General features: G+C 38.1%; 4 protein-coding genes across 4 annotated transcripts; 1 reads left to right on the top strand and 3 right to left on the bottom strand.

The window, feature by feature from the left end:
• The first annotated feature begins 17,537 nt into the window (after positions 1-17,537).
• On the top strand, positions 17,538-22,940 carry LOC104240095 (uncharacterized). Its single transcript, XM_070149053.1, has 10 exons — positions 17,538-17,768; positions 18,566-19,393; positions 19,499-19,702; positions 19,892-20,023; positions 20,106-20,211; positions 20,300-20,380; positions 20,642-21,038; positions 21,146-21,272; positions 21,941-22,479; positions 22,565-22,940. The coding sequence occupies exons 1-10, from the start codon at positions 17,538-17,540 to the stop codon at positions 22,809-22,811; spliced, it is 2,892 nt and encodes a 963-aa protein (XP_070005154.1). The 3' UTR covers positions 22,812-22,940.
• A 557-nt stretch (positions 22,941-23,497) lies between these two features.
• On the bottom strand, positions 23,498-26,353 carry LOC104240094 (uncharacterized). Its single transcript, XM_009794874.2, has 5 exons — positions 26,008-26,353; positions 25,631-25,835; positions 24,931-25,481; positions 24,146-24,756; positions 23,498-23,941 (listed from the first exon to the last, which is right to left on the bottom strand). Exons 1-5 carry the CDS (start codon positions 26,351-26,353, stop codon positions 23,498-23,500), a joined length of 2,157 nt encoding a protein of 718 aa, XP_009793176.2.
• An 11,568-nt stretch (positions 26,354-37,921) lies between these two features.
• Positions 37,922-39,776, bottom strand: LOC138871186 (uncharacterized). The gene is made up of 5 exons (XM_070149054.1): positions 39,652-39,776; positions 38,947-39,460; positions 38,727-38,815; positions 38,321-38,447; positions 37,922-38,269 (listed from the first exon to the last, which is right to left on the bottom strand). The coding sequence occupies exons 1-5, from the start codon at positions 39,774-39,776 to the stop codon at positions 37,922-37,924; spliced, it is 1,203 nt and encodes a 400-aa protein (XP_070005155.1).
• A 4,854-nt stretch (positions 39,777-44,630) lies between these two features.
• LOC104240093 (uncharacterized) lies at positions 44,631-47,834 on the bottom strand. Its single transcript, XM_009794873.2, has 3 exons — positions 47,169-47,834; positions 46,483-46,650; positions 44,631-46,385 (listed from the first exon to the last, which is right to left on the bottom strand). The coding sequence occupies exons 1-3, from the start codon at positions 47,712-47,714 to the stop codon at positions 44,685-44,687; spliced, it is 2,415 nt and encodes an 804-aa protein (XP_009793175.1). The 5' UTR covers positions 47,715-47,834; the 3' UTR covers positions 44,631-44,684.
• Positions 47,835-72,089: the final 24,255 nt, after the last annotated feature.

The raw sequence follows: 72,089 nt of genomic DNA on the forward strand, positions 1-72,089 counted from the left end.
TCCGTGACAAATATTCGTTCTCCTTTTTACAGTGTTTGAGTTTATAAAGGGTTTTCTGTAGATTTCTATTTGTCCCATTTGAAGCTATTGAAAAGTATATAACAAGTAACATGTATCTGTTTAGTGGGATCCCTTGGGAGAATAAAATGCTTTTCCAGCTTACATATAGGCATATATTCTCTCTTTTGATAGTTCTCTTTACCCCACCTTTCAAGGATGAGAGTAATAATCTTTCAGTTCCGGGTACTTATTAATCAGTTAAGGACTCCTCCTTAGACAACATCCTCCACATCAATTCAGCAACAATGATAAATCAAGTTCCTGTAAATGTATGTCATTTGCATAAGAAGTTTTTCTTTAGACTTTGCAAAGATGCCAATGCCATACTTGTAACTGTTATATCAGTGTCTGTCATCCAAGCAAGGTAAAAGATTCTCGGAGCTTGGAGAAAAATGATAGCTTTTTCTTAGAGGTTGGATTGGTCACTAAAAGTTAGGATTGTTGCAAATAACTCATCACTCACAAGTCACACTGTATCCTATAGAACTTTGTTCCAGAATGCATGAAAAAACTATGAAGTGTTAACATGTTATGCACATTGAATCAACTTGATAGTAGTGCTTCCTTTCTGGTGATCCTATGAAACAGAGACATAAATTATTTGGACACAGAGACAATCAAATCCTTATATTGGCATGGTAAACCCACGATGGTATGTGATTTGAGGCTTTTCTATCACATGAAACAGGTTCTTTTGCAGCCATGGCGTGGTTTCCCTCTCTTGTCCTTGTAAGAAACAGAGTTGAGCCTCAATTATTTTCTTATTAAGCCCTTGTTGGACTCTTAACATATAGACCTATGGATTACGAGCACTATATTTCATGTGTGTGCATTTTAGTAAATGTTGATTCTACCCTGGTGGATTAGTCTTGATGATGGGATATTATCATTATTTGAGTTTCTTACCTCTTTGATTCTTTTCCATCTGCAAATTACTTGGTTACTCAGTGAAAAGCATTGTAGTGAAAGATGCATTTTTGTAACGACCTGGCCGGTCGTTTTAAGAATTTATACCCCGATCCCCTATTAAATACTTTTCTCATGTTTGTTTCTGCTATTGTGAGTTGTCGGGAAGAATTATTGGGAGTTTCGGAGAGTTTTGGGACACTTAGACCCTAAATGAGAGCTAAAGTTTTGGAAATTTGGTTGTAGTTAGAACAGTATGAAGACGGCCTCAGAATGGAATTCTGATGGTTCCGTTAGCTCCGTTGGGTGATTTTGGGTTTAGAAACGTGTTCGGATGGTGTTTTGGAGGTCCGTGGCTAATTTAGGCTTGAAATGCCGAAAGTTGAATTTATGAAGTTTCCGGTTTGATAGTGAGATTTTGATCTGAGGGTCGGAATGGAATTACGGAAGTTGAAGTAGCTCTGTAGTGTTGAATTTAACGTGCGTGCAAAATTTCAGGTCATTCGGACAAGGTTTGATAGACTTTTTGATCGAAAGCGCATTTTGAGAGTTTTTGAAGTTCTTAGGTTTGAATCTGATGCTAAATTAGTGTTTTGATGTTGTTTTGAGCATTCTTAAGATTGGAACAAGTTTGAATAATGTTTTAGGATTGGTTGGAATGTTTGGTAGAGGTCCCGGGGGCCTCGAGTGTGTTTCGGATGCTCAACGGGGCATTTTGGGACTTGTTGAAATTGCAGAAAAATTGCAGCAGCCCAGTTCTGATTTCCTTCTTCCCGTTCGCAAGTAGGGTCTCGCGGCCGCGAAGAGGATCTGGGGCTGGGGGAATTTTTGTGCTTTGCGTTCGCGAAGAGTCTCCCACGTTCGCGAAGGTTGGAGGTTTCATACCTATGCGTTCGCGATGGTGTTCCCTCGTTCGCGTAGGACGAGGAGGCTGTGCATCGCGTTTGCGTCCCGTGTATCACATTCTCGATGAAGGAATCTGGACCCAAGTGAATTTGTGCTTCGCGAATGCGAGGGGCCTTCCGCGTTCGCGAAGAAGGAATATCTGGGCAGTATTTAAATAGCCCATTCGCGACCCTTCTTCATTTTTCCACCATTTTTGAATGGGATTGAAGCTTTTGAGGGTGATTTTTGAGGAAACCACAGGGGAATCACTTGGAGGTAATATTTTTGACTTTATAACTCATTTATATGTTATTAAAGACCTAATTAGTGGTAAAAAATTTGGGAAAAATGAGTAATTAAGGCTTGAGATTAAGAGACCTTAACATGGGTATTTGAGGGGTCAATTGAACTCCGATTTCAGTGTTCTTATTATGTATAGACTCGTGAGAGTATGAGATTTCTAAAAATGTAAATTTCACCTGATTCCGAGATGTTGGCCCGAGGGGCATTTTGGTCATTTTACCTAATTTTGCGTATTAGCTTAGAATTTATTTGTAGAATCAATTACTTGAAGTGTTATTTACATTATGCAATTGGTGAATAGATTTGGGCCATTTGGAGTCGAGTACTCGTGGCAAGAACGTGGTTTCGGGTTGACTTTTGAGCCGGTTCGAGGTAAGTGGCTTGCCTAACCTTGTGTGGGGGACATTCCCCTTAGGATTTGGTATTGTGGTAATTGAAATACCTTGTACATGAGGTGACGAATGTGTACTTGTTGAAAAATCTTGTTTTCACTTAAGTAGCTTAAATTGTATTTTCCTTTCTTGCTTACTCTACTTGAAATTTAAATCTATTGTTAGCTTAGAAAAGCTAATTTACTTAATTGCTTTATTGTTTAAACTTCCATAATTATATTATGTGAAGTATGTTAAGTTAGAGTTACCTATTTTACTTGGTATGAAATTTAGCTTAATTGAGTATTCCTTGTGTTGTTGTTGTGTGTTTTACTTTGGGACTACGGGACGACATCCCGGAAGATCTCCTGTACATATTGATGATTTGAGTTGAGGTGAGGGATACCGAGAGATCCCTAGCATGTATATTGAGGATACCAAGAGATCTCTTGCATATATTGAGGATACCAAGAGATCCTCGGGATACCAAGAGATCTCTGGCATGTATTGAGAGTACTAAGAGATCCTCAGGATACTGGGAGATCCCTGATTATTATCTTTGAGAACAGTGGTATTCCTAGTGATTGTTTTCTGTTTCAGTTGTAGTTATCCTTATTATCTTGTATTGATTCTTATGGTTATCTTTCAATTGTACTACTTTATCTTATACTGTCACATCTTATATTTTATTTAATCTCAATAGGGCCCTGACTTTCCTCGTCACTACCCGACCGAGGTTAGGCTTGGAACTTATTGAGTACCGTTGTAGTGTACTCATGCCCTTTTCTATGCATGTTTTTCATGTGCAGATCCAGGTACCTCCACTCAGACTCATCACGCTTGAGACAAGGCGCTTGTAGAGACTCCGAGGTATATCTGCCGCATCCCTAGACTGAAGAGTCCCTTTCTACTCCACCTTTTTAGTATTAGCCCTTTTGTATTTTCCTTTCCTTTGTTAGATATTTTGGAGTTAGATACTAGTAGACATTCAAAGGCTTGCGATCATGAGATTTCGGGTTTTGGGAAATGTGTTCAGATTTTGAGAGTTGTTGTTGTGTATTTCGAGTGGCACTTTTAAACATTATTTTATTTCACTATTTTGTTCTTATTATTTTCTTTCGCAAATTGGTTTATTTTCCAAATTGTTAGGCTTACCTAGTCGTAGAGACTAGGTGCTGTCACTATGGTTCACGGAGGGCGAATTGGGGTCGTGACAAGTTGGTATCAGAGCTCTAGGTTCATAGGAGTCATGAATCACAAGCCAGTTTATTAGAGTCTCGCTGATCGGTACGGAGACGTTTGTACTTATCTACGAGAGGCTATGTAACTGTTAGGAAAATTCCACTTCATTTGATTTCCTTGTCGTGCGAGATTTTGATATCACAATTCAAAACTTCTGTCTTCTATTCTCTCATAGATGGTAAGGACATGCGCTACCCGAGATGATCAGGCACCCGCGCCCCCTACTGCAGCCATGAGAGGCCGGGGCCGGGGTAGAGGCCGAGGGCTAGCACGTGGTGCAGCCAGAGCATCTATGCGAGCTGCCACCGAGGCACCACCAGCAGTTCCAGTCGGAGTCCAGGCGCCTGATATGCCTACTGGTACTACTACTCCAGCACTTCAGGAGACTCTAGTACAGTTCATGAGCATGTACACCACTTTGGCTTAGGCAGGGTTGCTTCCCCTTGCTGCAGCTACATCTCAGGTCGCGGGAGGAGCACACACCGCCCGCACTCCTGAGCAGGGAGTGCATGTTGATCAGGTCCTAGAGATTATTCCTGTACAGCCTGTAGCCCAGGTCAGCCTGAGGACAAGGCAGCGGTTTCAGAGGATGCACAGCGGAGGCTTGACAGGTTCAAGAATTATGATCCTCCTGTATTCAGTGGGTTAGCCTCAGATGATGCCCTGGGATTTCTGGAGGAGTGTCACCGTATCCTCTGCACTATGGGTATATCAGGATCGAGTGGGGTGTCTTTCACTACCTTCCAGCTTCGAGGAGCTGCCTATGAGTGGTGGTGTACCTATGAGTTAGATAGTCTGGATGAGGCAGCTTCACTGACTTGGACTCGGTTTTCAGATATGTTCCTGAGAGAGTTTGTTCCTCAGAGCCTCAGGGGCGCATGGCGCTTAGAGTTTGAGCATTTGCATCAGGGTGCTATTATTATCTCGGTGTATGTTGTCTGTTACACCAATTTAGCTAGACATGCCCCAGCCTTGGTTTCTACTGTTCGTGAGAGGGTTTGCCGGTTTATTGAGGGGCTTATTCCCAGCATTAGGTCTAGCATGGCTCGTGAGTTGGAGATGGATATTTCTTATCAATAGGTGGTGAGTATTGCTAGGAGGATTGAGGGTATGCATGCTAGGGAGAGAGAGGAGAGGGAGGCCAAGAGGTATAAGAGTCGGGCCATTATTCTGGTGCCCCTGCCCCAGCTGCAGGTCGTCATAGTAAGGGTTATATGATTTGCCATGTTCAGCTCTTCCAGCAACCAGTGGTATTCCAGCTCCTTCTAGGCCTCAGGAGCCTTATTATGCACCTCCGATATCTAGCGCACCTCCTGCGCGGGGTGCTTTAAGAGGTCAGTCCAGCAGACTTGGCCTGAGCCAGTCACAGCCGCCATGTCCTCCCAGAGCTTGTTTTGAGTATGGTGACACACGCCATGTGGTAAGGGATTGCCCTAGACTTGGTAGGAGTGCGCCTCCACAGACTTCTCAGCCACAACGTGCCCCACAGAGTTCTCAAGCTATGGTTACAGCTCCAGTTGCTACCCCACCTGCTCAGCCAACTAAAGGTGGAGGTCGGGGAGGTAGAGGTCACCCTAGAGGGGGAGGCCAGGCCCGATACTATGCCCTTCCTACCCGTACCGAGGCTGCTGCCTCTGATTCTGTCATTACAGGTATTATACTGGTTTGTCATAGAGATACATCGATTCTATTCGATCCAGGCTCCACTTACTCTTATGTGTCTTCTTATTTTGCTTCGTATTTGGGTGTACCTCGGGATTCATTGAGTTCCCCTGTTTATGTTTCTACTCATATGGGAGATTCTCTTGTTGTGGACCGTATTTAGGTCGTGTTTGGTTGCTCTGAATGGTTTTGAGACCAGAGCCGATTTATTGTTACCTAGCATGGTAGATTTTGATATTATCTTGGGCATGGACTGGTTGTCACCCCATTATGCTATTCTTGATTGTCACACCAAAATCGTGATGCTGGCTATGCCAGGTGTAATGCATGTTGAGTGGAGGGGTACTTTAGATCACACTCCCAGTAGAGTTATTTCTTTCCTTAAGGCTCAATGAATGGTTGAGAAGGGGTGCGACACGTATTTAGCTTACGTGAGAGATATCGGTATTGATACCCCTTTAATTGATTCAGTCCCAGTAGTACGGGATTTTCCTGATGTGTTTCCAGCTAATCTTCCGGGCATGCCGCCTTATAGAGATATTGATTTTGGCATTGATCTGTTGTCGGGCACTCAGCCTATTTTTATTCCTTCGTATCATATGGCTCCTCCTGAGTTGAAAGAGTTGAAAGATCAGTTACAAGAATTGCTTGATAAGGGTTTTATTCGGCCTAGTGTATCACCTTGGAGTGCTCCTATTTTGTTTGTGAAGAAAAAGGATGGTTCTATGTGTATGTGTATTGATTATCGCCAGTTGAACAAAGTTACAGTGAAAAACCATTATCCTTTGCCTCGTATTGATGATCTGTTAGACCAGCTTCAGGGCGCACGGGTGTTTATTAAGATTGACTTGTGCTCAGGTTACCATTAGTTGAAGATTCGGGAGCCAGATATCCCGAATACTGTTTTTAGGACTCGGTATGGTCATTACAAGTTCCTTGTTATGTCATTTGGTCTGACCAATGCCCCAACACCCTTTATGCATTTGATGCATAGTGTGTTCCGGCCGTATCTTGACTCATTCGTCATTATCTTTATTGATGATATTCTAGTGTATTCCTGGAGTCGGGAAGATCATGAGCAGCACCTGAAGACAGTGCTTCAGACCTTGAGAGAAAAGAAGTTATATGCTAAGTTCTTGAAATGTGAGTTTTGGTTGGATTCTGTGGCATTCTTAGGCCACGTGGTGTCCAGTGAGGGTATTCAGGTGGATCCGAAGAAAGTAGAGGCAGTGCAGAGTTGGCCCAGACCATCCTCATCTATAGAGATCCGCAATTTTCTTGGCTTGGCGAGTTATTACCGTCATTTTGTTGAGGAGTTTTCATCAATTGCAACCCCTATATCTAGGTACCTAGAAGGGTGCTCCATTCCAGTGGACGGAAGAGTGTGAGGCGAGCTTTTAGAAGCTCAAGACAGCTCTAACTACAGCCCAATTTTGATATTGCCTACAGGTTCGGGGTCTTACACTATTTATTGTGATGCCTCGAGGATTGGCCTTGGAGCAGTTTTGATGCTGGACAGTAGGGTGATTGCCTAAACGTCCAGACAATTGAAGGTTCACGAGAAGAATTATCCGGTCCACGACCTTGAGTTAGCTACCATTGTTCACACCTTGAAGATCTAGCGTCATTATTTGTATGGTGTGCCTTGTGAGATTTATACTGATCATCAGAGCTTGCAGCACCTGTTCAAGCAAAAGGATCTAAACTTGCGCCATAGGAGGTGGTTAGAGTTGTTAAAGAACTATGATATCACTATTTTATACCACTCGGGCAAGGCCAATGTGGTGGCTGATGCCTTGAGTCGCCGGGAAAAGAGTTTTGGGAGTTTGGCTTATTTACCAGCATCGGAGAGGCCTATGGCGATGGATGTTCAGGCCTTAGCCAGCATCGGGTTCTAGCTTGCGTGGTTTCTCGGTCTTCCTTATTTGATCGTATCAGGGAGTGTTAGTATGATGACCTTCATTTATTTGTCCTCAAGGCAAGGTTTAGCATGGTGATGCCAGAGATGTGACCATTGGTGATGACGGGGTATTGAGGATGCAGAGTCGGATTTGTGTACCCAATGTTGACGGGCTTCGGGAGTTAATTCTAGAGGAGGCCCATAATTCACGGTATTCCATTCATCCGGGTGCCATGAAGATGTATCAGGATTTGAGATAGCACTACTGGTAGAGGCAGATGAAGAAAGATATAGTTGGATTTGTAGCTCGGTGCCTCAACTGTCAGCAGGTGAAGTATGAGCACCAGAGACCGGGTGGGTTGCTTCAGCAGATAGAGATCCCGGAGTGGAAGTGGGAGCGGATCACCATGGACTTTGTAGTTGGGCTCCCACGGACTTTGAGAAAGTTCGATGTTATTTGGGTGATTGTGGATCGACTGACCAAGTCTGCACACTTCATTCCTATGTGTACTACTTATTCGTTGGAGCGGTTGGCAGAGATTTATATCCGGGAGATTGTTCGTCTGCATGGTATTCAAGTTTCCATCATTTTCAATAGGGGCACTCAGTTCACATCACGATTCTGGAGGTCCGTTCAGCATGAGTTGGGTACTCGGGTGGAGTTGAGTACAGCATTTCACCCTCAGACGGATGGACAGTCTGAGCGCACTATTCAGATTCTTGAGGATATGCTCTGTGCATGTGTGATTGAGTTTGGAGGGTCTTGGGATCAGTTCTTGCCATTTGCAGAGTTTGCCTACAACAACAACTATCAGTACAACATTCAGATGGCACCATACGAGGCTTTATATGGTAGGCGGTATAAATCCATTGTGGGTTGGTTTGAGCCGGGTGAGGCCAGATTATTGGGCACAGACTTGGTTCAGGATGCTTTGGAAAAGGTTAATGTGATTCAGGATAGACTCCATACAGCCCCGTCTAGATAGAAGAGCTACGCGGATCGGGAGGTTCGTGATGTTTCCTATATGGTTGGAGAGCGGGTACTGCTTCGGGTTTCGCCTATGAAGGGTGTTATGAGATTTGGGAAGAAGGGGAAGTTGAGTCCGAGGTTTATTGGCCCTTTTGAGATATTGAGGCATGTTGGGGAGGTTGCTTATGAGTTTGCCTTACCTCCCAGCTTGGCAGGTGTTCATCCGGTATTTCATGTTTCTATGCTCCGGAGATATCACGGTGATCCGTCGCACATGTTAGATTTCAGTTCAATCCAGTGGACAAAGATCTATCTTATGTTGAGGAGCCAGTGGCAATATTGGACAGGTAGGTTAGAAAGCTGAGGTCAAAGAACATTGCATCAGTGAAGGTTCAGTGGTGGGGTCAACCGGTCGAGGAAGCCACCTGGGAGACCGAGCAGGATATGCGCAGTCGTTACCCTCATCTTTTCACCACTTCAGGTATGTTTCTATGCTCGTTCGAGGACGAACGAATATTTAAGTGTGGGAGGATGTAACGACCCGACCAGTCGTTTTAACAATTTATGCCCTGATCCCCTATTAACTGGTTTCCCCGTGTTTGTTTTTGCTATTATGAGTTGCCGGGAGGAATTATTGGGAGTTTCAGAGAGTTTTGGGACATTTAGTCTCTAAATGAGAGCTTAAGTTTAGCAAATTTGACTGTAGTAGGAATAGTGTGAAGACGGCCTCGGAATGGAATTTCGATGATTCTATTAGCTCTGTTGGGTGATTTTGGGTTTAGGAGCGTGATCGGATGGTGTTTTGGAGGTTTGTGGCTAATTTACGCTTGAAATGCCGAAAGTTGAATTTTTGAAGTTTCCGGTTTGATAGTGAGATTTTGATCCGAGGGTCAGAATGGAATTCCGAAAGCTGGAGTAGCTCCGTAGTGTTGAATGTGACGTGTATGCAAAATTTCAGGTCATTCGGACGAGGTCTGATAGACATTTTGATAGAAAGCGTATTTTGAGAGTTTTTGAAGTTCTCAGGCTTGAATCCGATGCTAAATTGGTGTTTTGATGTTGTTTTGAGCATTCCGAAGACTGGAACAAGTTTGAATGATGTTTTAGGATTGGTTGGCATGTTTGGTTGAGGTCCCGGGGGCCTCGGGTGTGTTTGGGATGCTCAACGGGGCATTTTGGGACTTGTTGAAATTGCAGAAAAATTTCAGCAGCCCAGTTCTGGTTTCCTTCTTCGCGCTCATGAGTAGGGTCTCGCATTCACGAAGAGGAGCTGGGTTTGGAGGAGTTTTTGTGCTTCGCGTTCGCGAAGAGTCTCCCGCATTCGCGAAGCTAGGAGGTTTCATACCTACGCGTTCGCAATGGTGTTCCCGCGCTCGCGTAGGAGGAGGAGGTTGTGCATCGCGTTCGCGATGAAGGAAGCTGAACCCAAGCGAATTTGTGCTTCACGAATGCGAGGGGCCTTTCGCGTTCGCGAAGAAGGAATATCTGGGCAGTATTTAAATAGCCCATCCGCGATCCTTCTTCATTTTTCCACCATTTTTGAATGGGATTGAAGCTTTTGAGGGTGATTTTTGAGGAAACCAAAGGGGAATCACTTGGAGGTAATATTTTTGACTTCATAATTCGTTTATATGTGATTAAAGACCTAATTAGTGGTGAAATATTTGGGGAAAATGGGTAATCAGGGCTTGAGATTAAGAGACCTTAACATGGGTATTTGAGGGGCCAATTGAACTCTGATTTTAGTGTTCTTATTATGTATAGACTCGTGAGAGTACGAGGTTTCTGAAAATATAAATTTCACCCGATTCCGAGACGTGGGACTGAGGGGCATTTTGGTCATTTTACCTAATTTTGCGTATTAGCATAGAATTTATTTGTAGAATCAGTTACTTGAAGTGTTATTTACATTATGCAATTGAATAGAATAGATTTGGGTCATTTGGAGTCGAGTACTCGTGGCAAGAACGTGGTTTTGGGTTGACTTTTGAGCCGGTTCGAGGTAAGTGGCTTGCCTAACCTTGTGGGGGGGACATTCCCCTAGGATTTGGTATTGTGGTAATTGAAATGCCTTGTACGTGAGGTGACGAGTGCGTACTTGTGCTAATTGTTGAAAAATCCTATTTTCACTTAAGTAGCGTAAATTGTGTTTTCCTTTCTTGTTTACTCTACTTGAAATTTAAATCTGTTGTTAGCTTTGAAAAGCATATTTAATTTACTTAATTGCTTTATTGTTTAAACTGCCATAATTATATTATGTGAAGCTTGTTAGGTTAGAATTACTTATTTTACTTGGTACGAAATTTAGCTTAATTGAGTATTCCTTGTGTTGTTGTTGTGTGTTTTACTTTGGGACTACGGGACGACATCCCAGGCGATTCCCTGTACATATTAATAATTTGATTTGAGGTGAGGGATACCGAGAGATCCCTAACACGTATATTGAGGGTACCAATAGATCCTCGGGATACCAAGAGATCCCCGACATGTATTGAGGGAACTAAGAGATCCTCGGGATACTGGGAGATCCCCAATTATTGTCTTTGAGAAGAGTGGTATTCCCGGTGATTGTTTTCTGTTTCTGTTTCAGTTGTAGTTATCCTTATTATCCTGTGTTGATTCTTATGATTATCTTTCAACTGTACTGCTTTATCTTATACTGTCACATCTTATATTTTATTTAATCTCAGTAGGGCCCTGACCTTCCTCGTCACTACCCGACCGAGGTTAGGCTTGGTACTTACTGAGTACCACTGTGTTGTACTCATGCCCTTTTCTGTGCATATTTTTCATGTGCAGATCCAGGTACCTCCACTCAGACTCATCAAGCTTGAGACGAGGCGCTTGTAGAGACTCCGAGGTATATCTACCGCTTCCGCAGACCAAAGAATCCCTTTCTACTCCCCCTTTTTATTATTAGCCCTTCTGTATTTTCCTTTCCTTTATTAGATATTCTGGAGTTAGATACTAGTAGACATTAAAAGGCTTGTGATCATGAGATTCCGAGTTTTGGGAAATGTGTTCAGATTTCGAGAGTTGTTATTGTGTATGCCGAGCAACACTTTTAAACACCATTTTATTTCACTATTGTTCTTATATTTTCTTCCGCAATTGGTTTATTTTCCGCATTGTTAGGATTACCCAGTCGTAGAGACTAGGTGCCGTCACGATGGTTCACGGAGGGCGAACCGGGGTCGTGACAATTTTGCATTATTCACATTATATTGATATTTTCAGATCTACTATCAAGCGGTCATTGAGAATAAGGTGAAACTGAAGTGTACGTATCTGGAAAATAAGGAGTCACAACTATTGTTGCTGGCGTAGAACTACCGGTGACACCAGTAAGTAACATTGATTGCCAAAGTTTTCAATATATATATAAAGCATTAGTGATACCATTCACATTCATAGTGTGAAAGTATGCGCTCGTGGTTTATACTTGCTGGTGCACTTGAAAAGAGTGAATCAACTCATATTTTTATGAAGATGCCAACTCAATGTTTTCTATCATTTAAAGAAAATTTTATTTTCTGTTGAGTGCAATAATATCATACGACATTGAAAGTTGGTTTAATATTGCTTAGATCCAGGTATTTCATAGGTCCCTTTTTTTCCGTGACAAATATTCGTTCTCCTTTTTACAGTGTTTGAGTTTATAAAGGGTTTTCTGCAGATTTGTATTTGTCCCATTTGAAGCTATTGAAAAGCATATAACAAGTAACATGTATCTGTTTAGTGGGATCACTTGGGAGAATAAAATGCTTTTCCAGCTTACATATATGTCACGACCCTAAACCCGAACCCGGTCGTGATGGCGCCTCTCATGAGGACAAGGCCAGCCAATTATACCCAATTCACTTTTTAAACAGTTAAATATCATAAAAGCAGTCTAAAACATGATATAGCAATACTAAGTAGCGGATAATGTCAATAAGGTGCGGAAGTACAACCCAACACAGCCCTAACCGGGGTGTCACAAGTCACGAGCATCTACTAGGGTATAAATATAACTGAAAGCCTGGAGTGTACAAATACAATCTAATGAAAAGAAGAGAGAGAAAAGCAGTGTTGCGAACGCCGACATCTACCTTACTAAACTCTGATGACTCTGCCTCCGATCAGCCAAAACATACATGAATCTACACACAAGGTTCATGGAGTAATGTGAGTACTCCGACTCAGTGAGTAATAATAATAAATAAAGACTGAAGGCAAGAAATCACGTAAAACATATCAAGATGTTGTATAGAAGCAGTCCAAAACCAGTAAAAAAGCAGTGAAGCTATAAAAATCTCTTAAAATATCTTAGCTCAATTTGAACTTCTTTAGAAATGACTTTTTCAACAGTTACGCAAACGAATGCAAACAATTAGTACAGATAAGAATAGAAATCCGCCTCTCTGGCATAAATACACAATCAACAGGTAATGACAGGCAATTAAGAAGATAAACACATAAAGGTTCGCCCCTCGGACACAATCTCAGAACAGTACCAGCCCCTCGGGCTATATCTCATATCACAATGGGTATCTGCGCTCACTGGGATGTGTAGACTCCGGGAGGGGCCCCTTACGGCCCAAACACAGTATCAAGCCATCTCGTGGCATCAAATCTAGGCCATCGGCCTCATATCAATCAACAAGCCACCTCGTGGCGTACATATCTCAGGCCCTCAGCCTCATAATCAAATCAGTATCTCACTGCTGCGGCGTGCAGCCCGATCCAAAAGTATCCTCACAATACAGGCCCTCGGCCTTACTTAGTCAAAAATCACATAAGCCACATAAGCGGTCATTTCATGTGGTAAAGCAAAATAAACTTGGTTGAGTTTTGAAAACATTGGAAAATAACATGACTGAGTTCAACTATAAAATCAAAACAGTGAGGAAATATCAACAACAATCCCCGAAGGGTCCAAATAGCTGGCACTAGGCTCAGATATGACATTCAACCCAAATAATAATGATAGCAATTAGTTTTCAGTCAAATACGCAGTAAAAATCATCAATCGGGATGGACCAAGTCACAATCCCCAATAGTACACGACCCCACGCTCGTCGTCAAGCGTGTGCCTTACCTTAATATAGCACTACGATTTACAATCCGGGGTTTCAAACCCTCAAAACATCATTTACAATCATTACTCTCCTGTATCCGGTCCGAACTCTAACCCGCGATGCCTTTGCCTCTCGAATCGGCCTCCGAATGCTCCAAATCTAGCCGAAATCAGTACCAAACCATCAAAATATGCTAAGGGAACAAAGCCCACTTGAAAATAACCAAATTACCACAAAATTCCCGAAATTGGTCAAACCCGACCCCCCGGACCCACAACTCGAAATTTGGCAAAATTCACAAAACTAAAATCCTTATACTCTCACGAGTCTAACCATACGAAAATTATCCAATTCCGATACCATTTGGTCCTTCAAATCATCATTTTACATTTTTAAAAGATTTTACAATTTCTTCCCAAATTTCATCCCAAATCACGAATTAAATGATGAATTCAAAGATAGATTCATGTACTCTAGCCAAATCTGAGTTAGAATCACTTACCCCGATGAATTTCTTGAAAAACCTTCGAAAAATCGCCAAAATCCGAGCTCTCTCGGTCAAAATATCAAATAAAATCCAAAACCTCGTATTTATAGAGTACCCCACAGATTTTCACCATAGAGGACCGCACAAACTCGACCGCGGTCCGCACAAAAACTACTGCGGCCGCACAGACTTTCCTTTGCAGTGACAGACTTTAGTATTTTGGCCATAACTTTCGTTACTGATGTCCAAATTGCGGTATATTTACCTTTCTAGACACTAGACATGAAGAGCTACAACTTTCGTTTTTGAATCATCTCAAAATTCCTTGTATATCAAAAGATATGAGTTTCCGAAGTAGGACTAGTGAAATGTCCCCCACTGCGGTCGCACTGCATTTTGTGCAGTCCGCACAGCACCTACCGCAACCGCACTTCATTTTGTGCGGTCCGCACAGCACCTACCGCGGCCTCACTTCATTTTGTGCGGACCGCACGGGTGGGTTCCGAGGCCTGCAACCCTTCTAGACCTGCTACAACTATGATTTTCGTCTTAAAACATCCCGGAACCTACCCGGAACTCCCGGAACTTCAAACCAATTGTATCAATACATCCCATGACATTGTTCAAACTTGTTCAAAACTTCAGAATACTCACAACAACATCAAATCACCAATTTAACATAGGATTCAAGTCTAAAAACTCTTAAATTATGCTTTCAATCAAAAAGCCTATCAAATCTCGTGCGAATGACCTAAAAGTTTGCACACACATCCCAAATGACACAACGAAGCTACTGCAACTCTCGGAATTCCATTCCGACCCCTATATCAAAATCTCGCCTATCAACCGGAAAACGCCGAAATCTCAATTTCGCCAATTCAATCCTAAACCTTCCACGAACTTCCAAAATGCATTCCGATCACGCTCTAAGTCCCAAATCACCTAACGGAGCTAACCAAACCATAAAAATTCCAATCTGAGATCAAATATACACAAGTCAAATCTTGGTCAAACCTTTCAAATTTTAAGCTTTCAATTGAGACTGTTCTTCCAAATTCATTCTGATTAACCCGAAACACAACACCAACAATTTACAAAAGTCATAATATACCACACGGGGCAAGTCATGCCCGAGAACTGGCGAGCGAAGTGCAAAAGCTCAAAACGACCGGGCGGGCCGTTACAATATAGGCATATCTTCTCTCTTTTGATAGTTCTCTTTACCCCACCTTTCAAGGATGGGAGTAATCATCTTTCAGTTCCAGGTACTTATCAATCAGTTAAGGACTCCTCCTTAGACGACATCCTCCACATTCAATTCAGCAACAATGATAAATCAAGTGCTTGCAGATGTATGTCATTTGCATAAAAAAAATTCTTTAGACTTTGCAAAGATGTTAATATCATACTTTAACTGTTATATCAGTGTCTGTCATCCAAGCAAGGTAAAAGAAGATCTCTCGGAGCTTGGAGAAAAATGATAGCTTTTTCTTAGAGGTTGGATTGGTCATTGAAAGTTAGGATTGCTGCTTAGGATTGCTGCAAACAACTCATCACTCACAAGTCACAATGTATCCTCTAGAACTTTGTTCCAGAATGCATGAAAAAACTATGAATTGTTAACATGTTGTGCACATTGAATCAACTTGATAGTAGTGCTTTCTTTCTGGTGATCCTATGAAATACTTCAAATAAGTATGAAAATATTTTTTCGGTGTTGAACTTTTTAAAGTAATCTTGTAAATGTACACACAAATAATAGTGTCGGGCATAAGCCCATGCATTGCACGTGCACCGCCATCTAGTACTTTAAATAAGGGGGAACCACGTTCGTCACTTTCTTCTATTTGCTGTCGAAACAACTATTTTTGACGGTGCCATTCCTAGATTTTTTTTTCTTTTTAACATTTTCATCATAAGCAAACTTCAATTGAATACTTAAAATTTAACCAATATGATATAATATTATAAATTAGATACCAATTTTATCTTAAATACAGAGAAATCAGTTTAACCTCATCATATTTTGGAGAAAATAAAAAAGCTATATTCAGAAAACTTAGTTGGATCATATTTTCTTAATTTCTAGGTTGAAACCTCAAAAAATAGAGTAACCGAGGAAAAGGAAAATGGGATTTACGATTTTTTAGATCTGCTTCTTCTATTTTGGCTATTTCAAATAGCGTCGTATGAATAGTGAATTCGAGAGTCCTAGAAGAAAGGGGCATGAGTGTGGGTCTGAAGGAGAGAAGAATGTGAGAAAGCTGCATTATTGGTGGTGATTCCATTCATCCGTATGTGTTTGTGTTCTGTATTTATGCAAGCTTTTTATCGAATAAGACCACATTTAGGCCTCGTCAGTTTGACAGTCAATATGTGAACCCTCTAGAAATTTAGCCTATTAAGTGCGTTTTTTTTTAGGATTCCACCACTTATTGGGTCTGAAGTGATCTGATTCACCCAGATCTGTGATGGAGTCTTAAATTGTTCAGACGTAAAACACGGGTTTTTAATATAACTTCCCGCAACAAATCATATACGCATTTTTTCACTAACTGCTTTTCTCTTTGCAGGATAAACACAACATCAATTCTCATGGCTTTTGTCAAACTCCAAAATTAATTCTTCCACCTGTTCTTCCAGTGAAGAGGCATATTTTACGTGAGTTAATACTGCTATTGGAGATAAAGAATACCATGGTAACACCAATTGGCAGACACGTCAGAGTTTCAGTCTAATATCAGAAGATTATTATATGAAAATCATGGCAATTTGTGATTCCTTGACCTTCGCTGATTTTAGTTCTCTTATTCTTTACTATTTTTATTCTCTTATTCCATCGAAAATTTAGATAGTTTTTGTCTTTCTTTTTCAATTTCTGATGGTTCTGTGTAAACACATCAATGAAAGGGGCTGGAGAACAAGGGGAATTTTGTTGGTGTAATATTTAATTACTTTCTTATAATTTATATATAATAATTCTAAAATAGAGTAGATAAATTATACTCATTCAGATGTTGAGAAAACAAACGGTCTTAATTGTTCATTGTTCAGATCTAGATGTAATATCTTAATATTCAAATGTGCATGTAAAAATTGCACGGACGCTCTATTTGGTCACCCCCATTTAACCTAGGGATTTTTACCTATCTATACCATATATCAAAACTTATTACCCTTAATGTTTAAGGTTTGTGTTTATTACATTTAAGCATACCAAATTACCATTTCTATACCATAATTCAAATTAGGGATATTATTAAGGGTTCATTTTTATTAGGTATAATTATAGGACTGTATCTTCACGTTATTTGGTTTACCCGCCCCTCTCTCCTCCCACACCCCCTACGATTTACCTTCAGTTCCCCACCCCCACGATTTACCTTCAGTTTTTCCTCCATTCTCGTACAATCTCTTCTCACCCACAATTACCATCACTTTCTTCTCCACTTAATTACCTTCAGTTGATAGTATCTCCCACGATTTGAATTCACTTCCATCTTTGTCTTCAACTCCTAAATCATGAAAAAAACCAACATTCCCCAAAAAAATCATCAAAAGCTATATTAGCTGATATTCCAACCTTTGATTTGGGTGTTTTAACACCAAAATCACCACCAAAAACCCACAAACGACGCATGCAAGTGAACAAACTACTGGTATTTCATCTCCTAGACAAATTCGTGCGGAAATGAGAAGCAAGCATTTGCACGATATTGATGTTGGTGGAGTTGATAAACTAGTCGACAATCAACTGAAACGCAAGGGGAAAGAGTTGAGTGTAGATGACGATTTTGTAGATGATTCTCCCAAAATTCAATCTGTGAAAAAACACAAGGTCTCTCCTTCTTCATCAAAACCAAAGAAGAAGAAACCCTCAAAAAAAGTACCAAAATTGGTTAAGGAAAAAATTTCAATAAAGGTAAACACTATTTATGTTTCCTCACTGTTTTGTAGTTTGATTTTGGTTGTAAAAATCTGTTGTTCAAGTGTTAATTTAGTGTTCAAGTGTTTTTTGGCCAAATGTGGTATTGTCCTAATTTTGTAGATTATTTTTCACAATTTTGTAGGTTTAATGGAACTGTGATTATTAGACAGTGTATACTGTAGTTAGTTTGTAGTTGATTTGTAGTCTGATCGTTAAATTGTAGAGATGGTATTTTTCATTGCAACCTGTATTGCTGCTACATTTAACTTCATTCTAAATACAATTTATCTACATGTTGTGAGTTAATTGAAGTAACTGTTACATTCTGTAGATAATGTTTACAAGTGCATTGTTCTTCTTTGATTGTTCAAGTGTATTTTGGTAAAATGTGGTGTTGTCCTAATTTTGTAGATTCTTTGTCTCAATTTTGTAGTTTAATTGGAACTGTGACTCTTAGACAGTGTATAAATGTAGTTAGTTTGTAGTTGATGTGTAGTCTGATGGTTAAATTGTAGATATGTTATTTTTTATTGTAGCCTGTATAGCTCATATATTTAACTTCATTCTAACTACAGTTAATCTACATTTATGTGACATACTTGAAGTAACTGTTACATTCTGTAGATAATGTTTACACGTGCATTGTTCTTCTGTTATTGTTTTGTAGTTATAGGTGTGGGTAGGCTATTCTTCTTCTAGTTATATTTTGTATTTGTCATGTAGTTATATGTAGATTACTGTTTCCTTTTTATGCAAACTACTAATGTTCATTAATTTTATATTTTCTACAGAATGGACCTTACTTTGCACAACAAAATATTGATTATGGTGTGCTTAGATTCCACAGTTTGTGTGATCCTAGCATACCTAGCCAGATACAAGCTTTACTCTCTCCGAATGCTTTAAGGGTTTTCAGAAAAATTTGTTTTGGTTACTTATTAGGTCTCCCCAAAATCTGTATGCAAAACCAATCACTTCATCTTCTGATGAAGTATGAATTGACAAAGTCTACTGACTCATATTTTTCAGTACTATTTAAGGGTGAAAAATTGAATTTTTCCTTGAGAGAATTTGGGTTGATAACTGGTCTTAATTGTGTGAATAAGTTTTCAGACTATGGTTACACTTCCACCTATGTTAGCCCTTTAATGAATACATATTTTCCGAACAAAGAAAGGGTTGAGAAATGGCATTTGAAAAAAGTAGTGACTAATAAAGCATGGGCAAACGATGTGGATGCGGTGAAGTTGTGCATTCTTTATATGTTGGAATTTTTTGTTTGTCCTTCTGATAAAGACAATGTGACTTTCATAGACAAGTTTATGTTCTTTCTAATAGAGTCTGGTAATTTTGAGTCATACCCATGGGGTATCAAATCCTTCAAGCAGGTTATTGAATCTGTCCGACATCGTCTTAATCCCCATGTACATTCTTATCTGATACGGGGATGCTCATTAGCCTTGCAAGTGTGGCTATATGAGTGTTGCTCGTCCGTCAGCACCGAGCTTGCTACGAGATGTTCTGAATCTATACCTCGCATTTTAAGATGGTCAGCTACAAAGGGGCAGATTTGGTTAACTGCAATTGAAGAGAAGATGATCAAGCCTGAGTGGATCAAGGTATTTTTTTCCACTTTTGTATGATGCTACAATTACATTCATAATAACTACATTGAATCTACATTTTTTTTGTCACTTGAATTAACTGTTATTTTCATCATTCAGTTCACAAACATGATTGAATCTGGAGAAGAGCTTGGAGTGCTTAATCTGCCAGACAAGATTCAATATGAAGATGAACATGGTGCTCAACCATCACATGTTCCAACTGCTGCTTCTCCATCATTTGAACCCAAATATACAGATTGTCAAGAGGACATTGAATCTGTCAGTAGCAAGCTCATGAAGTTGGAAAAGGGGATTGTGCAGGTATTATGAATAACTACAATATATTGACATAATTTGCTACATTTTGACTTCATTACATAACAATTATAGTATGTTATACATTGTAGTTAATTTGTGGTATAAATCTATAACAATTATAGTTTGTTGAATTGTAGTGTAACTGTAGCAGTTAGAATAAGATTACCAACTAATTATATATTTAATTTTTAGGTTGATGTAAAGTTAGATGCCTATAGGAAGGATGTTTTTGAGGAACTCTCAAGCCTTCGAGAGTTCATAGATCAATCTTTGAAGGGTGTTATGAATGTGATAAACAAGAGGTTTGATTTGGATGAGTCAAAGGTAAGAATTTACATATAATTTTGTACTAAGACTAATTAAGACATATGAATAAAGTAGTCTCAAATATTCCCCAAAATTGTAGTTTGCTGGTAGTTCAACAAAAAATAATTACCAACATCAAGGAGATAACAACCAGCAATTCCAGTTCAATGCTGGTGATCAACTGCATGGAAGCACAAGCAATACAGGTATCTACAAAATTCCTGCATACATATCTACAAATTTCAAGACAGCATTATTAAATTATACTAATCATTTTTTTACTATGTGTTGCAGCTACAATTTCTCCAGAACATTTTCAACCACATGTTGACTTATATCCTGACTTCCAAGAAGCAGCTGAGGCATATAAAGCAGGTACAGAACCATTCCTTCATTACAATAAGGTTTTTATGCAAAATTTTAATAATTTACACCTTAACTACATATTCCTACATATATCTACAATTCTCATTCCCAATTATTCATTCAAGCTGATGTTTCACCAGAACATCTACAAGGAAATATTGAGGAAGAACCAGTAATTGATGAAGTGGCTGAGCCATAACAAGCAGGTAATATATTCTCTATAACTCCATAATACTGTTCATATCTACATTGATCTACACTTATCTACAGAAGGTGAAGTTCCACAGTCGCCAATTCACGGTGTGACTGTGACTGAAGTTGTTCCTGAAGGCATTGATAAAAAAGTTGTTCCTGAAGGCATTGAAAACAAAGGTTTGACATTGGATGACTTTGAGCTGCCAGAAAACTTATCACAGTTGGTCATGTATGGCGAGCCCATACGAGATGAATCAACCCCTGTTCATCCCGGTAGAACAAGGCAACCGGGAAAACATGCACGATCACCTTTCACATCTTTGTATAGTTCTGGAGGCAGCACATCTGTTGGACCTAAATTTTTTTACCTCAAGCACCCCTTCACAAGTGTCATAGGTGAAAATGTAGATCCTGAATTGACAGAAAGGTTCACCAACTGGTTATACATTCGTAGTGATAAAGTATCTAGGAGGTATGAATGCTTCATTTTACACTGTCTGTTCACCATTTTTATACTTTAAAATTGTAATTCATTTTGTAAATTTTTTGTATTTGATCATCTTTTTTTTGTTATTACAGGAGGAAATATTACTTTTCCAAGAAGGATAACCAAATCAAGCCTTGGTTGGATTTTGGTTGTGAAAAGATTGATAAGAAGGACTGGTTTTATGACCTTGCTCACCCCGGACAAGTCATCAATAACACAGTAAGTATAAAGAACATAATCATTCACAATATCTGTTTTGTCTTCAGCTGTGTAGTGTAATTGTAGTTTATTTTTCAGCTATGATGTGTAATTGTAGTAATATTGTAGACAACATATATATGTTACTATATTTATGTCTCAGCTGTGAAATTTTGCTTTTTATGGACCTTATGTATCATATGTGATGATGATTGTATGTACAAACTGGAATTTTGGTACTTTTGACTGACTTGGAATCTCCGTGTACCATAACTGTAGTTACCTTGTAGTAATATTGTAGAGCTTGTGATTATGCCTATTAATATTAACTGTAGGTTGAACTTGCTGATTTTTGGGAGCTTAAGTTAGGTGGTATGTTTCATTTGTTCCTCTGTATAGTGAATAAATGTAGACAGTGCATAAATATAGTTAATGTGTAGTTGTTTTGTAGTCTGATGGGTCAATTGTACATATAGTACTTGTTCACTATGGTTCATACAAACTACAATTAAATTACATTTTGTGAGGTACTTGGACTAACTGTTATATTTCTGTAGTTATAGTGTAGCTAATTTGCAGCAATCTGTTAGAGTTTTTAATAAATTCAAATTGTAGTTAATCTGTAGCTGTCTTGTAGACAAGTGTGGTTACACCGTACCTTATTGTATATGTTTATTCTATTTTGGCAGCACATTGATGTTATTATGTATTATCTGCGAAAAAGAGGCAAATATGGCCCCAACAATAATACTAGGTTCACAACCACGGATTGCTTGTTCAAGACAAAGATTGAAAGAATCTATGACAAGTTCATAAGTTCTCCACCGGAACAAAGGTATTCGGTTGTTAAACCCGAGGATGATGTTGGAGAATATATTCTTGGGTACAGAATTCTTGCTAATGTTGCATGGGATCTTGTTGACTATGTGCTCATGCCTGTGAACCTTGAAGAGAACTTCCATTGGTTGTTGCTAGTTTTTGACATAAAGGACAGACAACTTTATGTTTATGATTCCATGGTGAGAGCAAACCGTCATAAAACAGTAGAGACATTGGTTGACAAGTTTTCAATCATTATCCCTCTGTATTTATCATGCACTGGTTTCTATGGTAAACGTAAAGACATTAACTTCAAGAGCACAAAGGCATACATCGAAAAACCAGTTACGGACCCTCTCGACATACAATGGATGGTTGCTGAGATTCCACAACAAAAGGAAGGCTCAGTGTAAAAAAATAATCTCCCTTTCTATATGTTTAATTTTTTTATTTTAATCATTTGTTATATAATGAAAAATTCTCATCTTATGCAGCGATTGTGGTGTATTTGTGGCTGCATTTGCGGAGTATGTTAGCCTTGGAGATTTGGCAATCCCAAAGGAAGATCTTTCTGATATTGACCAACACCGTAGACGCTATGGAGCTCTACTGTGGGACTATGCAACAAAGAAGCAAGAAGATGGGTCAATCAGTGAGAGTGAGGTTACTGGCAGGCTAGCAAGGAGGAAGGGTGCTCCGGCAAAAAACGAGAGGACTAGAGTGCAACGAAAGAAGAAATAGACTATTGTGTTCCTAGTTTGGTCTGTGAAATTTGGTAGTTGAATTGGAAAACAATGTAGGAAATATGTCGTTTTGGTTTTCTACAACACTTTTTGTTGATTACATTATACTCTAGTACTCTGATTACATTTTTACAGCAACAACTTTGTCTTACAATTTGACTTTAATCTTCAAGTTATTTTTATAAATACCTTCAAGTGCCAAGTAATATCTGTATATAACTGTCATTTGTTACACAGCAGAAAGATAAAATAAATACAGGAATCATATAAATAATTTAGCCATTTTTTAACAACAAGGTTTATCAAAAAAATTCAATTTATCTACATTTAAACTACGTCAAACTACATTTTAACTACAACTCCTCTACATATGAATAACAGGACTACAGTTCTAACACAGTTAAACTACATATTCACTACAATCTGGATACAATTTACGTTGAATGCATTCTTTATTAATATCAGTTTTTTTGTATACAGTAAATATTAAAGTTTAACTATTCTATAAAAAAAAGACAACTTTAGATGCTTGACAGAATACATAAAAACATAAATAGTGCAGATACACAAATTGATGTTTATACTTCTTATTCATCTTCAAAAACTTAAACAATTAGACAAGAAAATCCGATAATTTGAGCTCACTAACATTTATTTTGAATAACTATTCTAACTACATGATATTCATTTCTTTTTCGGCGCATTCTTGCAAGTTCTTTTGTTATGCCCTTCACCTCCACAATTACCACATGACACCTTGTATTTCTTTGACTTTATTTCATCAAATGTTTTATATCTTTCCTTGTGAGGTCTCCCTGGCTGCCTTTTATCTCCCGCCGGTGGCTTTACTACCTCATCCAAAATATGTTGTGGCACTTCCCATTTGCCTTTATCAGGAAGAGGATTTACTGGCATTTCATAGGTAAGCAGAAGGCTCTTCCTTGTGTAATACGGAGAGCAATAGTTTTTGTATGTTTCATTCCTATGCCTTAATGCTGCCAAAGCATGCGCACATGGAAGTTCATCAAGTTGGAATTGTCCACAGCTACATTTCTTGTTTTCTAGACACACAATGTACCGCTTCACACCATCTAACACAGTATGTATATGATCTGTTGAAGCCCTCACCTACAATTGAAGACCAAACAGAAATAATAATACATCAATCATTAAAATGGATTATCAACAATTTACCTACAAATCAGCAACAAATATATTACAGCTCATCTACAAACTATTATTACCGACAATTTGACTACAGTTTAACTACAATCTGGAAAAACTGCAGCTAGTACTTTTTTGATTCTACTGCACCAAAAAAAAATATCTTACCCTTAGTTTCTGAGATAATGTACTGTTGTCTTCCAATTCTTTGTTGTATTTGTGACCAAGGTATGTGAAAGTACCCTTTGCCTTCGATAACTTTTCTTTTGTCCAACGTTCAAGAAGAGTCCTCATATACTCAAATAGATCAAATATTGGAAGCTCTCTTGCATCTTTTGTTACAGCATTCAATGACTCGGCAATGTTTGACGTCATAGTAAAAGTTCTATTTACCGTTGCATGTACTCTTGACCATCTATGATAGCCAATATCATATAGGTAAGACTTTACACGCAGGTCTACCTCTTCAATCTTCAACATCCTTTCATTAAATTCATCCATAGTGTATGACCGTGCTGTAGCAAAGTACAATTCATGTAATTGTAGATGTCCCTTCTTGAATTTTGACCTTATATTTGTCCATATATGCCACATGCAAGAGTAGTGTGCCAATCCCGGATAGACAACTGATGTTGCCTTCAGTATACTCTCATGCCTATCTGAAACAACACACATTGAAGGTCTTTCACCATATGCCTCCTTGAATTGCTCAAAGAACCACTTCCAAGACGCATCGTTTTCAGAATCAACCACAGCATATGCCAAGGGAAAAATAGTACCTACATTTTTAAGACATAAAATATGATTAAATAACAACTACAATATATATTGAGAAATATAGACATGCTAACTACATTCTTTTATATAACTACAAAATAACTACAACATAACTACAATTTAACTGCATTTTAAAGACTGTCTACAAATAAGTACAAAATTATTCCATTATTTACCTGCTGCATCCATGGTGCTTGCTGTCAGCATAATCCCCATATAGGCTGACTTTAAGAATGTCCCATCAACCACTATTACCGGCCTACAATGTTGCCAACCATTTATTGATGTACAAAGAGCAACAAATGCGTATAAGAAGCAATCATCTGCTGCCTTCTTCAATTTAACAACAGAACCAGGATAATTCTTCTCAAGAATATAAAAATATTTGGGTAATTTGTTGTAGGAGTCACACGGATTCCCTCTCAAAAACTGTAAAGCTTTTTCCTTTGCTCTCCATGCTTGCATGTAGCTTAGGTTCAGTCCATGTTCGGATAACATGTCAGTTTGTATGTCCTTTGGTGTGTAAACAGTCTTAGGATCACAATACTTTGGAACGACCATGCTACCAAGTACTGCTGCAGTACGTTTGCGCTGTATGAATGTTTCGTCCATTAGGCAGCATGTGTGTTGACGGCTGAAACTTCTTATCTTGAACATTGCCGAATCATTAATTGACGTTGCCTTGAAATGCCATTTACAGCTTTCAGCAACACATATAAGCCAGTAGCTACAAAAGAAATACAATATTTACACAAATTTATGAAAAAACTACAATTAACTACAAATTGACTACAATTTAACTACAATTTATAAAACCCACCTATCTTCAATCATACACTGATTTTGCTGATATATTATCCACAAATAACTACATACCTTCTATGACTGGATCTTTTTACTCTGAACTGGAACTTGTGCATCACTGAATAATTCTTCATTGCAGCAGCTACTGTTTGCTTGTCCTGATAAACTTGTCCTTCTTCAATATATGTTTGCGTAGATTCAGTTATTATTTCACTTTGATATTCCTCTATAGCTGGTGAGGATGGAAATTCAAGTAAGTTTAGGGATCCAGACGAACCTGCAAACAATAAATTCATAAATGTAGTTTCTATGTAGATAATTTTGAAAGCAACATTGCTTTATCCTTTTCAGTACTATGTGAGCTTTGTAGTTTAATTGTAGGTAATTGTAGTAATATTGTAGATAACATAGTAACACCATAACTCTCTGCAATGTCGAATCAAACATACCTGCACTGGTGCTTTCATTGTTGATTGCCAATTCCATATTGAAATCTCTTACGCTTATACATAAAGGATACGAACCTAAGTTTTTATTCTCCTTTTTGGTTTCCATGTAAGCACGAACCCCCATATCATTCCTAATCTCCATTGGAGGACAATTCTCGTTCACAATGTATTTGATTTCTATAATTTTATCCGATGTATCAATCGATAATTGTTCTGCAATTGTAGAACTGAGAATTCCGTAGTTTGCATTATCATCTACCACAATGGCATCAACTTCAAAATCTCTAAATCTGCCATAGTTATCCCAATTACCATTCGATTTCAGCATTATTGGGATTTTTGACATGATTTCGTGTAGTTGATAGGAAAAAAGACGAAGAAGAGATATAGTTTCTACAATTTGAATACTGATATCGACGAAGAGCAATTTTGTACAATTTGAGACGAAGAACAGATATAGTCTCTCTTCAGTAATTGTACAATTTGATTGCGTTTTTTGTGAAATCTCTTTCTGTTGAGGAAGGAGAGAATTATGCAACTGGTGCCTTCATCAGGAATGAAAATCGCCTTCATTTCAAAATTGGAATAAAATCCTTGACAGAATCACATCAGATTTGGTGCCTTCATTTTAGGGCCTTTTTAATGGCAAAATCTACCTATTTTTGGATTGGTATATAATTTGTAGTAAAAGTGTGGACTACATGGGTAAATAACAAATTATGAACATTTTTGATAATAATGTTTGATATATGGTATAGATAGGTAAAAATCCCTTGCTATATCAGGTAAAAATTTAAAGTTGTCGAGCCCAATCACAGGCCTTTTAAATACATTTGATGTCAATGTGAAACATAAAGAAAGGACGAACAATTCTATTATTAAGTACATTTTTCATCGTTTCAATATTAGGCATGCATCTTAGATAGCCAGAAGAGTTGCTTTATAGCTAATTAATTCATAAAAATTATGTACATAGCAATAATTGCTTAAATCAAGATATCAGGTGCTTCTTGTTTTATAACCAGTATATCAGATTGTTCGTTAGCAGAGGAGCATGGAAATGTCATCGGTTTCGTCTATTTGGTTATATATATAAATAGAAAATTAAGTAACAACAAGGTGGCTGTAGTTTAGTGGTGAGAATTTCACGTTGTGGCCGAGGAGACCTGGGCTCGAATCCCAGCAGTCACAGAATGTTTTGATTTTGCCATCTTTTTCCATTTGGGTTTTCATTCGACATGAATTACCGCCAAATAGTTCTCGGTCCTTAAACAAGATAAGTCTATCAAATATCAACCCAATTACATAGTTTAATACTTTTAGTTTTTTTTTTATTACTAGCATTGAAAAGTTGTTCTCTTGTGTGTTCCTATCATATATGTAGCCTCCTTCCTCATCTTCTCGTCCATTCAAACATTACTTAATATTCAGAGATCCACCGGCCGCCAAAAACGCTTTTTACTTTTATCGCCGGCAGTAGTTATATAATTTTTAACTATGCGGCGCCTAGCAAAAGCTACATTCTTCCTTTGTGAAACAAGAAAAATAAAGAAAGATGAATTTGGATTTCTTAAGGTGCGGGATCTTGACTTCTTAAAAGCTTACAAGTGTATTCCCATTATACCTTGTCGGAGAGAATTTTGAAGGAAAATTCTTATGTAAGACAAGAGACAATTTGTTTTTTTTTTTCTTCTATGAAATTTGTCTGTTTTTCTTTCTCAATTGTCTCCTTTGATAAGGCAAACTGTTTTTAAATAATAAGTTCATAACAGCTGTGATAAGTAAACGGATGCAGATCTCCACGAAGGAGATTTAGAAAAATTATTTTGTAGCTAGTGGGAATTGAACTTATGATCTTATGTAGATTTTGAACTCCATGACCACTAAATTACACTTTTGGATAATATTAAGGGTGTTCAAAACTTAATATATAAAGATAAAAAATAAATTTTGCTTTATATATACAGTATAATTTTTCGGCGAATGGTATTCGGGTGAATATCCTTGCGCCCCTAAATCCGCCCCTGAACGGATGCATGGACGTTATTCCACTTGACCCTTCGGTATGTGTGCTTTGTGCTTAATCTCCACTAATAAAATAATGCACAAATATTAGATTAGCTTGTTTTAGCCTTTGACGGGGATGAGCAAATTCAAGGAAATAGCAAACTCTAAACATTACTAAGTGCGCATAGATCTTCTTTGTTTTTTATGACTTATTTGATCATCTAGTGTTAATATATAATCAGTCACAAAAATAAACTGGTAGACTGCAAGACAACTTCTTTTACCTGTAATTTTGCTTATAATTAGACGATTATAAATATGTCATTGCCTTTCACTTTTCACTTTTCATGTGCCAGAAGCAAATATTTTTTTTATTAACTCATATGTTGTGGCATGATAAAAGTAACAAGCACTGCCAGGAAACAAAAGGTGAAAAGGCAGCTAGTGAGTGTCTCTTTTTATATTTTACTCCATTGTTTTTCACGTAGCTAGCAAGTAGTAGCAAGTTTCATGCAATGGAATGTGGCAAATTTAACGTATATTCATCAACGGGTTGCCCTGGGCTCCCATCACTTTGACCAAACTTATTTTTTCAACTGTTCTGCTCAAAGAGAGGTACAAACTTGAATGTACGACTTTGAAGCCATCACATCACCACATAGTAGTAGGGCATTCATCTATTTTTCAAACTTTGCTGCTTAAAAACAACTTAGTGCTCTTTTACTAGACAATGTAGACATGCATAAACATGTATAAGTCTAATATCCTGTTTGACCAAACTTTTTTTTTGGTCAAAAATATTTTTTTATTGAGGTATTTGGCCAAGTTTTTGGAAAGAAAAAAAGTGCTTTTGAGGAGAAGCAGAAGCAGTTTTGGAGAAGTAGAAAAATGTAGCTTCTCTCCAAAAGCACTTTTTTGAGAAACACTTTTGAGAAAAATACACTTAGAAACAGTTTTTTAAAGTTTGGCCAAACACTAATTGCTACTCAGAAGTGCTTTTCAATCTAATTAGCCAAACACAAACTGCTTCTCACCAAAAGTACTTTTGAAAAAAAAGCACTTCTCAAAATAAGCTGATTTTTGCAGCTTGGCTAAACGGGCTATAAAACTGTCTCCCCCAACCACATCCCAAATCCCCCCAAACCAAAGATTATGTTGCTAATTTAATTTACCCTTCGGATTTTACTCCATGAATACTGTAAGATTCTGGTAATGCCCTAGATAGAGGTGTTAAATGGGAGGGTTGACTTGATTTTGGGCGGGTCAAAATGGGCTAAGTCAATAAATAGGCGGGTCAATAACCTACCTAATAGTAACTTGGGTTGAGATGAGCTGGGTCAAGTTGGGCTAAAATTTGGGTCATACCCCAACCCGCCAACTCTTACCAGGCTTTAATTAATATATGTGTATTATTTTTTTATGAATTGTTTAATTATCAAATAAGACTTTTTTTTCTTTTGTTATGGTCATATATAACATATCAAACAAAAAAAATTATTTTCCAGATATTTTAGCAAAGTTACTCATAGATCAATTTGGACTAAAAATCAACCAAACTTTTGACGAGTTGAAATGGGCTGGGTCAAAATGGGTTGAGTTCAACAAATAGTCGGGTCAATGACCAGTGATCACGCCCAACTATGCCTTATAAAAAAGGACAAAGCGGTCGCTGCAAATATAATCTGAGTATTTAGCCCAGAGTCGAATCCACAGGGAATTAACCTACCAATTACTCTTGTTAGATTCACTAAATTCTTCGTAATCAACTTTTCAGATATTTTGAATAACAATTGGAGATGTTTTTACTAACTATAACTGAATGAAAGCAAGTAACTAACAGCTAACTATGACTGGTTTATATGCAAGTAAGAGAAGGATCTAAGGTATGTTTTCCCCTATTGATGGAATCCCTTCCTGTTATGTTTTGCATAGATTCGCTTAATCGTCTCTATCGATCATGAGCACTCATATTACCGTAAATCTCTTCCGAGTAATCACGACAAATTACTAGACGCACTCTCCCGAGTTACGCTAGCTGGCTTTTACTACAGCTCACTTTAGATCGCACCCAAGGCTTCGTTATCCCTAATCCCGCCTTTAAACCTTCGGTTATTGATCCCTCATATACTTTGGGAGTGGTGTTGTTCAACAATTACCTAAATATGCACTCTCTCCCGAGTAATACATACTACATAGGCACAACTAATTGAGGATCCTATCAATTAACTACAACAAGAACGTAGTTGAACAAATAGAGATTAGATCGGGTAAACTATATTACATAAAACAAAGCTCATCCTTCAATAGGTTCCATCAAAACCCTAGACTATGGAATTAGCTACTCATAGCAAAGCAAGATAAAACTACAAAAGTATTCATAATGTGCAAATAAAGATAACAAAGAGAAGATTGAAAAACTTTAATGGTTGATTGCTCTTCTCACACTTGTTCTTGCCTCCAATTCAGTCTAAAAACAAGCTTAACCTTTACTTGGGCGAGTTTGTTGAGTTTATAAAGGGTTAGGAGAAGTTTCCACCTATTTACACTTTAGTCCCATAATTTCTGGGCGATTACACAGTCGACCGCGGCCACGGCAGAACGCGGCTCGACCGCGGTGAAATACAACTATTCTGCCTTAATCTTTTGGCCTACCGTATTCCAGCCGCGGTCGACCGCGGTCGCGGTGGCCTCTTGTCTTGTCCTCCTTTGCCTCTTTCTTGCTTATTTTCGTTTGGGTTCTTCTTGATTGGCCTTATATCCACATTATTGACTCCAAAACACTCTGTAGTCTCTTCCTAACTTGGATTAGTCCCTGCAAAGCAAAAGAACACCAATTAGAGTATTTTGTTATCATTTAGCCTTTAAAACAACAATAGAGTATGGTATATTTGGAGTGTAAATAGCGTCTATGTAGCCTACTATCAACACTCCACACTTAAACCATTGCTAATCCTCTAGCAACAAACTATACTCTATAGGCCTAATCGTCATTGGGTCACTTCCCTACTCCCTATACCAAGAATAGTTCACATGGATAGACTACATCAGCGCAACCTCCTCGCCTCAAGAGTGGACTCCTTTCTAGCCACGCAATACTCCTAAACAACTCTCCTACTATCATTCAGAGGTCCAGACTTACCTTCCCTTCATGAATCATGTGCCTACTCACTACAAAAGAGACTTATATCGTTTACAAACCACACACTGAGGAATTCGAATACAACATTTCACTCACCCTCAGAACAAGTTCTTATGCCACAAACAACACACCATAGGCTTGGCCGTAGTGTAATACTTGACTAATATTGTTTCTTTGGTGGCCTCTAATATTTTTTATCAACCAATGCACTTTTTTTTATCCCCTTGATTCCACTTAACAGCCCAACCAACCACCCCACACTTATATTTTTCCATATCCGTTTTTGAGTGCTTTTAAGAGGTGATAGGGTTCAACAAGATAGACTATTTAAACTCGGGTTAGGCTTATAATATGGTTGCCAAGGAAAACAGGCTTACAGGATCAACAAGGTTGACTAGGGTATACACAGTCAGGTGGGAACAAGCATACATAGAAGGATTAAGCAAAGAAATGCCTATATCATTTTCAAGACCACAAAAGGCTACCATTTCGCTTTGCACACACACAGGGCAAGTTCTAGGCATTGAATGTTAACACAGAATACAGAAAGCCTCACTCACACACGGCACATGACTCAATTCAGTTAGGATCATCAGACACTCTGTTCTAAGTACTTGAGCCATTCAGGAACACACAATTTAAGGCCTTCTTTGAGTCAACTAAAGAGCCTAAGTGTCACGCTAAAGCAGTCTTTATTCAAGGTACCATAGAGTTAAGGGTCCCTATTTCTATTTTTATTTCTCGCCCAAGACTTTCTAAACTAAAAAGAAAAACTAACTACACCCCCTTGGAAAAGAACCGTGATTTAAAGAAAAACCAAGGGGGAGTTGATACACTACCTAATCAAACGAAAATCTTTTGTTTTTTGTTTTTTTTGTTCGACTTATATCCCTCAAGAGACCCGTCGAGAGGTGTCCGTCTTCGGGCCAAGTCGAAGTTAACTAACAAACCAACAATACCAAACAAAAGACAACACTATACAAAGTTATACAATTTTACAACAACAACCATCCCCCACCCCACACTTAAAGCTTTGGCATGTCCCCAGGTCAACGAATGTAAAGCAGAGTAAGGTAATGGGACTTCTCTAATGCTCAATCCTGATCAGATACGATGCTAGGATTGAGGTAACACGCTTTTCCTAGTGCCCAGAGCCAGCCCATGATCTTTTTCTCTGACTTGGCATGTAGAGTAGTCAAATTGTCAACTCTGGTGCCCATGTCAGTGACCGAAGTGCGGAGGCCAGCCATTTCTTGCTCCAGGCCTGTCATACGGATACTTCGGTGGGCCTATGATGGGCCCGCCTCATCAGCTCTCGGCTGTGGTGGGGCAGCACTATCCTCAGCATCCTCATCAACATCATCATCATTATCAACCAACATTACCGGCTCTCTCCCAACTATGATTTTGCTAGCCCGGAATGGGGCTTTCAATGGAAATTTCCCATCTACTCTAGGATTTTCAGGAACTCGTGCAGCACGACACAACTTAGTAACCAGAGATGGGAAGTAAAACCCTTTGAGTAATTCTGGGGATCGAATAAACATCTCATCATGAAGGAGCTTGGCGACATCAAAATCCTGGTGGGTCAAAAAACAATAGATAGTTGCTGCTCGTGGCTCATTGACATCGGTAGTGTTGTTGGAGGGCAGCAAACGACTGTTGATAATTGTGAGCCAACACTTAGCCTCCCAATTGAGAGACTGGGAGTTCAATGTGATCCGGTGCTTTATCCATATATGCTCCTGTCAGACACACATATTGCTTCAAGAATCAGTGCCCACCAGATAGTTGAGCGGTGATAAGCAATGTAATGATCTCTATCCCCAGTGAATACTTGTAGCTGGTACACTCGGCGAATGGCCTCAAGGGACGCATTTACCCAGGTGTTTCGTACTGTGAACACCCTATTAACATGCTCTGGGTAGTTTGCGTAAAACTCTCATACCATCAGTACATTCACCTCCTCCGGTTCATCAAAGAAGATGTCCAGCTGACACCTCCCCAACTCTGCAAAGATACTTGGGCATTCCACTTGCAAGGCTTGTCGGTCAATATGTACTTCAGGTAACAATTTATTGGACGCCTTGGCGATATACCTGTCCTTAGCTGGTTTGGAGACAAACCTAGCGCGGTCAAACTGTTCTACACTAGCTTGACCCCGAACTCTAGAAGAACTACCCGGTCCACTAGCGGAGGACCCTGTGGTACGTCGCTTCCTGGATTGATGCATTATACCTGCCAAAAACAGAGGCTCTTATTAGTGAGGGTTTGAGTTGTGTGACCCCTGGGTGGTTACTCAGACTTCACCACCACCATGGTCACATTAGCCATTAAAACTCCATTGGGGCAATTTCACAAACACATTGTGAGCATGGCTTCTATTCTAACACACCTAACCCCATGGAAGCATAACTCATCCCCCAAATCAACCATTCTCACTTACCATACCCACCCTACCATAATTAATTTTACACAACAAAACCACACTCTTCTCTACAACATTTTTCACACAACCTACTAAAAAGCACAAAATAAAATCAACACAAAATCGAACTAGAAATACTACACACTTCCAACATGAAAATTGCAAAAATAATAAAGAAACACAAGAAGGGAGAGGAGAAGCTTGACATACCTGGGTTTGTATAAATTGAGATTGATGGAATATGGAGTCTTGTAGGTGTGTGCGTGTGTGTGTGTGAAGAGGGGGGTTATGTTCTTGAAGAGAGAAAGAAGAAGAAAGGGAGAGAGATAATGGGTTCGGGTTTTTAGAGAGAGAGGAGATGAGGGAAATTAAGGGTGGGGGCAGGGTGTTTTAATTTTATTAAGGGGGGGGGGGGGAATTAGAAAAGAAAAGAAAAGAAAATAAAAAAAATTAAGTCTCACTTACCTAAGAGACAGTAAAGTCGCGAATCACCGCGGTCGACCGCGGCCACGGTGAGTGAAGGGGCGTGAAACAGAATGATCGTGTTTCACCGCGGTCGTGGTGGATCAAGAAATCCTGAGACAGAATGCTCGTCATTTACCGCGGTCGCGGTCACGAGGAATTTTTTTTTTTTTTAATTTTTTTATAAGGAATTTAGCTTCATATACCTTTGGTACAACATCAAACAACAGAAAAGAAAAACAACAAAAATCATGGTTTGCCTCCCATCAGCGCCTGATTTAACGTCGCAGCACGACGTAGATAAGCGCATTTAAGGCTCGCTACAGTCAGATGGATCTCTGACACTTCCTTTGGTTCATTCATGCCCACATATAGTTTCAATCTCTGCCCATTGACTCTAAAATATATGAGAGTATTTTTCTGAGGCAATTTCTACAGCACCTGAAGGGAATACTTCGACCACTCGAAATGGTCCAGACCATTCTGACTTGAGTTTACCCGGAAATAGCCTTAATCTTGAATTATAAAGCAATACTATATCTCCAGGATTGAAATTTCGCTCAACAATATTTTTGTCGTGCAACCTCTTCATTCTCTCCTTATACAACCTCGTGCTCTCGAAAGCAAGATATCAGAACTCGTTGAGCTCATGCAATTCTGTGACTCTAATTGTGCCTGCAACCTCAATGCCTAGATTCAGCTATTTCATTGCCCACCAAGCTCTATGTTCTAGTTCCACTGGCAAGTGACAGGCCTTCCCGAACACCAACTTATATGGTGACATGCCAATTGGTGTTTTAAAAGCAGTTCTGTAGGCCCAGAGTGCATCATCTAGCTTTTTCGCCCAATCAGTTCTTGTGGCATTTATAGTCTTGGTCAGTACACTCTTTATCTCTCTATCAGACACTTCGACCTTTCCACTGGTCTGAGGATGATATGGTATTGCCACCTTGTGGCATACATTGTACTTTGCTAGCAACTTCTCGAAGGCTCGATTGCAAAAGTGAATGCCCCCGTCACTGATAATAGCTCTCGAGGTCCCAAAACGGGTGAATATGTTCTTCTTCAAAAACCTCACCACCACTCTTGCATCATTAGTGGGGAGTGTTGTAGCTTCCACCTATTTGGACACGTAGTCTACAGCAACAAGTATGTACTTATTCCCAAAGGAGCTGACGAAGGGGCCCATGAAGTCAATCCCCCAGACATCGAACACTTTAACCTCTTGAATTGGGTTCATGGGCATCTCATGGCGCTGGGAAATGTTCCCGGTTCGCTGAAATTCATTACAAACCTTTAACCATTGATGTGCATACTTAAACACTGTTGGTCAGTAGAACCCCGGCTTCTAGCACTTTCGCTGTCATCCTGACTCCTCCAAAATACCCGCCATATGCTGATGCGTGACATGCCTGCAAAATAGAAGATTGTTCTATCTCAGAGATACACCTCCGGATCATATTGTCAACACATATTCTAAACAAATAAGGTTCATCCCAGTAATATATGCGGCAGTCACGATAAAACTTTTTCTTTTGCACAGAGGAAAGGTCATAGGGAACTATACCGCTTGCCAGGTAATTTGCAAAGTCTGTATACCATGGCACTTGCTCAAGGCTTGTAGCGAGTAGCTGCTCGTCTGGAAAGGTTTCCAGGATATCTTCAACCTCAACTGAGTTTTCAGCTCCTTCAGTCGTGATAGCTGATCAACGACTTGATTTTTTGTGCCCTTACGATCACGAATTTCAAGGTTGAATTCTTGCAATAACAGCACCCAACGAATCAGGCGTGGTTTGGACTCCTTCTTCTCAATCAAGTACTTGAGAGCTGCATGATCAATATATATAATTACCTTAGAACCAATCAGATATGATCTAAACTTGTCGAATGCAAACACCACAGCCAATATCTCCTTTTCAGTCATAGTGTAGTTCAGCTAGGCTTCACTTAACGTTTTACTGGCATAGTAGATTGGGTGCATTAGCTTGTCTTTCCGTTGTCCCAGCACTGCCCCCACTGCATAGTCACTGGAATCACACATGAGTTCAAATGGTTGCTCCCAGTCGGGGGCAACAATGATGGGTGTTGTGACTAGCCTCTTTTTCAACTCCTCGAATGCTACCCTGCAATTATCAGAAAACAAGAAAGGGTGATCTTTTTCTAACAAATTACAGAGAGGGTTGGCAATTTGGAGAAGTCCTTATGAATCTCCAATAGAAGCCGGCATGCTTGAGGAAGCTCCTGATTGCCTTGACTGAAGTGGGGGTGGTAGCTTAGCTATCACGTCAACTTTAGCACGATCTACCTCGATTCCCTTACTTGATACCCGGTGTCCCACGACTATGCCCTCTTGTACCATGAAATGGCACTTCTCCCAATTAAGTACCAGGTTAGTCTCAATACATCTCAACACTCGGGTCAGATTTATAAGGCACTCGTCGAATGAGTTTCCCGCCACTAAGAAATCATCCATGAACACCTCCATTATGTCTTCGATCATATTAGTGAATATGGCCATCATGCACCTTTGGAATGTGACGGGTGCATTGCATAGGTCAAAGGGCATCCTCCGAAAAGCATAAATGTCATATGGGCATGTGAAGGAGGTCTTCTCTCTGTCCTCTGGTGCAATGGAGATTTGATTGTACCTTGAGTACACATCCAGAAAATAGAAGTGAGACCTCCCTGCCAGTCTGTCAAGCATCTAATCAATGAAGGGAAGTGGGAAGTGGTCTTTCCGGGTGGCCAGATTCATTTTCCTATAGTCCATGCAAATTCTCCAACCTGTGACGGTTCTTGTAAAGATCACCTTATTGTTATCATTTTTGACCACCGTCATACCACCCTTCTTAGGAACATATTGCACCGGGCTAATCCAGTTGCTGTCAGAGATGGGGAAAATAATTCTCGCATCCAACCACTTAATCACCTCTTTCTTCACCATTTCCTTCATGTTGGGGTTTAGACTTCTTTGGTGCTCCCTGGAAGGTTTGTGCCCCCCTTCTAGCAGGATTTTATGCATACAATATGCTGGGCTGATCCCTTTAATGTCTACCATGGTCCACCCAATGACAGTCTTGCACTCCTTGAGTACCTGCAAAAGTTGTTGTGTCTGCACATCTAACAAACTAGATGAGATAATAACAGGTAATGTGGAGTTAGGTCTTAGGAACTCATACCTGAGATGGGAGGGCAATGGCTTCAACTCCAACTTTGGTGGTTCTTCTATGGATGGCTTGGCTGGAGGAGTTTCTCTATTTTCTAAGTGTAGGGGCTTGAATTCAAGTGTTCTATCCCAAAACCCTCTGCCCTCTAAAGACAACACCCATTCTGCCAATTCTTCCCCATTCACCTCATCTAAATTCACCAGACATGCAGCAAGAGGGTCCTCAATAGTCAACGTCTCATCATCTACTTTTACGATTACATACACGACATCAATAAGAGAAAAAATGGAGATTCACTTGGTCGCCTCATAGATTTCTGCACATTGAATGTTATCCCCTCATCATTCAACCTCATCTTGAGCTCCCCAGTTTCACAATCATTGAGAGCTCTCCCTATGGACAAGAACGGTCTTCCCAAAATTATGGGAATTTTTTCATCCACCTTGCAATCTAGAATCAAAAAATCTGCAGGGAACACAAATTTCCCTACCTGAATCAACACATCCTCCAAGATACCAGAGGGTTTTTTCATGGTCATATCAGCCAGCTGCAATAATATAAAAGTGGGTCTAGCTCTTCCAATCCCCCCTCTTATAGATCTCCAGTGGCATGAGATTTATGCTAGCCCCCAAATCACAAAGTGCTTTAGCAAAAACAAAGTTATCAATGGTGCAGGGACTCCCTGGGTCAGACAGCTTCTCAGCAACTTGTCTAGTCACCACAGCACTGCAAGTTCTGAGTAAGAGTCACTATGACCAAGTCTTGGAAATCGAATTTTCGGGACATCAAGTCCTTCATCATTTTTGCATAACCAGGCATCTCCTTCAACGCATCGATCAATGGAATATTTACCTGGATTTGTTTCAGCATCTCCAAGAATTTCTTGTATTGTTCTTCTTTCTGGTACTTGGCCAGCCTCTGTGGGAATGGTGCTGGAGGTCTTTTCTTCTCAATGATTTGGGTATTTTCTTTGTCAGACACCACCTCAACTAACGATTCCTGGGCTGTTTCCGCTGCTTTCTCAGCCTTAATCTGTGTGTTGGTTTCTTCCTGGGCAGGCTATACTGTCACCTCTGTCAGTTTCATTGCATCATCTAGCTCAATAGGCACTAGTATAAGTGTCTCAACTTGTCTGCTTTCTCGATCTCTGTCTTGCTCCAAGTCTAAGTCTCTGCCATTAGTAGACTCACTGCCATCAGCTGCTTCGGGCCTTGATCTTTTGGATTTATTTGAGCGTCTGTAGGTAATGTCCCATGAGGACGATTATTCAAAGACATCGAAATCTGGCCCATCTGCATTTCAATATTCTTTATGGTTAACTCATGTGCATATACCCTTTCACTCATTTTTGCATTCGACCCAATAACTTGCTGCATCATTACCTCGAGTCTGGCAAACCCATCTTCCTGTCTTCCACCATGTTGCTGCTGAGGAGGATAATTACCCTGCTGCTGATTTTGATTGTTATATCCCTATGGCCTTTGGTAATGCGCCATATTATTGTGAGGTCGCATACCTCCCATATTTCCATCGTTGAGTTGTGGTTGGACTAGCCTGTATGGTTGATTTTGTTTGCCCCAATTCTGACCACCCTATCTCTGGCCCCTATAATTAGACACATAATTCATGTCCTCAGGGTAATGATGATGCTCACTTTCTGCATTCCACTGGTTACTAATTGGCTGAATAATGCAAGATATGCATAAGCCCCCATTCGTAGTATCAACAATGTGTACCTGCTGCTTCTGCCCTGACTCTTCCACCTTTTTGGTGAGTATACTCATTTGTGTCATTAATGTGGCCATATTTTCAGCAAGAGTGTTGGATGGATCTAAGGGCACTAAGTGAACTACTGGAGTGATAGGTGCATTCCCGGTTGTCCACCCCGAATTCTGTGCCATCTTGTTAAGCAGTCTCTGGATTTCTCTCCATGTTTTACTCAAGAATGCTCCACCAGCTGAAGCATCAACATTAGCCTTCACGCTATCTATGAAACTCATGTAAAATAGCTGCCCCAACATCTGATCTGGAATGCCGTGGTGCGGACATATAACCAATATCCCTTTGAATCGTTCCCACATTTCTTGCAATGTCTCCATTGATTTCTGTTTGAAGCTCAAAATTTCATTGATTTGCTGAGCAGTCTTGTTGGGTGGATGAAACTTATTCACAAATTGCTTGACTAACTCCTCCCAAGTTGTAATGGAATTAATGGGGGTGAGTTTAGCCAAGTCTGGGCAGCTCTTGTCACTGAGAATGGAAACAACAACAACTTTATTGCTTCCTGAGTTATGTTGGGATGCCTTTGAGTTTTGCAGATGGAGAGGAAATTCTTCAAGTGTTGTTGCATATCCTCAATGTATGACCCCGAAAATAGTCCATTGTTTTGCAACAAGTGCAGTATGTTGTTCGTGATTTGAAATGACTCGGCCTGTATCTACGGGACTAAAATCGTTGTGGCCAAGTTCTCTACTGTGGGTTGTTCCCAGTCATATAGAGCAGCCTTTGGCATAAGAGGTGCCACTAGCGCCAATGGCACAACTGGGTCTACCACGTTATCCCCCATGTCTGGTTCGAGTTGTTTAGTTGATTGTTGTTGTTTGTTATTTCGGTTGGCCCGATTCAAGACCTTGAAAACTTTCTCGCGATCTGATAATGCTTCAAATACTTCACCAGTTCTCGATGAGTTTCTAGGCATGCACCTGTACAACCAAGTCAACAAACGTTAAATATTCAATGTATAGATTGAAAATAAAGAAAACTAACTACACTAAGAATTTTTGTATTTCTTTCAACTGTAATTGATAACACCGTTAATTCCCCGGCAACAACGCCAAAATTTGATTACACCCAACTATGCCTTATAAAAAGGACAAAGCGGTCACTGCAAATATAATCCGAGTATTTAGCCCAGAGTCGAATCCACAGGGAATTAACCTACCAATTACTCTTGTTAGCCTCACTAAATTAATCGTAATCAACTTTCTAGATATTTTGTATTACAATTGGAGATGTTTTTACTAACTATAACTGAATGAAAGCAAGTAACTAACATCTAACTATGACTGGTTTGTATGCAAGTAAGAGAAGGATCTAAGGTTATGATTTTCCCTATTGATGGAATCCCTTCCTGTTATGTTTTGCATAGATTCGCTTAATCGTCTCTATCGATCATGAGCACTCATATTACCGTAAATCTCTTCCGAGTAATCACGATAATTTACTAGACGCACTCTCCTGAATTAGTGATAAATGAGATCTTTTCCTGGTCCTCGGGGTTCATGTAAATTAGATTGTACCCGGAGTAGGCGTCAAGAAAAGTTAGGATCTCGTGGCCAGCCGTGGCATCGATCATACGATCGATGTTGGGAAATGGGAAAGAGGCTTTTGGGCATGCTTTGTTTAAATCCTTGTAATCTAAGCACATTCTAAGTTTGTTTCCTTTTTTAGGAACTACAACTATGTTGGCTAACCATTCAGGGTATTTTACCTCCCGAATAGACCCTATTTTAAGAAGTTTGGCTACCTTGTCCTTTATGAATACATGCTTCACCTCGGACTGGGGCCTTATTTTTTGCTTTACCGATTTGGACCTAGGGTCGAGGCTTAGTCAGTGCATTGTTATTTTCGGTGGAATCCCTATCATATCTAAATGGGACCAAGCAAAGCAATCCATATTATCAATAAGAAATTGAATGAGTTTTTTCCTGAGTTCAGGGGTTAATCCTGTTCCTAGGTATACCTTTCTCTCGGGCATGTATTCGATCAGTATGACCTGCTCCAGTTCCTCGACTGTTGATTTGGTTGCATCTGATTCTTCGGGAACAACGAAGGTTCGAGGAGTAAGGAAATCCTCTTCTTCTTCGATTACCTATTCCTCCGGCTCGATCAAGACTGGGATCAGTGATTGCTATTTGGCCGCCTGCTTACCTTTAGTGTTTGACTTTTTCGAGGTTGAAGGCTCTAGTATCGATGTCACTTCATCGATTACAAACATTTCCTTTGCATCGTGTTGCTCTCCATAAACCATTTTCTCACCATCCTCTATTGGGAACTTCATCATCTGATGAAGAGTTGAAGGTACTTCCCTCATGTTGTGTATCCATGGTCTCCCGAGGAGTGCATTATACCTCATGCCGCCTTTGATGACATGGAATTTTGTATCTTGTATGGTCCCGGCTACGTTCACTGGTAGGATTATCTCCCCTTTCGTTGTCTCGCTCGCTATGTTGAAGCCATTTAGGACCTGGGATGCAGGTACAATCTGATCCTGTAGGCTGAGCTGTTCTACGACCCTCGATCTAATTATGTTTGCTCAGCTATCTAGATCCAGTAGAACACGTTTAACTTGAATTTTATTTAAAAGAATAGAAATTACCAGGGAGTCATTGTGCGGCTGAGATATGCCTTCTGCTTCCTCATTATAGAATGATAGGACGTCCTCGGGAACATAGCTCCGAGTCCATTTTTCTCTGGCGATCTACACCTTGGTGCATTTGAATATAGGTCCTTGTGGGACATCGACACCGCCAATGATCATGTAGATTACATGTTGTGGTTCTTCCTGCTCGTTTTTATGCTCGCATCTATCTCCCTAAAATGATTCTTAGCTCGATCACTGAGAAATTCTCGAATGTGACCCTCGTTGAACAACCGAGCTACCTCCTCCCTCAGCTGCCTGTAGTCCTTGGTTCTATGGCCATGTGTGCCATGATACTTACACATCAAGTTTGGATTCCTTTGAGAAGTATAAGTCTGTATAGGCCTAGGCTACCTTGTGTCTTTGATTCTTCCAATAGTTGACACAATCCCCGATGCATCTACGCTGAAATTGTACTCCGACAATCGAGGTGCTTCTGCGGGGTCGGTATGCTTATCGATCCCATTCTTACTCATGAGTCCCCGAGAGCTTTGACCCTGATCATTTTTTCGATCATTTCGAGGAGCATTACGACCCGAACCGTTGTTTCTTTGATCAACATATGGCTGATACCGTTCCTTGTTCGATCTTGATTCCCTATCTGTATCCCTGGGGGGGCTTGGCTACCAATCTATTAGGATGAACTGAGCCCGAAGGGGCTTCCAACTAGTCGTGCTCGACCCTAATCTTTGATTGATAACGGTTATGCACATCTGACCACATCACAGCTGGATACTCGATCAACTTCTACTATAATTGTCGAGATGAGATCGAACTCCATTCATTAAAACCCTGCATAAAAGCCTGTATTGCCCAGTCATCCGAGACCGGTGGTAGTTCCATTTGCTCCATCTGAAACCTGGACACGAACTCTCTTAACATCTCGTCGTTCCTCTGCTTTATCTTAAAAATGTCCGATTTCCTCCTTGCCACCTTTATGGCCCCGGCGTGTGCTTTCACGAAGGCGTCTGCTAACATAGAAAACATATCAATAGAGTTCGGGGGCAAGTTGTAGTACCAAATCATGGATCCTTTCGACAATGTTTCCCCAAGCTTTTTCAACAATACTGATTCGATCTCGTTGTCATTCAAGTCATTCCCTTTGATCCCGCAAGTGTATGAAGTAATATGCTCGTTAGGATTACTTGTTCCGTTGTATTTTGGTATATCGAGCATACAGAACCTCTTGGGGATGGGCATCGGAGCTACACTTGGAGGGAACGACTTTTGTATGAACTTTTTGGCATCCACACCTTTTAAGACCGGGGGTGCCCCCGGTATTTGATCAACACGGGAGTTATAAGTCTCTACTTTTTGTCATTATCCTCAATCTACTTTTCCCCGAACTCGATCCTCTTGGTGAGTTCTTCGAGCATCCTCATAATTATGGGCTTAGTCCCCGAGCCGTTACCGTTTGATCTCTCTGGCACCGGCTCAGTACGTTGAAAATTTTCTGGCTCGATTATACTTGGAGTTTTGTTCTAACTTTGAAGTTGAGCGATGACAATCTGTTGAGCTTGTAGCATCTCGAATATTACTTGGAGGCTGATTCCCCCATCTCCCACGTCCTGTGTTCTTTGGCCACTAGATCTGACTTCCCTACGTACACTTGCTCCGGGGTCTGCGCCTAGATTTGCATTCAAAACAATGTGTGAACTAACATCCACTGGTTCCACATTTGGCACTTCCCCAGGGTTTATATGTGGTAAATCGACCCCTGGAGCAATTATGTTGTTATTTTCTCCGTGGAACCCAAGACCGTCATCACCATGTACGGGTGCATTCTATGATTTTGACATGTTTTATACTGAAATCAAAGAATATTTGACAAGAACAAGTGTGAAAATAACGTGTGTTATGAGAATCAGTAATGAAATAATCACTATTATCTTTAGCCCCACGGTGGGCGCCAAACTGTTTACCTCGAAAATACGAGTAACAGTTAAATTTGATTTGTGGTTTTAAAGATACGTGATTTAATTCAATAGTAATTAATAATCAAGAAATCTGAAGTATAGATGAAAGAAATAAGTAAGACCAAACCAGTAGATAAGTCAGTCTCGACCTCGAGCCCTAGTGACCTCGAGATTGGTCAAGAACAATAAAGCTAAAGGACAATTCTGATGAACAATGAGCGAAAAGTAGAGAGTATATTCTTTGCCAATGATTAGATGATCTTTACAAATGATTGAGGCCCCCTTTATATAATAGGAGAACCCTAAATAAGGTACATTTCTATTTACAACAAAGGAATCTTATTGGGACAGCTGTATAACCGCCTAGTACGGATTTGTACTAATTCGTACAAATCAATTCCTAAATTTACGCCATGATCTTGGGAACGTGGCAGGAATCTTGTCCTTCTGTAACAAACTCGTAACGGCACTGTCTGGGAGTCGGTCGTACTTGGCTCCGATGTTCCTCGAGCACTTAGGTGTTCGAGCCTCTTATTCTACCTTCGAGCCCGAGCTTGGTCCTCGATGCGACTTCTCGAGCCTACAAAATCGGAGGTATATGATTTTGACTGTATACACATATATATTCCTAAAATTACCCGCAGCTTTCAATGTCAAAAGTTACAATATATATTCAAGCGTTGATGGAGGTATTTCGAATTTCTTTAGTTTTGAAGCTAGTTCAATTAATACCCAACTAATTTGGAATTAAATTGTTGTTTACCCTATAATTTAACCATTTTTTTCTCCTCTCTACTATCCATTCAAAATCCCGAGTTATTAATTGTGGGAATTCCTTTTACCATAACCATACAAATAACCCTTCTTTACATAATCTTGCTCTTGTATATTATTTTCCACGTTAAATAGCAATTACATTCAAACCTAACTTTTTGGAAAGCTGTTGGCCCCGACTGAAGTCGACTGCAAATATTATAATTTTTAAACTTTCATCATTAATTATGTAAGATGGAAAATACAGAGATATGAATTCATATATATAGTACAGTAAATAACTTTACTCAATTGATTATTACAAAGTATGTATCTTCAAGTATCATTAATGTATTATCTTTAAATTTCATAAGTTTCACTACTACTATTTTGCTACACTATTGGCTAAAGCCCGTACTTTAGAAGAAATGTCCTGCATATTAACATGGCTCGAAGGGTTCTCCCACTGTACAAGTTCTTTGATTGCCTCCTCAATCTCTTTAGTCTCCTTCACGAGTCTCTCCATGCAGAAAGCCAGTGCACTCAAACTTAATACCACTTGGCCCTTGGACTCCTCACCGTTGACAATTTGGTCCACAAGTTCTTTCGAGTGTTGAAAATAGGAACTGAAGTTTTCATCAATTTCCTCTTCACTTGAAGACCTTATAGTATTATAATAAGTAGGTGATGTTCCTAACTCAACATCAACTGAAAGTTTCTTCTTCTCAAATTCATTGTCAAGTACTGTTAGTGATTTGACCAAACTGACCTCCTCAAAACATTTCATAAAAGAGCCAATAAAATCTTTGAAAAGCATGAAATCAGCATCTAGCTTATTTACAGTTTCTCTCCAGACAAAATTGTCAATTCCTCCAGATTCTTGTTCAAGGAATAAAATTGCTTGAGACCCAAAATACAAACAGTCCACCATCTTTGATAATGACCCCATGAGCTTACGATAGCAAGCACTATTGAATGGAACAAACCAAAAATTGGGCTCTGCCTCAGCTTCGCCAACAAATTTTTCCATCTTATTAACATGGAATTTTAGTTTATTTTGGGTTTCTACTAAATTTCCCAATGATCCAAAGCTCATTGAGCCAATGCATTCATGCAAGATTTCAAAGCTCTTTGAAAGTTGGAATTTTGCTAAAGTAGAAGCTCTTGTGGGCTGTAACAATATTTCTACCATAATGGAACAAGACAATCCAATGAAAGTCTCTGTTATTCTTGCTATGGCAAATTCACTTGGTGGACCAAAACCTTTTCTACCAAGAATTAATACTGCCCCAACAATGGCTGAAATTCCACCAGCTTGGCCGTACATTTTGCTTTGTCGCAAAAAACTGCTGACAATGAACCACGGGAGGAGAGACAAGAATCTAATTTGCACGTATTTTTCGAAGGCAAAACATCCTAAAATACCATATATTGATCCCAAGACGGTCCCCTGTGCCTTATAATTTGCAACTTTGAAAGTTGCTTCTCTTGCTCCTGCTAGGCTAACGGCAACTGGCAACCCTGCCCAGAATCCATTTTCCTTGCTATATATTGATCCAAAAAGAATAGCAAGGCCTAAAGATAGTGAACATTTGAAAGCTGCCATAAACCTTTTGTTATTTATTGTACTAGACAAGTAATTGCTCCATGTTTTCCTCGAGAATAATTCTTCTTCATCGTGTTGCTTGGAATTAGTGGAGCCCTCTTTGGGTGGTGGGGGTGCTATTGGTTTGTTCAAAAGGAGGTTTAAGCAAAATAAAAAGAATAAAGAGGGAAGATGTTTTTTGGTTGGTTGAGTGGTATGAAGTATTTGGAAGAACTTTTGGGTATTTTCAGGACTTGACTCTGGAACAGTTGCTGATGACTCGAGGGAAATGCTGTTGACTTGCTTTGAGATGTGTTCTCCTAGCATATGTAGACCAGATTTTAGCTCTGAGTTAGGAATCTCAATTGGAAATGAAGGAGAATTTTCCAAGGCAATTTCCATCCCTCTTAAAGGTGTTTGAAGATGTTGAAATCTGCTCCCAGGGTTCTCTCCATATGGTCTTAAAAACTTGAATGGAAATCTTTCCCACTTCATGCTTTCCTGGTAAAAAGTAATTGTACCAGCAAAAAGGATATTAGGATACTAATTACCAGACATAAGTAACTAGTTAAATAACATGCGTAAATATATATCTTACTTGCTTGGTCTTAATGCGCTGGAGAAGTTTGGCTCCTGTGCTAACTAAGGACTTGGCTTGAGAAATGAAAGCAAGTGTAGAAATGTTGTCTTCAGCCGAGAAGGCCTTCACAAACAAGTTAAACCTCTCCAAAGCATTTTCAGCAAAGAGCTTGCAGTTCTTTTTCACCTGAAAACATAGAACAATCCTGTTATTCAAAATCATTACTAATGGAAATACTTAACATCCTTCAATTACCTAGTTATTTATCGTTAAAATATATCTAAATTACATGCATTATGTTAAAAAGATTCACGACGTGGAAAACTTATACTAGCTAGCTAGCGGTCATTAATGAAGTAGGTAAGAAACCATATAAGAGACCAGGTTTCAAATTCAATTCTAACAGAGACGAAAAATGAAAAATGCTAGGTGATGAAAGAGTCAAGGTACACACAAGTTGATCTAAACATTACCTATATATATATATATATATATATATATATATATATATATATATATATATACGCACACCAGTTTATAAGGAAAGGTGCATGCTTAATGTCTGAAAATGTGAAGAGTAATGCGTGACACCAAGAAATGCATGTTAACAAAAGGTGGTAAAGTGTCAACTTGATGTAGCACTAATATTTTATTTTCAAACAACTTCCATGCACGAGAAATGTTTACTAAGCTAGAATTCTCACCTCGCAGCATGCCAGGCTTGGGTAGGGAAAAATCAAGGCCAAAACACAAGCCACAACTCCGAGCCCTGTGCTAGTGGCAACATGAACAGGATGCATAATAGTTTCAGTTTGGCCACCATTAATATAAGCTATGACATAAACAAGAACAATTTGCCCTAGCGCTATGCGCTTAGCTAGCAAGTGAGTGTTTTCGGGCAGAACCACCACGAAGGCGCTCAGAGCTACCGCCATAGCAGTGGTGCTGGCTGTGAGCCGAGCCGGTCCGATTAACCACAAGCTTAGAATAGCAGGACAAACGCCCTGAATGGTGGCGTAAAGTGCGTGCCAGCAGCCGCGGAAAGTGTCACCTAAGGTTGCATCGGTCACAATTAGAATAACCGTAACGTAGGAAAAAGCTGGGAATGCAACTTGCTTCTTGAAATATTTCGGGCCGAAAAGGGTGGCAACACCAACTATGGTGCAAGCCAAGGCTGTTCGAAGGGCGGAGGCAAGGCAAGTCCGCCACACGGATCGAGTTCTACTCAATTGAGAGCTTGAGGTTGCCATTCTAAAGAGCTCGAGATAACGAAACAAAAAAAAACCTATGATTTTTATACGTTTTTTTTTCTTAGCTAATGAAGTTTATCCAAGGCTTGTGTTACTTCGTCCCTCAAGTCTCAATGTGAATGAGAAAATTGGGATGTGCATTTTAGAGGTAGGAGAGCGATGTTTTATAGAGGAAATTGATCTGTAGAGTACAACACGTGAAACTTTAGTAGGACCCATATAGGAATGGGGGCCACTGGGTGGACACTACACCATCCAAGAACATTATAAATTAGAAACTATACGTGGCGGGGGGGGGGGGGGGGCAGTGGATCAATATAATGATGAGGATAATACAGAAGGTTTGTAAAATGAATTGACTATTGTGTTTACTCATCTGAAAAATACACGAACGCTGATTGCTTAAATTGTATAAATGTTAATATTGCAGTCAGAAGCAAATTCTTCGAACCACAACAAATTCGACATGTAACAAAAATAAAGGTACAATGTAACTGTAGACAATAAATAGTAACAAAAATAAAAGTAAATGTATGAATCTAAGTAGTGGCTCAGCAAATTAGGAAGGTTAAAAAAGCTGCTAGGTTAGCAGCGGGTCCTCTACATGTATACAAGAGTAGAAGCAGAAAATTTGTCGTTCTTTCTACTTGGTACTTCCAGTTCAACAGTATAAAACTTTGATTAAAAACTTAGAACTTTTTTATTAATATGTGCAACTGAAAATTTAGTTGTCCACTTCTAATCTTGCATTCTCTTTTAAAAAATAAAATAAATTAAATATATATTTTACAGTTTTACCCATAATAATGATAATATTTTAAAAAGTCTCGAGAAATAATTTGTGAAATGAGTAAGTAACGATAAAGGTAAAACAGAAAATTTTCTCTTGATTAGCTTAAATGAACAATATAATTAGCAAAAATAAAAATATATTTTTAGTATTATGAACAAATAAAAATAATAGGAGAGAGTATGTCAGATCTCATTAATACGTGTCGAAAATATTTAACGCTGAAAGCCGAGGCGAAGAAACGTATAGCTATGATTCAACTCCTCTCTATTTCTCTTTTTTCCATTTTTCCCAAGTTCAAGCTTAGATTAGAGACACATAGCATAAGTTAGAATTAATGGCTAAGATTTAATTGACTAAAGCAAAATTTAAACATGGTTTAAAGAATTAATAATTTGTTCATAAATATATTAAAAACTTTTGGGGTTTTGACACAGTTACCCACAAAAACAAAACTATTTACTCTTGTCTACCTATTTATTTTTCTATCTATAAACTAATTACATTTCCTACCCAAAGCAGTTTTTGTGGGGAATTTTTTCTTTATTCTCCAATTCTTTTTTATTTCTATGCTTCTTTTCTTTTTTCCTTTTTTTCTTTTCTCATTTTCTTCCTATTTTTTTTCTCTTTTATTCATTTATTTTTGCCCAAATCGTATTATTGTTATTTTTACCATAACTTATTTCACACTCTAATTTGACTCCTTCTTTATTTTTTTTATTTTTATTTTTTTCTTTATTTCTTGTTCCTTTTTTAATTCCACGTGATTGCCATGCAAACCTTGACCTCCTTCCCTACAAATATTAGTACATACTCTACCATTAGCAGTAACACCAACCAGTGATGGAGCAAGACAATATAATTTACGGCCACTAAATCTCCATATATACTAGTTAGAATAGAAATGATAATAAAATATTGGAAAATGCAATAAAATATAAGTAGCAAAAAAGACTTCTAGTACCACATGATACCAATATGGTATACATGTATACCAACAGAGTATATGATTGCTCTAGAATATTGCTACAACTATCTGTGACTATACTACTGTACCAAAACATTAAAGGATACAATAAAAGTATGAGAAAATCACATGCTCACATTACAAGCTAAATATTCGCAAAGCAACTTGCTCATTCCATATACTAACAGGGTATATAGTTGTATGGGTCGTTCCAACAATTGCCTATAATTATAAAAATTATTACATAATACACATAATCTATATCCATCAGCCCAAAAATTTTCCATCACTGCAAATCACGTTCATATAAATAATTTTAGAATAGAATTCACTTAAAAATACAGCCAAAACAACCAAAAAATGTTCAAACTACCATAAGATACTAATATGGCATATAACTATACCAACATGGTATACAATTTTACTGGTAATTTCCGGCAGCGATATGACTATACTACTATTACATAACACACATGCATAAAGAGAAAAATAAAAAAATAGTGTACCACATATTAATGTAATAAAGTATTTCAAGATATTGAACTATATTACTATTATTACAAGAAAATCAAATATTGTACTAATAAATGCAGCTAATACAACCAAAAAATGATTCAACTAGCACATGATACCAATATAGTATACAGTTATACTAATAGGGTATATAGTTGGAATGAATTGTATACCAAAATGGTATATTTATATACTATTTGAGTATACAATACAAATTCGTCTTCTTCTCTTGTTCAACTATATTTCAATCCAAACTTCTAAAATCTACTACAAAATCTCCACCAAATTGACTAAAACTTTAGATACAACTTCCAATCAACTTTCCAAACAAACCCATATAGGATCGAATCAAAATAATTAAAAACTCAAATAAACCAAGTTATGAGTTTCAAGCTTCAAGGTCCTTCAATAGTGGATTTGAATTTTGTACAATTAAGTCAACCCACCCATAATCACTGAAAAACACAACAACAATTCACGAAAATCATGAATATCAGGTGATTTTTTTCGACATCTGAATAATTAATTGCGGTAACTATTAAAATCATGAACACAGTATAGGAGCAGAGAGTGGTAGAAGAACTTGGAACAGCCTGATAACCATGAGCATAATATTCAGGTGATGATGCGGTGACGCCAAGTGGAGGAACTGGCTGAGGAAAACGATCACAGGTTGATGTGGTGGGTAACTGGTAGGTGCTTGAAAAGTTTCATATTCAGGGGGAGGAGGCGGGTAAATAGTTTGGGCCCCATGGGTAGGAGTAGTAAATAGTTTAGGTATGGATATTTAAGGGTAAATAATTTGAATTTAATGGATATAAAGTGAGATTTTCTCAAAACGTTTCTCTCTCTTGTAAAAAATGTTTTTATTGGAATCAAAGTTTGTGGTTAACAAAAAAAAAAAAATAACTTCCTTAGAGTACTATGGTATGAAATGCAGCATTGAGCAAGAGACATTAGAGTTAGAAGAATGAAACGTAACATTTTTTTTTTGGTTCAAATAGGAAGTACAAAAAACAAAGATCCACGAATTAAAGCTCGAATAACGTTTATTCCTATTTTACATTTTAATTGAAGCTAGAAGGACGTCAAATTTCTTAGTTTGGACAAGCCATTACATTATCATTTATCTACTGCTCCCTCCGTTTTAATTTATGTGAACATGTTTGACTGGGCACAGAGTTTAAGAAAAAATAAAGATTTTTGGAATTTGTGGTCCTAAACAAGTCAAAAAGGGGCCCAGAGTATTTGTGTGGTTATAAAAGTTTCTCATTAATGGTATAATTGTAAGTTTAACCTAAATTGTTTCCAAATTTAGAAAGGGCTCATTCTTTTTGGAACAGACCAAAAAGGAAATAGGTTCACATAAACTGAAACGGAGGAAGTAATAATATTTATGAATTATGGGCGGACTATGGAAACTGAACTCACACGTTGTGGATTCATAAGTCGCTATCTTAATCCACCTTGGCTACATCCACAAAACAACCACAATTCATGGATTTAAGATCTGCAAAAGTGTAGTATATATATGTCATACGTGTGTGTATGTGGTGTGAGAAGAAGAGATGAGAGCAAAGCACTTGGTTATTTTTTCCATAAATATCTAATGACCTCTACCTGTAGTCGTCCTGTCCCTAATTACCGTACATGGGACATGGTACTTGCTTGTGAATGGCGATTGAAAAGCAATATAATGAAAGTACAACAATATTATTGATATTACAACAATCTCCATTAACAACAGTTGCGATCACTAGCAATTTCATTTACCATTGATAGCGTGCTGGTTGGTAATTGGTTTTCTAAACAAAAAAATCATGATGTGACAAATCTTTTCTACAATTTTACCTCCCAATTTTACTCCTCTATTGAATGCTATATACGTCATTTGTACAGTAACTTTTTTTGCCTTGCTCTTGTCTCTCTTGCTATTGGAAGTGTTATCATTCATACATGACTCCCGATTGTAAATAGTTTTCTTATATTATACAGATAATAAAGATATTACAAGATATATACCACCTTTTGCTTCTTGTCATCGCTCATAAGCAAGTTTTGTTCTCAATTAAATGGCTTAGTTAACTATATTTGCATCGCATGATTACTTAGATCACAATTCATAGCAAAGGAAGATTCGGATTACGTATAGTTATTTTCGTGATCCACAATATTTTATTTTTTTAAATATAAAGAAAGAACTAATTTCGTTTTTCCAAAGTTGTCCTTGGAGTAAAGACTCTAGGATTTGTTGTATTTTTAATGAACAAATTAAAGTTAATATGATCAATTATATTGTTAATTAATGCTAAAAGGTGAATTCCTTAATATGTATGAAAACAAGAAAAATCATTTAAAGTGGAATCGGGGGAATAATGATATAGTTTTAGCCTCTGTATAAAAAAGCAGGATTTAGAATCTTTTATTAATAGTCTGCTTGATCTCAATTATCTCCTAGATCTTCGTACTAAGATTTCTAGTTGGTTGTTAGCATTAATCACATGGGCTAGCTTAATTATTCTAATTGCACAACCTAGTATGAAAAAACAAAGATTAGATATACCAATTAAGTTCGAGTACAATCTATTAAACTATTACTCAGTACAAACAAAGATTAGAACCAATCTGCACTTTACTGGTGATCAAAGTAAATATTATCCACTAAATAATAAGATGCCAAACATGAAACAATTAATTTACCATTGGACTTAAAAGGGTTAAGGTGCTAATCACCCAATTAATTGCTAATTATAAGGAAGAGAAACTAAGCTTGTCGTACTGCTTCATGAGGACAAAAACAATATTTTAGGTGAAATAAAGTTATGAAACAGTACTCAATATTTTTAAAAAAGCATTGTATATGTAAAATAAGAGTGGTTTACCCTATAGGATTTCCACTATGAATAAGTTAGGTTATGCTGCTTGAGTCCTGTGTTCTTTGAAGATGGGAAAGGGTCAAATCGGATTAGGCAAATAAAAACTCCCAGATATATATCTTTTTAATATCACGACAAGTTAGTTAAAGCAAAAGTTGCCCATCGTATTCTTCGTATATAAATTTTTTGTTTTTCTGCGGATAGAATCTTATACTATTAGTGTTAGAAAACTACAAAGAAATTTCATTGTATGTGTATGTCTCAAGTAACGCAATAATTTAGTCGATCCATAAAGCAAAGAGTTTGAATCAAATCAAATACAAGTCCCATTAAGTCGATTGTCAAAACAAAATTAGCAGAAGTCTGTTTAATCTTCCGCTACGTCATGACAGTTTTTTTTTAAAAAGGTCTTATGAATTGGTTTATAAAGTTTTTATTTAAACGATACAATACATATGAGTTTAAAATGTTATATATAGATTTTCTACACAGACAAGGTGAGGTTATAGCTCATGTCATATTATCTTTATTTGGTTGGTGGAGCATTGCGTTAGTGCACATAAAACAAATTAAGGCATATATCACTGCCTACCAACCTTCTTATTCTAACAAGCTGACTGACATAAGAAAAAAAGAAAAAAGAATGTACTAATAGAAAGGTTTCCCTTGAAACTGGCAGTTGCCAGCTTTATTACTTTATTATTTTTACATGGTTTTCCATGCAACTCTATCAATTAATAAACTAGTCAAAGTTTTCTTTTTTCCTTCCAAATTCTTTTGTTTTAAAAAAGAAAATCACACAACTCTTTGTTGAATCGATCTTTGTCTAACTGTGATCACAGTGCTGTATGTACATAATGCATTAGATGCGGAATTAACTAGGTTTGTTTTATGGTTTCTTGACAATATTTTAAGAAAAGCCCTAAAATGCTCTCGTGGTTCCCGAATAGGTCAAGCTGATTAAATTCAGCTGGACAACATAGATAACTGAAATCATAAATTTGGAATTTGTTAAGTATATTTTTGTATACTCAAAATATTAATTTAACCGTTTATGTTGGTTTTTACTATGTAGTATATAATGTTTCATATGTAATTGCTGACATAACTAGCTAGGTATTTTAACCATATCGGAGGACAGAATATGAGAACTTAATTGATAAATCAAAGTATTTGAATTTAAATCCATAAGACATTGGTGAAGTAGTTCAGGGCCTTTATAAATCACTTTAAATATCTATTCTCCCGAAACATCACATAACAATGAAATTAACACTAAGAGGCAAGCAACTGCATCTAGCCATCTACTACAAATGACCTAATTAACACCAATTAAGCAAATCTCCTTTCTAGACTTCTAGTTTAGGAGATTGAATTACTCCTAATTTGGTGACGGATACCTGCCATACCAAAATCTCTACTATTATATAGTAGTATTTTTTTTAGGTAACTAACATTTTATTAATCACCAATAAGCTTAACAACTCATAGTCTACTTTACAACTCAGCAGCAATATCTTTCAAAACCAAACAAAACTACATCCTACTAACTATAACTAATGGAACATAAAGTGTTGTACTAAACTACTAATTCCATTTGTAGCTCTCACATTACATATGTAGGCTATTTCTCGAGCTATATTATCTATTCCTATGCTTCTCTGTTCAAATATCCTCATATTCCTTTCAATCCATAGACTATGTGTGATCTCAGCATACACCATCCGATATAGTTGTGCTTCATAGGATCTTCCTTTGGCACAGTGTATCATCCATTATTCATGATGCTCCCAATTGTCTCGAACTACATCCTGCCTCTGCATCCATTGTAGGACCTTCTGCCAGACTGCCTTGGCAAAGTAACATTCTACAAACAAATGATCTCCAGTTTCATCATGTTGCTGGCAAAGTGAGCATTTTGAATCCACAGTGAACCCCCATTTGATCAACCTATCAGCTGTTAAGAGTCTCCCATGCAATTGTAGCCACATTGTAAATATAACTTTTGGTCTAGCCTTGTTTTGGAACATCAGACACTTCGAAGTGACACTAGGCCTATTTCCCAGTAGCTGGAGGTAAAACTGACTAACCATACTCTTTTTGACATGCTACTTATTTTGCACTTGTTGTAGAATTGTTCTGGCACTTAAGATCTGCCTGACCATCCAGCTTGCCTATTGTGGGATTGTCATATCTTCTAACTTCTTATCTTTGATATAGAAAGCATGAATCCACCTGATCCATAATCTATCTTGCTTACTTGCTACATCCCAGCATATTTTTGCTAGAGATGCCTTGTTCCACAATTGCAGGTTAATCAAACCTAAACCCCAGTTGATTTAGGTGTACACATCCTATTCCATGCAACCAAGGACTTTTTTGTAATGGTATTAACCCCATACCAGATATAACTCCTACAGAAAGCTTATATCATCTTCAATAATTTTGTTGGTAAGTTGAATAACTGTGACCAGTAGGATTGAATACCAAATACAACAGTTTGAACCAGTTGCAATCTTCCAGCATATAAAAGTTTCTTTGCAGTCCAAGAAGAAATCCTTGCAACTATCTTTTCTACTAGTGGGTACCATTGTATCAGAGAGAGCTTCTTGGTAGCAAAAGGAATACCAAGATACTTAAAAGGTAGCTCTTCCGATGTGTAACCCAACTTCTGAATAATCTCCAATCTGATACTCTGCTGGACTCCCCCAAAATACACTGAGATTTTCTTCAAATTTGCTTGTAAACCAGAAACTTGAGAGAAATGTTTGAAACATTCATGAATATGAGAGATAAAGTCTAAGTCACCTCTAGCAAACAGTAGAAGATCATCTGCATAGCTGAGATGTGTGATCCCTAACTTTGCACATCTCGGATGAAACTTGAAACCTTTCACCTCCTTCAATTTATTGAGGCTTCTGCTGAGATACTCCATTACTATTGCAAACAGAAAAAGAGAGATGGGGTCTCCCTGTCTTAAGCCTTTAGCAGCATCAAAAGGTGGGGTAGGTTCTCCATTGACCATGATAGTGTAGTTAACTATAGACACACACTCCATTATCCATGTCACAAACCTCACTGGGAATCCCATCTCAATCATAACTTGCTCCAAAAAGTCACATTCAACTGAATCATAAGCTTTTTGGAGGTCAATTTTGATCATGCACCTAGCAGAAGTGCTCCTCATTGTGTAAGCTTTCACTAGTTCATGTGCTAACATGATATTATCTACTATTCTCCTACCATGTATGAAACCAGCTTGTGCCTCACATATAATTGATGCAATAACTTGTTGAATTCTGACTGCTAAGACTTTAGATATCAACTTGTAAAGCATGGTGCAACAAGCAATTGGTCTATAATATTTTATTATGCTAGGATTAGCCAGTTTAGGAACCAATGTGAGATTAGTACAATTCACAACTTTATAAAGTTTTCCAGTAATGAAAAACTCTTTAATAGCTTGGCTAACTTCATCTTTAATAATCACCCATGCCTTCTTAAAGAAATAGGCATTATAACCATTAATTCCTGGTGTTTTATTACTATCAATAGCACATAAACCAGCATAAATCTCTCTATCAGCAACCTCAGCACATAGGGAAATCTTTTGTTGTTGTGACAATACTGGACCATTTTTCATAACCACAATATTTATAGCAGGGAGAGAGTGAGCTTCTGATCCCATTAGAGACTTGTAGAATTCCACCACTTCTTGCTTTATACTATCAGGATGAGTAAGCATATCCCCTGTGATTGCAACAAGTTCATTTAACTGTTTCTTCTGGCTTCTTTCTTTGATGACTGCTGCAAAGTACTTAGTATTTGAATCTTCTAGTTTGATCCATTTGGTTCTTGCTTTCTATCTCAACACACTTTCTTCAATAAGAAACTATTTTTCTAAGTTCTGCAATATACCTTTCTCTTCTTCAATCAGTGAGTCATTGCAAGTTGCAGTGATCTTATGTTGCACATCCTCTAAGCTCACTCTAACCTGTTAAATATTCATACTAATGGTTCTAAATTGTTTATTATTCAGATTCCTGAATAGAGGTTTTAGTGCCTTCAATTTTAACCAAATGTTTTTCATTTTGCAGGTAGTATGTGATTGATTCCAAACTCTTTCCACAATTGGAGCAAAACTGTCATGATCTGCCCATATGTTGAAGAATCTGAAAGGTGTTTTGCCAGGTTTAGATGCTGAGTTCAAGGTAAGTAGCATTGGGATATGATCAGATATAAATGGAAGCCTATATTCAGTGATCACATGACCCCTGTCACACCTCCTTTTTCCGTCCCCGCGAGGGGTGAAGGAGTTTTTTCCATTTAAAGGACAATCGAAACGGGATTTGTTTGTTTATTTCAGAGTCGCCACTCGGGAGATTTAGGGTGTCCCAAGTCACCAATTTAATCCCGAATCGAGGAAAATATTCGACTTTCCAAATGAAGTCTGCGAACCAGAAATTCTAAGTAAGGAATTCTGTTGACCCGAGGGAAGGTGTTAGGCACCCCCGAATCCCGTGGTTCTAGCACGGTCGCTTAAACTGTTGTAATGGCTAAAATATCTGATTTTAATACATGTTCAAAAACTATAGTGCAATTTTAACTTTTAACCGCTTTTATTGATATTATTATTTTTATAGTTTTACGGAGAATTGCAACATTGTGAAAACGTATTTCAAACCACGTCACAGTCAATGTACCCGTGGTTATCGACACCTTTTGACTACGTTGAGATTTGGATTTGGGTTACATAAATGCACACCCATATTTAAGAAAATAATTTGTTAAAGACGCGCCTAGAGCGACTAGCGTATTGTTGATTTGGGAAAGGCCGTAAAATTTCACTAGACGGCCAACTCCGATGTTCTAAATAATTAATACATACATTTGTGAGGGCCCCGCAATCTATATATTTTACTAGGCGAGACTCATCTCACTTATTTTTAAATGGACAAATCTTAAAGCGGCTACATTTTTCTATTAAAATTAGTCTATAAAATAAAGAAAGAAAATCCTAATTAATTACGAGCTTTTTTTATTTATTTATTTAAGAAAGCATGACATACTAATTGCTAGATTAATACAAATATTGATGAAAAGGAATTTTACTAAAAATTAGAAATTATATAAAAATAAAAATTCGACAACTAATATTCAAAAGAATCAAATATAGCTAGATTAAAACTCGCATTGTTATAAAAAAACTATTGAGATTAATTATTCACAACCATTTGAAACTAGATTTAACCATAATTACTAAAGCTTATTAGAAAGTTTATTAGACTTAAACGTTCTTCTAATCTTGCTTGAACTCAAATCATGTCTTAATGCCTAATTTACGAAATTTAATTTAAATTCATGCCTTAGCTAAATTTAGCTACTTGTTCATGATTAACCTACTATTGATAATCTTGAAACCTTCGTAACTAGTGAATTAACCCGTTTTGCCAAACCGATTCATTAAAGACTAACTTATGTTATTTTCTCTTATTCCAATTATTATTTAGTAATACATGAAATAGCCTAAATACAATCAATAAAAGGACCAAAGAAAAAGCGAAATTAAAACTTCAAAATTTCATTCTTCATATGTATTCATGCTTCCACATTATTAGCTTGCGATAGCTAGTATTACAGTCGTGTACCTGATATTGGAAGCAAAAGAAAAGGGAGATCAGCGGAAATTCAGTAGCATACAACAACAACAACCCCAGCAACCAGTAACAACCAGCAATGAGAAACCAGTGACAGATTTTAAAATCAAGATAAAAATCCAGAAACACTGACAACAAACAACGGACAGAAGCCAAGGGAATCTTTTCAGATTTGAAAGACTAATTAATGTTTAACCCTTAATTTCTGAATCCGTATATCAGAATATTTAGATTGTATATCAGGTGTATACTACTCACTCTTTTAATTTCCAGAATATTTTTATTTGTATTTTTGGAAGTCTTAATATTTTCAGAATTTTTCTCTCTCTTAAAAATTCAGCTCCCTTTTTTCTCTATCTTCTCTCCTTCTTTTTTTTTCAAATCTGATCAAGTCTTTTATTTATTTCCCATCCCAAACCCTTTAATCAATTAATAAAACAACCACTTTCTCCTACCAAACCCACTACTAGTTAAAAAATACAATTGTTATTTATTTAAACAAACATTTCTTGAGCCCCGCAATCCCACTATGTCTTGTTCCTCATGCTTACATTAAACAAATACATTATTCCCCACCATTATATCTTGTCCCCCCATTATTGATTATTTTAATATTATTTTAATCCTAATTGACAGAGCACTCAAAATAAATAATTGTTCAGAATTTTAATTCCAAAAATACCCCTCTGACCTTACTGAAATTACCATTTTACCCCTGAACGTACTGCAAATTACCAAACTACCCCCATCAGCTATAACCAATTCACCTAATTAATTTCAACCAAAATACAGCAAATATGACCAATTTCTAAACAATTTTCAACAACAAATTCAAACTAAATGATGAACAACAAAGAAACAACTAAAATTATTTTGATTGAACAATATTTTTTAACAACAAACAAACCTACTTTCAGATTCAACAACAACAACAACAAACAAGTATATTCAAGATTTCTAAATTCAATAATCATTTGAACTTAAAATTAAATCTAACAACATTACAACCAACAATTTCTATATTAAAACTAAACAAGATCATGAAACAAACTGAAGAAATAATCAAAAATGATAATCAACAAACAAGAAGATCAAACTTATACTAATTTCGGATTCAAGAACAATCAAACAAAGTATGGACATAAATGAAAAGATTCAACAACAATAACAAGCAAGTTTTATTCAAATTCGAATTAAACTCGAATTAAGCTTAAACAAAACAAATAAACATATTCAAATCACTAAACTTCAAATAATCAATTGATCTTTTTAAATTAAATCCAACAAAATTATAACAAAGATACATTGAATCAAAAAACTAAAAACCAAAACATAACTTCACATTAAATCACTGAATTAAAAACGAACTTTAAACAAAATGAACACGAATTAAATCTATATTAAACAACAAATAACGGATTCAAGCAATTTAAACTAACACTCTTCTATATTAAAATTAAATCCTTTTAAATTAATAAAATAAACTGAAAAATAATTAATTGAATTTTCAACTTAAATCTAGCAACATTAAAATTAAGCTAATCAATTTCTACCTAAAAATAAACAAGAAAAATGAATGAAAACAAACTGAAAAAAAAACGATGAACATGAAATTAATATCAAACATATTTGATTTCAAATCCGAAAAATATCAAACAAATTACGGACGGGAACGAAACTTAAACCAACTAACCGGATCGGAACGATGATGAACTCGAACGAAAACAAATCAGTCCGGAAACAAATATCGCACCAAAACCATTTGACGCCGAAGACGATCACGAACGGACAAACGAAGAACTTGAAGAAAGAAGTAGCGGACAGCAGCAACAACGGAGGAGAAGAAGCAGCGGGAAAGCATGGAGAAGCTAAGACGCAGCCATGGCGGGGTGCGACGGGCAGCAGTCCACGAAGGAGAAGAAGAAGAAGCAGCAACCAATAGGCGGAGCAGCAGCAGTGACGGGCAGCAGCCATGGAAGCAACACCACGACGGAGCAGCAGCGACAGTGAAGCAGCATCAGCGACGAGTGATAAAGAAGAAGCAACATGCGGCAACAATGGTGAAGCTGGAAGAAGCAGCTGCTCGACGAGCTTGACGCAGCCATGGCAGCCAGGATGAAGAACGCAGCAGCAGCGACGGAGGAGAAGAAGACGCAGCAGCCATGGCAGCCATGGAATGGAAAGGTCGTTCATGGTGGTGGTTTGGTGTCGCTATGGAGGTTCGACGTGGGGGGGGGGGGAACTGGATGAAGCAACAGGGGTGTGAGGGGAAGGGCTGCCATGGTTGCTTGGGGTGTTTGGGATTTTGGAGAAGAAGAAGAGGAAGGGGGGCGGGTAGTTTTAGGTTTAGGTTTAGGGTTTTTTTTTTGTTTTGTTTTTTGTGAAATGTAAGATAATAGGGGTGTTGGGTATTTGGGTTATGGACTGGGTCGACCCGGTTTGAAATGGACCGGGTTGTAGGGATGGTTGGATATTTTTTTGGGCCTGTGGCTTGAATTTGAAGAAGAGCCCAATTCCGATTTTCTTTATATTTTTGTTCTCTTTTCTTCTTTTATTTTTCTAAAACTAAATTCTAAAAATCCTTAAATTATTGTATAGAACTAAATTAATTTATAAAAGCGCAAATTAATTCCCAATAACAATTAACACATAATTAAGTAATAATTAAGCATAAAATTATACAATTAGACATTAAATGCTAAAAATGCAAGCGATGCACATTTTTTGAAATTTTCATTTTTGTAAAACAAACTTAATTACTAACAATTTGTAGAATTAAATCCTACATGCAAAATGCGACATATTTTTGTATTTTTTATTAATTTAACAAATAAACATGCATAGACAAATACAAATAATTATCCAAAAATGTCACAAAAATTCTCAAAATTGCACACCAAGGAAAAATCGTTTTATTTTGAATTTTTTGGGAATAATTCTTTCATAGGGCAAAAATCACATGCTTACAGCTGCCCCTCTTTGCCCGAAGACACGAAGGATTTTCGTGCAAAGATAAAGTGAGGGATTTTTGCCCATCCGAGTACTCTGTGTGAAGCATTTTTTTGAAAGATTTGACCGAACCTTTGCTTCAGAGGTTTCCTACATATCCTGGGCTAAAACAGGAATCAGGTCAATGTAGTTCGGGAAGTTTTGGTAGCTGGGACTATCGTGGGACTGCAATGTTGCTGTTGTTGCATGCTACTTTTACTTGTTTGCTGACCTCCTTATTACACCATGCTTAAAAGAAAAATCAAGAAGTTAGGCTAGACTACGGATTACAAGATCTCATCTATCTTCCATTTGTTCTTGATGCCTTGCCCTCTTGTCGGCTTGCGTCGATTCCAGTGCTTCTTTCTTCCGAGAACTGACGGGGATGACACCGACATTTTGCTACTCTGAATACCAATTCTCACTGTCTGGTTCAGTCCGCTGGGGATATGGCTTTCTTCATTAAGCTTTGTTATGCTGGGCATAATTCAATGTTCATAGGCCGCTTCTTTCAAGATGTGTCTTTTCTCCCTTTTGACTCATGCGCTTGATTTTGCGCTGGGATCTCTTGTTGCAACCTCCTGCTTTCGGGTGCTGGTGATTTTTATTATTTCCCGCTGGGGATTCCTGTTGGATTCTTCTGCTTTACTGACTTGCAATGTATTCCTCTATTATATGGGTGGGCTCCCAACTTCAACCAACAACTTTGAAAATAAATTCGTCATTCCTCTCTTCAGGCGGACTCCTGACTTCATCAACAACTTTTAAAAATAAAACGCCTTTCCTTTCTTCAGGCGGGCTCCTGACCTCAACAACAACTTTGAAAATAAAATGCCATTCCTTTCTTTAGGCTGGCGAGATTTCAAAAATAAAACGCCTTTCCTCTCTTCAGGCGGGCTCCTGACTCCAACAACAACTTTGAAAATAAAATACCATTCCTTTCTTTAGGCTGGCGAGATTTCAAAAATAAAACGCCTTTCCTCTCTTCAGGCGGGCTCCTGACTTCAACAATAATTTTGAAAATAAAATGTCATTCCTTTCTTTAGGCTGACGAGATTTCAACAACTTTTAAAAATAAAACGCCTTTCCTTTCTTCAGGCGGGCTCCTGATTTCAACAACAAATTTGAAAAATAAATGTCATTCCTTTCTTCACGCGGGCTCCTGACTCCAACAACAACTTTGAAAATAAAATGCCATTCCTTTCTTTAGGCTGGCAAGATTTCAAAAATAAAACGCCTTTCCTCTCTTCAGGCGGGCTCCTAACTTCAACAACAACTTTGAAAATAAAATGACATTCCTTTCTTTAGGCTGGCGAGATTTCAAAAAATAAAACGCCTTTCCTCTCTTCAGGCGGGCTCCTGACTTCAACAACAACTTTGAAAATAAAATGCCATTCCTTTCTTTAGGCTGGCGATATTTCAACAACTTTTAAAAATAAAACGCCTTTCCTTTCTTCAGGCAGGCTCCTGACCTCAACAACAACTTCGAAAATAAAATGCCATTCCTTTCTTTAGGCTGGCGAGATTTCAACAACTTTTAAAAATAAAACGCCTTTCCTTTCTTCAGGCGGACACCTGACCTCAACAACAACTTTGAAAATAAAATGCCATTCCTTTCTTTAGGTTTGCTTGATTTCAACAACTTTTAAAATAAAACGCCATTCCTTTCTTTAGGTTGGTGAGATTTCAACAACTTTTAAAAATAAAACGTCTTTCCTTTCTTTAGGCGGGCTCCTGACTTCAACAACAACTTTGAAAATAAAATGTCATTCTTTTCTTTAGGCTGGCGAGATTTCAAAAATAAAACGCCTTTCCTCTCTTCAGGCGAGCTCCTGACTTCAACAACAACTTTGAAAATAAAATCCTATTTGAGGGCGGATGAACCCAAAATATCCTATTTTGAGGGCGGATGAACCCAATTTCTTCAACTTAAATGTAAAGACTGAAATATATTTCTTTGTTATATGGGCGGACTCCCAACTTCAAAACTTGAAATTTAAATCGCCATTCTGTTCTTCAGGGGACTCCTGACCTCAACAACTTTCTTAAATATTAACACCTCCATTCTCCAGGCGGGCTCCTGACTTTAACAATTTCTTAAAATTTAACACCTCCATTCTCCAGGCGGGCTCTTGACTTCAAATCTAATACTTTAAAAATAAATCAAGCTCCTTTCGAGCTTTGGAGAAAGATTCATCGGACTAAGATTTGATATCTTAGGAGAAAATTTCATTAGACTAGGACTTTTATCCTAGGAGGAAAATGTAAAGATCAAAGGTTTGAGAAACTTACCTTTGTAATTCCTTCTTTTCTTTTCTTTTTCCCTTGCGCTGCTTTGTTCCTGTTTCAACTCTCAAGCAAAGAAAATTTTATCAGTTTTTTTTAAATGGTGGCCGATTTGTGGCCTTGCTGGGGATGGCTTTCTTCTTTAAAAGCTCGTGTTGTCTATCCCCGAGACTGTTGGAGATAACATTGATGGGGAATTATTTACTTACTTGTTGGGGAATAATATTATTGGGGAATCTCCTTTCTTCCCCTTTTCTCCAAAACTACCTCCTTCAAAACTTTTCTCTCTCAACATTGCTGGGGATAAAATGTTATCAGCCGGGGATAACGCTGTTGAGGATAACACTGCTGGGAGATTTTGATTCCTTCAAAACTAGTGCTTCACTCTTCTGAAGGCTGCTGGGAATGATACTGGCCTTTTGCTTTTTCCGAGCACAAGTTTCATCCTTTTGTTCTGTCCGCTGGGGAACAACTTCCTTTATTAAAACTTGTTATGCTGGGGGTAAAACTGGTTCAAAGACCACTTCCCTTGAGACTGGTGCTATCTTTATTCTTCCCCGAATGGGTATCTGACTTCCAGAAAATTTTCTAAATGAAAGGAAAATTTTCTGCCCCAGTTTGACAATCTCCCTTGTGGCATGCCTTTCCACCATCAATGCCATTTCCTTTTAAGATTTGACTGTGGTGGTTGGTTGTGATACTCCTACTGGGGATGGCTTTTCCCTTTCTCCTTCCCTGCTCTGCGTTCCAACAACTTGCTGGGGACGATATTATTTGTTGGGAATGATCCCTTTCTGCTGGGGATATCCCTCTTCTTTTGTGGCATAGTTCGGAAACTGTCATTTTCCCGACCTTTTAGTCTCGCATGAATTTCCCAAATCATGCCCATTGCTCTCCTTGATTTGTCCACGGGCCTTGGCCTTGAGGTTTAATAACCTTTGATTTCGGAAAGGATATCCCTCTTGACACTCGTCAATCCTTTTGTCAATCTCCTTTTGCTGGGGATATCTTTCTTGACACTGGCCTCGCGCTTGTTCCTTCCTGACTTAGACCATTTGGATCTTCTAATCAGATCTGGTCTTGCCTAATTGGAAAGCTGATGGCAGATTTTGAAGTCATTTCTCACTTGTTCTGACCAAACAGACTCTACTGGGGAATTTTCTATGAAAGGAGAAAGATAAACAAAAAGGGAACCGAATAAAAGACAAAGGAAAAAGATGATTCTTTAACAAGAGAAACTATAAATAAAAACCTATCAAACGCAGATACCGACTCTAATGGTCATGACATGTGCATGTGTCCTATCCTCTACCGTCAATCGTCTTTCAAGATCTTCATTTGGCGATTCCCCATCTGATTCTCAATATTATTCGACTTGTAGTGCCCGAAGGGTTTTCACTATCAAGACTCTCTCATTTTGTTTTTTTTTTCTCAGCTTTCATTGCCTTATGGTGTCCGTGAAGATTTTCACCGATAAGACTCTCTCATTTGTATCACTTTCTAGCTGAGGATTTGGAGTGTTGCCGGTATGATTCTCTCTGCTGGGGATTAGAGTCCCTTCTGCTGTGGAACAGAGTGTTATGTTCACCGGTAAGACTCTCATTTGTCTGACTTGGCGTCTTTTGCAGACTGATCAGAAGGTCTTTCTTTGGATCGTAATGTGGATTTTTGGATAGGCTAGAAAGAAAGGGTATTAAAGGCTCAGAAACAAATCAATTTGGGGTTCAAAATTACAACCTTCGGAACCATATTTGTTTACAACAAGCGCAACCCTTGCCCCAGTTTCTTGCTTGGGGATTATTTTTTTTTTAATTTGTTACACCATGACCAATCCGTGAGGCGCCTACGTATCCTCTTTGAGGAATCAGGTCAAAAGTAGTTCCCAATTCCTCTGTTTTCTTCTGACTTTCTTTTGTTTTTTGTTATCATTTTTCTTTTCTTCTTTTTTTTTTCATTTTTCTTTTGTCGTTTTGTTGATTTTTTTTCTTTTTCTTTTTTGTGTGTTGTTTTTCTTTTTCTTTTCTTATATTTTTCTGTTTGTGTTTCTACTCTTTGCTACTGATTCCGAAAGAAGGGTACGAAAGAAAACAAATAAGGCTCAAAGGGTTAACGAAGGAGAAAGTGTTTAGATAGCAGAATAAAATGTCTTCGTCATTCCAATCTTCAAAACACGCCAAGCACAAACAACACCATTAAATATTCACCACATCTTCTGATTGTGCCGGACTTGATAACCATATGCATACATTTGCCTTTTTCTTTTGTCATTTTTAAAGCACCGTTGGGCAATACTCTCACTTGATTTTATGGTTTTTCTTTATGTTTTATTTGACCCAGTTCCACATGACTCGAGCTTTTAAATGTTCTGATCACCTCCCAATGGTTTTATGATTATCTTTTAAGATCAGGCCCAAACTGTGTGTGCATGTCATGTCACCAGAATCGGCGTTGAACAAAAATGATAAAAGGACCAAACAAAAGATGACGGGAAATAATAAAAAACCGGATTTTGCATTAGATTACCGGTGAAATGGTTTGAATAACAGAACAAACGAAACAAACCAGAATAAAATCCTAAAATAGCCTGGACAAAACTTAAACAAACCGCTATGACAAAATGGAAAGATAAGAAGGTTTGACACAAGACAATATCTGGATTACAACCCTAATAATCCGGAGAACAGAAATGACAACAAAATAAACCATCAAAAGCTTCTCTCTTGCTAACCAAGGAACGAAGCGCCCTCCCAATTATCAAACCTGGCATCTTAGCCACTGAGCTTTGCATCAATACTGCGAAGACCATTACTAGCTTCAACATCATCAACCTCCGTCAACAAGTTCTCGATAGGGTTCGAGTGCTCCATGTCACTGTTATTGATCACAATCCGCCCTTTTTGGATCATTTTTTCTACTTCCCTTTTCAGATTACGACAGCTCTCAATGTTGTGCCCTCTAACATTGGAGTGGTATGCGCATCGTGCTGCCGGATTAAAGTTTTTTGCATGTGGATCTGGAGTATATGTGGGGAGCGGCTCAATCAAGCCAGCATGCCTTAGCCTTTCAAACAGACTTGCATAAGATACTCCGATAGGGGTGAGAGCCTTTCCTCGTTTCAGCAACCTCTCGTTCCTAAATGCTTGATTGGGCCAGAAACCTGATCCAGGGGGCTTCCGGTAGGCTTGTGAGGGTGGATAGGCCTTCTGTGGAGCTGGGTATTTGGAAAGTGAAGCATGTCTTTGGGAGTCTCGTGGAGAGAAGTAGTGTCGAGGAGGGGAGTAGCGTTGACGAGTGATGGAGCTACTTGGGTAGCTGGGAAAGCTGCCATAAGTGGGTTGGGATGGAGAGTATGGGGGATCTTCCTTTATGGAATTGGGTGCTTGGGTAATGACAGAGTTCAAGAAGCTTGGCGGTGGAGGGGGTGGTGCTTTCCCAGTCATCCATGCCTGATACATGTCTGCCACATGCTGTCTCAGCATTTTCACTTCTTCTACCAACCCGTTGTTCCGTTCGACCAGTTGTTGTCGGTCATCAGTACCGACCCACTTGGTTCTGAGGTTCTGAGTCATTGTCTTTTGACTTTGCTTTGCAGGGAGGAGTTACCACAACCAACCACTTTTTGATATGAACACAGCAAAGTGAAGCCATCACATTAGTGTTAGGGCATTTGACAGATAATCATATATCAGAGATACAGTGCACCTAAGCAGTTAAAACGTTCTATCATGCCTTCACTTCAGTTAAGTGCGTCGTTCCGGCTTCTTGTAATTGTGCCCCTTTGAAAATCTCCCACACTTTCCTTTATTTATTTATATTTTTTTTCAATGGTGGTCGAATCTTATGGAGATTGCCTACGTATCATGACCCCGCATGAATCAGACCTTGCGTAGTTCGGACCAATAAAAAGATAAATAATAATAAAACATTTTTTTTTTGTAATTTTCAATTTTCATATTAAAACAAACTTGATTACAAAAGTTTAAAAAAACTGACCATACTAACAGACTTTGACAAAAGACAACAAACGGCCTCGAAAATCAAATAACTCGCATACTCTAATCAAAGAATTACAAACTCAAAAACAAACGGCCAGTTCCTTTCCCCGTTTGACAAATGCAACCAAACAGTTATTTTTTGCAAATGTGGCCCCTTCCGAATTTCACATGAATTTTGAGGTCGGGAGGATTATTTTATGACACTTTACAAACTTGTCCATTCTTTTACGAAAATAACCTTTCGACAACTGAAAGATACTCTAAGGCTATTTCGGCAAGAACGGTTTAAGACACTGCCAAAGCTGGCTTGGCTTATTTTGACCAAAAGCCCAAACGGTATTCACCTGACCGCTGACTCTTTGTTTATTTTTTTTTTCAAATTATAATAAAATCTGGTGTTGCAACCACGGCCCTTCAGCGCCTCGGGGACGAAGATTTTTAAGGCTGTGTGGGTCAACTGGACCAAATCTAAAACAATGACCCAAAGTTGGTTGTTTATGCAAAGTCAGCCCTCCAGCGTCCCTTTCGGGAACATTAGGCTATTTTTGACAAAACAACATCACCCAACTTGTTTATGACCCTTTTTATCATTTTTCAAAATAGAAAACTCAATATTGCAAACATGGACTTTCAACGCCTCGGGGACGAAAATTTTTAAGGCTGTGTGGGTCAACTGGACCAAATCTTAAACATGACCCAAAAGGTGGTTGTTTATGCAAAGTCAGCCTTCTGGCGTCCCTTTCGGGAACATTCGGCTATGTCTTGACAAAACAACGTCACCCGACTTCTTTATGATGAAATTAAAAATTGACATATATATATATATAAATTAAAAATTGACACATATATATATATTTGCTATTTTTTTTTTTTGCAAAAGGGGAGGTTCGACATCACCCGAAAAATTTTAAAATGTTTTTTTTTTGTTTTTATTATTTGTTTTTGGCTATTTTAGCAAAATGGGAGGTTGGACCCCATGAGGGTTGCCTACGTATCTCACATCCGGTGAGAATCAAACCCGCGTAGTTCGGGACATCATGAGTAAAGTAAATAAACTTTTTTTTTTTATTATTTATTTTTTGAAGGAAAGACTTATAAAGAAGAAATGGAGCATTTTTTCAAAGAAGGATTTCTAAAGAATTTTTTTTTGAATTTTGAAAGAGAAAATTCTAAAGAAGGAAGAAAATATTTTTGGAATTTTACTTTCAATGAAAGAAATGCTTCTAAAAAATATTTTTGAATTTTGACTTTTCTTTTCAATTTTGAAAGAAGAATGAAAATATTTTCGGATTCTTTGGAAGAAATTAAAAGAAAATATATTTTTTTTAAAACAATTAAAAAGACTTTCTAAAGACATCAATAATGGAAAATATTTTTGGATTTTTTCTCAAAAATTGGGGGTCTAAAAAAAACTTTTCTAGAAAGGAAATAAAGAAAAATACTTTTTGGATATATATATATATATTGCAACAAATAATAAATCCACGTTCAACGCAAGACTCTTTTTTCATTTTCATTTTTCATGGCAAGACAAACTATTTTTCTTTTTCTTCTTTTTTTTCATTTTGAAAACAAGACAAAGTGAAGATTTGTTTTTCGTTTCGACAAAAATGACCAACCTATTCTTCAACCTAAAAATAAGAGACTCTTTTCTATTTTTTTTCTTTCGCTTTTTTGAGTGAAACAAACTATATATAAAAATAAAAAATTCGACAGAATTTCGCCAATATTTGGACATTGTTATTTTTTCAAAACAGAAGAGTAACTCTATACACTGCTATTTCCCTTTCTTTCTCTTTTTTTTTTTAAATTTTTTTCCCAATATTCAAAAACCGGACATCATGCAAGTCCAAAGCAAATAAATGCACAAGCAGTGAGTAGGATGCAGCAGGATGGTCTTTTCTGTTTCGGGTTGCTATTCCTAGACGGACTCAACCCCTGTGTTGAGTCCCCTAAGTCAAAAATGCACATGATGCAGATAAGCGTTCCTACTAGGGATCCGGCATGAAGTTGAGTTATTCTAGGTTCAGAACCTGGGTGTTTGTTCTAGACCTGGCTTACCCGAGCTGACAGCTCGAACCGAGGGGGGGGGGGCAGCGTACCGAGAATACAGAAGCTTCACCGGCTTAGCAACTTGTCTGAACCTCGTTCTAAATTGGGATTTGACACTATACAGAAAAGAAGTCGTACGAAGTACACCCTTCTTCATGATTCAGAAGACTCAGAGAGGATATAGGTTTCGGTACTGTTTATATACAGTTCACAAAATATCAAAGCGATAAAAGCAGTTAGTTAGCACATTAAGCACATATCATGTAACAAAATCAGATAAAGCCAAATACAACAATTATTCCAAGCTCGAATTCTGAACCCTGAACAAAACGTTCTGGGTTTTCTAATTCCCCAGCAGAGTCGCCAGAGCTGTCACACCTCCTTTTTCCGTCCCCGTGAGGGGTGAAGGAGTTTTTTCCATTTAAAGGACAATCGAAACGGGATTTGTTTGTTTATTTCAGAGTCGCCACTCGGGAGATTTAGGGTGTCTCAAGTCACCAATTTAATCCCGAATCGAGGAAAATATTCGACTTTCCAAATGAAGTCTGCGAACCAGAAATTCTAAGTAAGGAATTCTGTTGACCCGAGGGAAGGTGTTAGGCACCCCCGAATCCCGTGGTTCTAGCACGGTCGCTTAAACTGTTGTAATGGCTAAAATATCTGATTTTAATACATGTTCAAAAACTATAGTGCAATTTTAACTTTTAACCGCTTTTATTGTTATTATTATTATTTTTACAAGAATGTGAACATTGTTTAAAACATGTCTTTGGATTACGTCACATGAAATGCACCCGCAATCCGGAACACATTTTATTCAATGTTTTGGGATTTGGATTTGGGTCGCAAAAATGCGCACCCGTGTTTAAGAATGTATTATTATTAACATCGTGCCTAAAGCGATTAACGTATTATTATTTATGGGTAAGACCGTGGAATTCACTAAACAGTCCATCCCGAATTCTAAATACTCACTGGGAATCCCATCTCAATCATAACTTGCTCCAAAAAGTCATATTCAACTAAATCATAAGCTTTTTGGAGGTCAATTTTGATCATGCACCTAGCAGAAGCGCTCCTCATTGTGTAAGCTTTCACTAGTTCATGTGCTAACATGATATTATCTACTATTCTCCTACCATGTATGAAACCAGCTTGTGCCTCACATATAATTGATGCAATAACTTGTTGAATTCTGACTGCTAAGACTTTAGATATCAACTTGTAAAGCATGGTGCAACAAGCAATTGGTCTATAATATTTTATTATGCTAGGATTAGCCAGTTTAGGAACCAATGTGAGATTAGTACAATTCACAACTTTATAAAGTTTCCCAGTAATGAAAAACTCTTTAATAGCTTGGCTAACTTCATCTTTAATAATCACCCATGCCTTCTTAAAGAAATAGGCATTATAACCATTAATTCCTGGTGTTTTATTACTATCAATAGCACATAAACCAGCATAAATCTCTCTATCAGCAACCTCAGCACATAGGGAAATCTTTTGTTGTTGTGACAATACTGAACCATTTTTCATAATCACAATATTTATAGCAGGGAGAGAGTGAGCTTCTGATCCCATTAGAGACTTGTAGAATTCCACCACTTCTTGCTTTATACTATCAGGATGAGTAAGCATATCCCCTGTGATTGCAACAAGTTCATTTAACTGTTTCTTCTGGCTTCTTTCTTTGATGACTGCTGCAAAGTACTTAGTATTTGAATCTTCTAGTTTGATCCATTTGGTTCTTGCTTTCTGTCTCAACACACTTTATTCAATAAGAAACTATTTTTCTAAGTTCTGCAATATACTTTTCTCTTCTTCAATTAGTGAGTCATTGCAAGTTGCAGTGATCTTATGTTGCACATCCTCTAAGCTCACTCTAGCCTGTTCAATATTCATACTAATGGTTCTAAATTGTTTATTATTCAGATTCCTGAATAGAGGTTTTAGTGCCTTCAATTTTAACCAAATGTTTTTCATTTTGCAGGTAGTATGTGATTGATTCCAAACTCTTTCCACAATTGGAGCAAAACTGTCATGATCTGCCCATATGTTGAAGAATCTGAAAGGTGTTTTGCCAGGTTTAGATGCTGAGTTCAAGGTAAGTAGCATTGGGATATGATCAGATATAAATGGAAGCCTATATTCAGTGATCACATGACCCCTGTCACACCTCCTTTTTCCGTCCCCGCAAGGGGTGAAGGAGTTTTTTCCATTTAAAGGACAATCGAAACGGGATTTGTTT

This window comes from Nicotiana sylvestris, chromosome 6 (assembly GCF_000393655.2).
Source record: "Nicotiana sylvestris chromosome 6, ASM39365v2, whole genome shotgun sequence".
NCBI lineage: Eukaryota > Viridiplantae > Streptophyta > Magnoliopsida > Solanales > Solanaceae > Nicotiana > Nicotiana sylvestris.

Excerpts from the sequence above, each read along its gene's own strand:
- LOC104240094 (XM_009794874.2), bottom strand. The coding sequence starts at position 26,353 with ATGTCAAAAATCCCAATAATGCTGAAATCGAATGGTAATTGGGATAAC. Across the intron at positions 25,482-25,630 it reads AAAAGATCCAGTCATAGAAG|CTACTGGCTTATATGTGTTG; the intron begins GTATGTAGTTAT and ends TTTCTTTTGTAG. Across the intron at positions 24,757-24,930 it reads AAGCACCATGGATGCAGCAG|GTACTATTTTTCCCTTGGCA; the intron begins GTAAATAATGGA and ends TTAAAAATGTAG.
- LOC138871186 (XM_070149054.1), bottom strand. The coding sequence starts at position 39,776 with ATGGGGGATAACGTGGTAGACCCAGTTGTGCCATTGGCGCTAGTGGCA. Across the intron at positions 39,461-39,651 it reads GCCACAACGATTTTAGTCCC|TGACAAGAGCTGCCCAGACT; the intron begins GTAGATACAGGC and ends TTCCATTCTCAG. Across the intron at positions 38,448-38,726 it reads CAACGATGGAAATATGGGAG|ACGCTCAAATAAATCCAAAA; the intron begins GTATGCGACCTC and ends CATTACCTACAG.
- LOC104240095 (XM_070149053.1), top strand. The coding sequence starts at position 17,538 with ATGAGAAGCAAGCATTTGCACGATATTGATGTTGGTGGAGTTGATAAA. Across the intron at positions 20,024-20,105 it reads TTGATTTGGATGAGTCAAAG|TTTGCTGGTAGTTCAACAAA; the intron begins GTAAGAATTTAC and ends CCAAAATTGTAG. Across the intron at positions 21,039-21,145 it reads AGTGATAAAGTATCTAGGAG|GAGGAAATATTACTTTTCCA; the intron begins GTATGAATGCTT and ends TTGTTATTACAG.
- LOC104240093 (XM_009794873.2), bottom strand. The coding sequence starts at position 47,714 with ATGGCAACCTCAAGCTCTCAATTGAGTAGAACTCGATCCGTGTGGCGG. Across the intron at positions 46,651-47,168 it reads CAAGCCTGGCATGCTGCGAG|GTGAAAAAGAACTGCAAGCT; the intron begins GTGAGAATTCTA and ends CTATGTTTTCAG. Across the intron at positions 46,386-46,482 it reads AGCGCATTAAGACCAAGCAA|GAAAGCATGAAGTGGGAAAG; the intron begins GTAAGATATATA and ends ACTTTTTACCAG.